General features: G+C 35.4%; 1 protein-coding gene across 3 annotated transcripts; it reads right to left on the bottom strand.

The window, feature by feature from the left end:
- Nucleotides 1–525: 525 nt before the first annotated feature.
- On the bottom strand, nt 526–50,517 carry Cd36 (CD36 molecule). 3 transcript variants are annotated; one of them, XM_052719886.1, is made up of 15 exons: nt 50,456–50,517; nt 29,854–29,943; nt 29,169–29,371; nt 21,465–21,625; nt 17,023–17,170; nt 16,417–16,596; nt 15,110–15,201; nt 12,949–12,995; nt 9,557–9,626; nt 8,346–8,533; nt 7,059–7,177; nt 6,003–6,076; nt 4,398–4,452; nt 3,487–3,651; nt 526–2,117 (listed from the first exon to the last, which is right to left on the bottom strand). In XM_052719886.1, exons 3-14 carry the CDS (start codon nt 29,286–29,288, stop codon nt 3,487–3,489), a joined length of 1,419 nt encoding a protein of 472 aa, XP_052575846.1. In that variant the 5' UTR covers nt 29,289–29,371; nt 29,854–29,943; nt 50,456–50,517; the 3' UTR covers nt 526–2,117. The 3 variants fall into 3 exon arrangements, with proteins under 3 accessions (XP_052575846.1, XP_052575845.1, XP_052575843.1); XM_052719885.1 differs by lacking the exon at nt 50,456–50,517 and adding an exon at nt 40,929–41,023; XM_052719883.1 differs by lacking the exon at nt 50,456–50,517 and adding an exon at nt 36,274–36,621.
- Between the last annotated feature and the right edge of the window lie 759 nt (nt 50,518–51,276).

The raw sequence follows: 51,276 nt of genomic DNA, 5'->3' as shown, positions 1-51,276 counted from the left end.
ATCCTTGTAGATTCATGGGAGATTCTCTTGCACCAGGCTTTTACTTGACCCTGAAATGCCACCCCCTTTCCAGTAGTCTTTTTTAGTACTCTCCCACTCCACCCCGCAATCTCATGTTCCCATCCCTACCTGCCCTCAGTCCAATCATGAAATCTCTTCTATCTCCCATTCCCAGGGAGATCCAGTCATCACCCATTAACCCTACAGCCATGTGCCATGATGTCATTCATCTCTTTTATCTAAACTCTGGTGAAGGTGCTTCTATCAATATCTTAAGAGCGATTATTTTCTATCCAAATTAAAAGAGATACTGAACTTAATGCTTTGAGTATCCTCAGAGATATGAAACATTCTTCCTAAAAGGTGCTAGCTTAACTTGAGTTTTTAAGTAGAATTTAAAAAGTTAACCTGAAAACTTGCATCTGTTGTTATTATTTTAAAACATCTTTAAATTTTGCCATTTATTTATTTAAGTGGTTTCTTTTATTTTTGATATTTACAGTATAATTACATCATTTTCCCATTCTCCTTTCTCCCTTAAATCCTCTCATATACTCTTTCTTGATCTTTTTCAAATCCATGTGTATCTATTTGCATGAGTGTATATATGTTCATCACATGCATACAGGAGTCTGCAGAGGAGAGAAGAGAGTATTTCATCTACTATAACAGGAGTTTTATAAAGTTGTAAGGAGATATATAGGTGCTGGGATCCAAGCCCAGGTCTTCTGGAGGAACATCACGTGTTCTTAAGCACTGATCCAACACTCCTTCCCCAAGCTATCCTGTGAGTCTTGATTATTTTTATAACTGGACAGGAGAGTTGTCTCCCATTTCCTTTTATCTTTCTATGCATAAAACACAAACTGGTTGTTTCTATTTTCTTTTCTATATAGAATTTGTTGAGACTAATGTTCTTTACAATAGGTCACTCTGCTAAAGAAAGCAGAATAACCTATTGATGTATCTCCCACTGGAAAGAAATTAACCTCTAGTCTCACAATGCTACTATAAACATAAAACCAAATGTCTTTTCCAATTGGATTAAGACACAGCAGAGTGGTTAAATAGTTCAGAAAGATATATGGCTTCAGATGGAGTACTTCCATAGAAAGATGACATTTTGTGATGCAATAGGAACTAGACAAAAATTTATAAGGAACAATGTCTTTTAATATTAGAAACTAGTCCTTTTTAGGTAACTATGGAAGCAGGAGATATTATCACAAATACATTTTAAGGCACATTCTAACTTTTGTAATATTCCACAAAATAATTCCTTTATTACCATTTACAACTCTTAATACTATAACAGCTCTCTGAGGTTACAAAGAAGAAAATCGACTCAGTCTCTGAAAGCTCTGCAGCATGGAACATGACAACGTGCTTTAAATATGAAGAGTTAAAGTGTGTTAACAATGTCCATTTCATGGCGAGGGACAAAACATATAAGCTCAATGTTAGAACATAAAAAAAAAATCTGTGATATCTGACCTTGCTGTGCCAAGGACTTCAGAGAGAAAGAGACCTAAATATATATATAATCAATGGCTCATATGCCAATTATTCATTTTTCATTCTTAAATGTCTTTCAAAATATTTCATCCTTATGAGATATATGTGGCGACAGTCCCATCATTGCTGTAAATGAAGGTCACACCCATATATGATGGTGTTTTCCCTCCAATAAGGAAAAGAAAAATTGCTTAGAATCTATACTCTTGAAAATTGCCATCCGGGAGCACATCAATAAATCAGAACAAAACAAGAATAATTGGTTCTACAGAAACTGAAGTCCACTCAGTGTTACAAATGATGGACTTTATAAAGTGCTGGATTTTTTAAAATATAGGCTATAGTGACATATTAATCCTTTTGAAATATGATTTGGCTTAGTTCATATATATATATATATATATATATATATATATATATATATATATAGAGAGAGAGAGAGAGAGAGAGAGAGAGAGAGAGAGAGAGAGCACACCACCATTTCTTCAACTAAAGAGAGGTGTGTTTTATAAAAACAAAGCATATATTAAGTCTCCATTTGTAGATTGGTTCTATCAAAGATCTTTATGTAGCCAGTGCGTAAATGTAGACTCATTTACTACCTGTAAAGAAGAAGAAACATTACCAATCAGAAAGCAGTGGGATAATGAAAATCTAATATAATCTTTTCATACATATCCAAGATATGACACTTTCAATTATGCAGCCCAATATCTCAAGCTAAAGAGAGAAGTCTTCTAAGAGTTTCATCATTAATGGGACACATGTTCCCATTCAAGAATGACACAGCAAAAGCTGAATCCTAACTTCAGGAGCTGAGCATAAGAAGACCAGGGAGGGAAGCTAATTAAATCTACTGCCAAACATCACAATATGCTCAAGACTGTCTTCCATGAAGAGGCGCTTATGTCACTGCATTCAAACTGAGATTGCTGTGTTTCCACAATGTATGCGGTAAACCACATTCTCTTTAACACTTTACTATATTCCTTTCTATATAACTATCTCCTTTTGCAATTGTTCACAGATTTCACCAGACACATAATTTTTTGAATGTTCAAAGATGATTATTTCAGCAACCTGCCCCTCATAGTTCTAAGCCTAGCACAGTCAAGTTATTGCCAAGGAAAAGTCTGTTTTTGTGGAAAACGCTTTCTAAAAGGCAATATGTCTTTATAACAGTGGAAAATATTAATAAAACAGACACTTAGTGATGAAGACATTAGGAGCTTTTAATTCTTTTTATCAATTAGCCATATATGAACCTAAACAAACTTATATCCAAGGATCATTAATCATTGATGAAGTTATTCATGTAATTAAGAAAAATAATAACTTGTATTGGCATGCTTTTGTCCTTGAGCAGGGATTTGATCAATTTTAGTTGTCTTTTTAGTCTATTATAGACATGAATACACATAACTTGCTGTCAGGCTAATGGGAAATATTAAAATATTTTAACTTTGGGAGGAGGGTATTTATTTTTCTCATGTTTTTTATTGAAAATAATGTTTTTCATGCAATAGATTTAGCTGTTTTTATTTCATGTGTCTGGGTATCTTGCCAGCAGCCATCCAAGTTTTATGATGATATTTTGTTAAACTCTGTATTTCATCAAAATCTATATATTCCTGGATCTTCATCTTTTTGGCTTGCTCTTATGAATTTCAATCTACTAAAATTTTGTAATTATAATTTTCCTGAACTATTTGTAATTTTCAATAATTGACATAAAATAAAAGAAATGAGTAAGTCTAAATTTGGACAAAAGTTGTATTTCTGCTAATTTTACAATGGTCATGATTTCAGTCATCATTTGTTCCTTAATTTACAAACTTATCCTAAACTGGGATATCTTTTAAGATATTATAGTTGACTAAACATGTCTAGAAATATTTTTGCCTTAATTTATAACCATTTTTTGATACGATGAAAATAGTTAAAGAATACATACTTTGCTAGAGCACTTACTTATTTTCCATTCTTGGATCTGCAAGCACAGTATGAAATCATAAAAGCAACAAACATCACCACTCCTAGCCCAAGCAAGACCATTTCTACCAGGCCAAGAAGCTTTATTTTTCCAGTCACTTGACTTCTGAACATTTCGGCTTTCTCATCGCCAATAGTTCCAGTCTGTAATCAAGTTAACAGTTAACATTATTTGAGTAAATTAGTGAAATAAAATAAGTCTATACCATCCTCTTCTTTAAACATATGCGTAGGTGTCAGCTGCCTCAGAAAGTCAGTAAAATTCACTTTGCATCCAAAAGTAGACATTCTGAACATGCCAATGTACAGTAATGACTCCCTTCCCACTTTGGTCATGCTGTATAGAACTCATCAGTTTACTAGCATTCATTTGATTTTGGAATTCTTTGAAATATTTCATAACTTTCCAAATGCTGCTTCCTGGTTTCAGGGAGAAATTGCAAACGTTGACAGCTGTACTTGCTTTGATGCTTTATGCAATGCATTTTCTGATTCTGTGATTAATCAATTTAGAAGTTTATAGTAAAATAGTTTATCAGTCGATAGGATTGTCAGTCTACTCTAATATGTCCTGTTTAGGAATAATAGGGTTTTTATTACCACTGTTATATTCAAATAGTCTTGAATTCTGTGGTATTACATGTATGCATGTCTCTTTCTTTAATTGTATGATAAGTAAAATATGTAAAGTTATTTGTGTGTCTGAAAAAAACATAAAACTTAACAAATACTTATATGTAATTTTGTTCTTTTTCTAATGGATATACCAAAGTGTAAGATCATATTTATAGGCAATGTAAATACATCCTCAAATATTATAATATACATGTCATTTTAAATAACAAAAGCTTTTACATAAAATTGTTATTAATGAATAATAAAATACTAACCTCATTAAGCCAAAGTATAGGTACAATATAATTTCTCTTCAGATGCTTTAATGCTCTATAATACACATCAAAAATAATTATTGGTATATTTATACAAATATAAAAGACATTTAGAATAAATAAATTTTCTAGAATTCAATTAGTCTTGCAATATTACTCAAATTCTTTGATTTTGTTCTGTTCAGTGAATTAATTTTTTTTCAAGGTTTCTGTAAGTTTTAATACAATACACAGTAGTCATACATATCCATGTGATGTAATTTCAAACTACCCCTATCTATATACTAATGTTAATAGCTTATTTTTATTTTTCTCACTGTAATTTCACTTTAAATGCATGTCTCTGTAAACAGCAAAGCAATTCAAATTAATATACAGGAAAACAATAGCGACACCTAAATATCTCACTCTCTCTTTTCTTAAATAAGCAATGTTAATATATAGCTCTATCTCTTTCTACAATACAATACAAAACTAATTATAAATCTTTGCGGCATCATAATTATTATGAGAATTTTTTGGAGAGGAGTGAAGGAAGGTAGACTCATCTAATATTATGAATGTAACTATACTTTGTTTAAAAAATAAATGACTTTTTAAATCCCTTTCCAATGTTTGCTAAATGATAAGTATAAATACAGAAGTTAAACTTTTTCCTCACTCATTATATCCCGGTTAATGCCAACATTGCCGAAATACAGAATGTTTAGTATAAAATTATTGAGGGTTTTACACATTAGACATTTTATTTCTTGTTCCATGTACTTTTCAGAGGTTCTGATTTTTGTTTAGCTTATCTCATATTACAGATCGGAGACTTGAAAATGCCACTGACACTCACATTGTATCTGGACCCTGTTCGACTGTAACGCCTGCTTCAGTTTTGTCTTCCTAGCGCATGACTCACCATCGGGAGCTACAAACCTAGTGTGCTGTGGCTTCACGCCAGTGTTCTGGACTATATTTTACAAAATGAGTCCTGTCAGACTGTAGTCCTGTCAGCAATGTGACATTTTGTGTAAATGTTTTGTAGTAAAAGGATAGTAAATAGTGATACACATGTACATATATAATGGCAGTCACTGAAAACTTATTTTAGTGGCAAGTTAAAATTCAATAAATGTGCTCTTTAAATATTATATAACAAATCAATTATGTGTTATTTTTGATATCTAATTGTTTGTATGTGTACAGTTTTGTTATCTTACCTGTCCTTCAGTGAATTAATTTTAACACAGATGTTTTTCAGGTTCTCCATTCATATATCTAATGTAGATTTCTAATTATATTATTGGCTTATAGGTACAAATTTTAATCTAGGAAAGTATATGACTGAGAAGTTATTTTAGTAGAAATAATTGGATATAGTGTACATAAGAGGTGCCCCCCAATGACATGCAACTAACAGTAGTTAAAATACCTAAATGCCATTTCAATAAGCACCAGATATGATTCATGTAAAATGTGTCCTAGTCATTTAATAATTGTGTAATTGCATAATGATGAAAAACTATAAGACAGTCTTTGCATTTTCACTAATCTACTCACATACTTATAAGAAAATGCTACTAATTGCATAAAAACAACAATGTTAAGGAGACTCACTCGATTTTTTTGGCTGGCTTGACCAGTATGTTGACCTGCAGTCGTTTTGCAAATTGTAGAGTGAATCCAGTTATCTTAAAAAAAAAAAAGGCAAAGTTAAGTAATTACAAGCTTCTAAAACATTCTTTTTTAATAGTCAGATTTTACCTTTTCTATGACACAAAGAGAGTCCTTTTGAATTTAAAATGGAAGACTTTTTAAGGCTGGGAAATTACAATCTATTAAACTTTGTGCATAAGTACATGTAATCATGTGCATATATACATAATACTTATATATGAATAGAGAGAGAGAAAGAGTGAGTTTTCTTGTCTAGCTAACATTAAAGTCATCTTTAAACTGTGAAATCTACTTAATTTGGTTTCAAAGAAATCAACAACATCAGTAAAAAAGAATATAAAAAGGCAAACTCAGATAGTGACTTTAGTTCCTGAACTGTATGCCCAAATATTTAGTTAGTCCACATATCAGTAAAAAGCAACGTTACAGAATTCTACTGTTTTAGCAGGAATGTGTCTCCTGCATTTTTTAGATGCTGAAAGCTAGTCCCTGAGCATGCATTCCTGGCAAATGTTAGATCACTGAGCTGCAACCATAGTCTCCCTTTTGGTTTCAAAAAGAATATCAAGATAATTTAAATGTTAATAATAGTACTATAGCAACTATTATACATTATTCTTATTATAGATTTTTGTCTGAAACTTACATATAATCATAATATCTTTGATTTCTGATAGCAGTCATTCCTCACAAAAGCAATGCCAGTTAAATGTAATAATGATGATGATGATATGTATAAAATTGTAAGGTAATTGCCCTAACTCTTATCATTAGAATTCCTGAATCCATGGTTCAGTAAAAGCCCTGAAAGATATCACATGCTGAAAACAAAACTGAATTTCATGCCATTTATACATCAGAATAGGAAGAAATAAGTGCTATCCTGATTGGCAGTTTCAGTGATCTTAAGCATATTATCCAGGATTATGATAAAATTATTTGCTTTAATTTTTTGAAGAATATTAACCAAATCAGATCAATAAGATGATGGCTTACAGGCTCCACATCCAGGTATGTCCTATGCTCTTCCTCATTTGGGTTTAAGCCTTCAATAGGTTCTGACACATCAGGACTTGCATGTAGGAAATGTGGAAGGGAGATGTACACAGGCTTTCCTGAAGACACATTTTAAGAGACAAGTGGAAATAGATTACATTTCATATATCATTTCAAATATTCGCTAGAGGATAAAGCTTTCATAGATGAAAATATAGTTGTTCTTGAAATGCTGAGGCAAGAGCTTTACATCTGCTTATTATTGTGCAAAACAACATAAAACTCTGTGACATTTTATTAAGCAGCCAGTTGATGTCTGTTTCTTCACACACTAATTTCTAGAATTCAAATGTTCAACTCTAAACAAATTAGAAAAATATACATATGCGCTTGATACATGTTCTCAAACTTCAATTGGTGCCATGACAGCACTGAAAGTCTCAGTAATTTGTTTTCTTTATTTTCACTGTACTACAGAGAACGTAAATAAGACAAGGATGGCTCTGAGGTCTTTGCTTTTCACTTCGTACTTTAGGGACATAAGCAAAGCTTATTTAATTTTATTCTCCATTTTCTTAGTGCAAAAAACTACAACCATGGAAGATGGTTAGGAAATTCATTGTGTACTGGGAGTTTTTCTGTTCCCCTAACCATCAAAATAACATGGCATAATACCAGTGTGATTTTCCCAACAACTCAATTTTGCAATACTGAAACACAACAGACACCCAAACACAAGAAAAGCATATGAAAGCACCATTCACTGCCACCAAAGGCTACCTTCTGTTACCATTGCTTTCTTTAATTTTAAATGCTCAACAAAAAGAATTATGGGTAAATATTACATTATATGTCATGACACATATTCTTGTCCATCTGTTTTCTTTTTCTTTGGGATTCTTCTGCCTCACTGGCAGCCTTCATCTAAGCTTTCTTGTCACATGAATTTCATGGGTGTCTCTTCCCTACCTTAAGACTTTGTGGTCCTTCCCCGTTACCCAAACACACACACACACACACACACACACACACACACACACACACACACACACACGTACACACATGCACACGCACATGCACACATACAAGAGGGTGAGATTTAACTCTACATTCTGCATATAAGAGAAAATTTGTGATATTTATCTTTCTGAATATGGCTTATTTTTCACAATACAATGTTCTCTAGACTGATCTAATTTTTATATGTTACAATTTAAAGAATAAAACTCCCAAACATTATTAAATAAAAAATGTATGTGAATTTTGATAATGAGCATATCTACACACCTTCTTTGCATTTGCCGATGTCTAGCACACCATATGATGTACAATTATTTGAGATGACCTTTTCAGTGCAGAAACAGTGGTTGTCTGGATTCTGCAGTGGTGATGCAAAGGCCTTGGCTGGAAGAACAAATCTGTACACGGGGATTCCTTTAAGGTCAACATCAGATCCAAACACAGCGTAGATGGACCTACATGGACATTTGAAGAAAGAGCTTCATACTAGGAGCCTGAATCCTATTCTGGAGATCTGATTCTTCTTGTTAACTCTAGTTTATATTCTTGATTTAATGTAGAAAACAGTCAACTTCTTAGGAAACCTATTGATGTTGTTGTTTTTACAATTTACAACATACCATGATTAAAAACATTAGTATGAAATATGAATTCTTTAGTCCTTAAAAACCTTCTAATGTCAAGGTTACGTGTGAACTGTAATGGGGAATAAATGTCAGGGATGCTTCTCATAGTTAAATTCTTCTATGCAATCAATATTTATATGACTTATTCAAATTCTTTATTTGTACTCAATTTAAATGAAATTTCTATCTTTTGAAAAGAGCTTAAAGAAAGAGCTGCTCACCTGGTGGGATGTGTGCATGGAACAGATCTCTACCATTTATCCCATGTCCACCATGCCCAGTTCAGTGTGTCACAGCTCAATTAATATTTTCTCTGACCTTCAGCTAATCCTATGTGAAGAAGCACTGTTCTCAGAAGTTTTATATGGCAATGATTTTCAGGTATCTAAAGATTGCCTATAGTATCATCTTTAGGGATAGGACTGGGGACCAGAAGTAGTTGTGTGGGGTTCAGCACTCATGGGTATAATCTGAAACCCAACAGTTTGAAAAAATTTTGCTGTGTGAATCATTAACATAGCTCTGTAACAAATGTGTCATCTTCTCTAGACATCTTCAGAAAGACCAGGTATTCTCTTTACACTTGATTGCTGTATCATGAAAGTTTATCAGCAGACATGATAAAGAGTACTCAGAAATGACAAAAAAAAATGGCTTGCACTATAAAATGTTGGAATGCATAGGGTACTTTGAAAAAAACAAAAATGTTAATTCCATATCGTCACATTCATTCTTAAGAAATCAAGAGAAATATTTGTCTATTTTTTCAAACAATGTAAATAATTAGGCTTCCCATTCTTTGCTTTAAGACTGGAATGGAAAAAGTCTAATGTTTACATTCCAGAAACTTACCTGCAAATGTCAGAGGAAAAGAACCTCAGTATCCGAGACTTCTCAACAAAAGGTGGGAAAGAGGCTGCATCTGTCAAAGATCAAGCAGTGACAAGTGTTTTTATGTGATGTGAACCCTAGAAAAGTCTAAAAATCTCTCTTTCCAATGTAGTCAGTAGAAATAAAACATGGTTTGCATATATGATTTTAAAGTTACCCGTAGGACATTTACTTTCAGAAATAAAAAGAGGTATATTTTATTTATTAAGTATATGAAAGTTATTGTTTTCAATATATAATCAAATATCTTTCATTGTCAAAGTATACATATACTTATAGCACATTTCAATCACAACAGATGCCCTAGCTGTCTTTACCAATTTGATGTATCCTAGAGTGATCTGAGTGGTAAACCTCCATTGAAGAGTTGTCAAGATCAAAATGGCCCATGGGCATGTCTGTAAGGGAGTGATGTTGTGAATAAGAATGGCCCCATAACTGGGTAGTGGTGGTGTGTTGTTCAGCTTTCTTTGCTCCCATGATGGAATGCCAAACTGTTGATTGTTTTTGCTCTTTTGGGGTCCCACCAAATAAATCACATATGGAGGCTTATTCTTAATTATAAATACCTGGCCTTAGCTTGGCTTGTTCCTTGCCAGCTTTTCTTAACTTTAAATTATTCTGTTTACCTTTTGCCTTTGGGCTTTTTCCTTTTCTTAATTCTGTATATTTTACTTTTACTCTTACTCCGTGACTGGCTGTGTGGCTGTGTGGCTGGTCCGTAGCATCCTTCTCTCCTTGTTCTCTTGCTGTTTCTTCTTTTTTCCCAGATTTCTCCTTCTATTTATTCTCTCTGCCTGCCAACCCCACCTATCCTTTCTCTTGCCTTGCTATTGGCAGTTTAGTTTTTTATTAGACCAATCAGGTGTTTTAGACAGGCACAGTAACACAGCTTCACAGAGTTAAATAAATGCAACATAAAAGACTGCAATACATCTGTGCATCATTAAATAAATATTCCACAGCATAAACAAATGTAGCACATCTTAAAATAATATTCTACAACAGTGGTACACACCTTTAATCCCAGCCCTCACGGGAAGATCTCTCTGAATTAGAGAACAGTCTGGTCTAAAGAGTGAGGTCCAGGACAGGCAAGACTATACAGAGAAACCTTATCTCAAACAAACAAAAACCAAAACCAAACAAATAAAAAAGGCCCCCATATGCTCAAATCTGAATACCTAGTCATCATGGAGTGGTTCTACTTGGGAGGGATTAGGAGGTAGGGCCTTTTTGGAATAGGTGTCACCTTGTAGGAGGAGGTATATCACTAAATGTGGTCTTTCAGGTTTCAAGAACCCAAACCAGGCCTAGTGTCCCACTCTTCTTGTTCCTTGTATTTCAGGATGTAGAATTCTAATTTCTTTAGCATCATGTCTGCCTGTATGCAGTCATCCCCTCCCTGATGACAATGGACTAAACCTCTGAAACTATAAGCAAGCTTCAATTAAATGTTTTTCTTCATAAGAGTTGCCATGGCTATAGTGTTTCATCAAGCAATAGAACAATAACTAAGACAAAAGCTAGTATCAGGGAGTTGGTATTGCTTTGACCATGCTACTTGTTTTATGAATGTAGACTTTGGGACTTTGGCCTAGAAAAGCAGTGGAATGCTTTAAGCAGGGCTTAATGGGCCATATTAGTAGGAGATTAGAAGACAGTGCTGAGGACGATTTGAACGGTGGGGTCTGGTTAAAGAGGGTAGAGACCGTTCTTGTTATATTTGGCAGAGGATATCTTCATTTCTGAGCCCAGGTCTCTTATAGGGACCTGAAGCCTACTGGGTAGGTCAGCCAATGAGCTCCAAGGGACCCAACCATCTCAGCCTTGTCAGCTGTAGAATTACAAGTACACTTCACCATTTCCAATGTTGTTGTTTGTTTATTTTCCCCTGGTTCCTGAGGATCTAACTCAAGTTCTTGTTCTTGGATGTCAAACTGTCTACTAACCAAAGTATCTCCCCATTTCCAGAGTTGCTTTTCTGAAAAGAAACATTCTAAATGTGTATCAGACCTTTCAGTGGATGAGTTTCAAACAGCAGGAAGATGCACTTTCAGATTATGATAGCCACACATTGGCATCTTTGTTTCAGTGGTCACTTTCCCCCCTCCTGGTCCCATAACAAGGGACCCTCTCACAAGGATCTTCCCCTATCGACTCACCTCTATCTCTACTCCTTTTCCTTCTGCCTCTACATTCTCAGCTTCATGCCTGATGTTTTTGTAATTGACACTAAGCAATTCCCAAAGCTCTGTCATCTTTAGTTAAACCAATTCTAGTTTCAAACAGAATTTTTAATTATTTTTCCCTTCTACACAAAGCATTTCTTACTGTTTAGGAATAGCACAGTACATTTCTCTTTGTCTAAGGATTATTAGGCTTATGTAACTACTAAAGTGTTGAAATACTTGAACATTTATTTGGGGAAGTACCCTTGGAAAACATTAACGCCATTGCTCCTGCTTTTCCACCCTATGAGACAGAACAAAATTAAGTAAACCTGCACGACTCAATTATGCCTTTGAAAAGGTAAACAGCTCCTGAGCCTCCTTTTTATTTAACTTTCATTGTCTTCATTATGTCGTTTTCCTATTGAAAAAGTAGTTCCCTCACCTACTTTGTAAACATTATTCATGTACTTCTTAGTAAGTAAAAGCTTATCTTTGACTTAAATTACTTCCTAATATTTGATTAGCATTGTGTTATACAATCATAGTTCTTACATTGATGGACTGTGCACGCACACTGTGCTTTTCTTTAAGGACAATTATAAGCACAACCTAACTATATCCCAAATCAAAGATTTGAGCTGTTTCTAATTTAGAGAACACACTTTAGCACACATTCTTCACTGATAGTAGACATCTAACCTTGTTTTATTTTTCCTTTTCACCCCTTCTGAGCAACTTGTGCGAAATAGGTTGTTTTTGTTCTACAATCTTGCTGCATCCATCTCAGCTCTGCATTTCACTTGGGGATATGTTTTCCTTTTTGAAATTGTACCTCTTCACATGTAAGTTATAAGTCTAATATTGAGGAGAACTGACTAGTAATTACTCCTATTTGTTTTTAAGCTCTTGTTGGATGCCACTCACTGAGTGAGATATTTTTTATAAAGCAGAACTTTTCTAGCAATGCAACAAGGCTGATCTTCTGTGGTTAATTCAAAAAGTCCTGCCACCTTAAGGAGATAGCCCCTTCCTGAACCTACCTGTAAACAAATCCTTCCAATTATGCTGACTGGTTAGCACTGCCCCTCAACCTTCAGAATCCCTTTGGCTGGGAGGGAAGTAGACTTGTGGGAGAAGGTGAGATATTCTCATTGTGGTTATTACAACAAAGATTCTTACCTGTGCCATTAATCATGTCGCAATAACTTGGCCAGTAGGACAAATTCCTAAGGAATAAAAGAAATAAGATGAACAAATACTCTGTTTCAAGAATATTTCCCATAATATTCACATTGTTCTTTCAATTTTGAAACACTGCTTTTATCAACATAATGAAAAATACGCCGGGCGGTGGTGGCGCACGCCTTTAATCCCAGCACTCGGGAGGCAGAGCCAGGCGGATCTCTGTGAGTTCGAGGCCAGCCTGGTCTCCAAAGCGAGTTCCAGGAAAGGCGCAAAGCTACACAGAGAAACCCTGTCTCGAAAAACCAAAAAAAAAAAAAAAAAAAAAAAAAAAGAAAAATACAGGTGATGACAGCTAGAATTTAAGAAATATTCCACATCCTTCAATCCATGATTGTTTAATCCTCTAATCTTATTGCAATAAATGAAGTACTGGAAGCCTTAACAGGACAGATCATAAACCACAAGCCGCTAAGTGCCAAGTTCATTAGTAACCACTCAGATAGACAGAACTCTGGAAGAAAATGTAGTTGTCTACTCAGGAATTGGTTTCCTTGACAGAAATGAATTTTGTGGTAGTTTGTTCAGTGTTCATACTGATAGAATAAAAGTCTTGAAGAAGCTCCTGAGCACACAGAGTTAAATCAATTGCATACTATGATAAACTCATGGGTCAACCATGTTCAAGTCTAACCCACTCAGTGATTGACATTCCCTTTCAATACCACTCTACAATCTAAAACTCCAGAAACATGTGCAGTGCTCAATATGCAAGTTTTGATATGATATCCTCAGAAATAAACACATAGAATTACTTTTCTCCACTAGATTTCTCTATAAAAGCATGTGAATGTGAACAACTTTCATGTTTAGAAGCAAAATTGTACAACAGTGAACATTTACTCATTGTATGTTAGAACTATGTAAGTAGTAGTTATGAAGGTTAAGAAAATCACTTACACTTTTAATTCTGCTACCTCTAGTGTTTTTCAAGAAATATGAAATGAATAGAAAAAAATAAGAAGGCTTTTTTTCCCTCCTGGTACTTATTTGGCTTCTCTATATTTTACAGGTATAAATAATTAGGAATCTCTCAGATGAACTGTGAGGAACTGTGAGAAGAAAAGTATGGCTTCATGAACCTCTTCTGCTGTGGGATGGTCTGTATGTCAAATGTGTTGCTGATTGGTCAATGAATAAATCACTGATTGGCAGTGGCCAGGCAGGAAGTATAGGCGGGACTAACAGAGAGGAAAATTGAGAGAACAGGAAGCTGGAGAGGGAGACACTGCCAGCCGCCATCAGGACAAGGAAGATGTAAAGTACTGGTAAGCCACAAGCCACGTGACAAGGTATAGATTAATAGAAATGGATTAATTTAAGCTGTAAGAACAGTTAGCAAGAAGCCTGCCACGGCCATACAGTTTGAAACCAATATAAGTCTCTGTGTTTATTTGATCGGGTTTAAGCGGCTTGGGACTGGCGGGTGAGAGAGATTTGTCCTGACTGTGGGCCAGGCAGGAAAACTCTAGCAACACTCTTCTGTTCTTTTGCTTTTCCAAAGGTGATAGATACATCGTGCATTGTGTAAATTTATTACTGTCTTTGAAATGCTAATTCCATTTTCCATTAGTAGAAAAAAGATTGGCATGGCAGGGAAATTGTAAAAGTGCTTCGATTCATTAAACATTTTCCTGTTTGGACTCATTCAGAACATATCACTACAATGTACAAATTTTATTTCATATGCTCATTTTAAAAGGCACAGCAAGATCTATTTGCCTACTTCATAGATCATACTGATATTTTAATTTGTTATATCTTAATTGTATGGATTCACTGTAATGTTAGATATGCTAATAAGATAAAAATTAACACTATTTCTTTGACTAAGAGAGGGAATGAATAAAGGCAAACCTTTCATGTGTTTGTGCTGCTGAATGTCAATCAGATTGGTATGAACAAGAAAGTGGCATGAAGAAGGGTTTAATGCCTGGAAAAACAGCCATTGCCAAGGATGCTCTGTAGCCATGTGTGTTTTATAGACTGGTACACGTGCCTTAGCAGTAATAGTAAAATAATACTAATAGTATTGTAGAATAGCCTACTCGTCCCCCCCCCCCCCACATACACACACCAAAACCACAGAGTTACTGACCTTTTTCCTTTATAGGACTCAATTATGGCAACATTGCTTATGTTATCCTTTCCATTGAAAACTTTATAAACTCCATCTACAGTATTATTATACTGAAAAATATAAACAAAAATTACTCAAAGATCAAGCCTTATTCACTGTGTCATAGCATGTGCAACTAACTTTCTTTCACATTTTTCAAATAGGAGCCATTCACAATCATTTTCTATCATTAAATACTTATATGGTAGAATATAAAAGTTGCCTAGAAATAACTGCTAGATGCTGAGATAAAATATAATAAATATAATGAATGTAATTATTTATTATATATATTTACTATATTTATTTATTATAATAAATATAAGAAAATAACTAACAGAGGCTGATGGGTACCAGCTCCAATACTGCTAGGAATTAACCAGAGGCAATGTTCTTCACTGTTCCTATTTAGATCAGGTGAGGACACACTGATCTAAACTTACGAGAATGACAACAGATTTCCAAAGGTATTCTAAATTTTTAAATTCTTAATAGAAGTTACTAAAATGAAAAAGATTATACAAACAAAATTAAAAATTCTGTTAGCCAAAGAAAGAGTTGTGATAATTTGGTTCAAATAATAATTGACTCTAATTCCTTCAGGCTTCCCAATTAATATTTAACTAATGTATAACTGTATAATCTGAAACACTAGCAATAAGGAACTGGAAAGCATAGGTAATATTCCTATACAGTGTCCAATGATATAACAGTCAAAGCAGAGATTTGGTTTGGCCACCTCATTTCATTTGTAACTCAGAACTTAGAGCTGTAACCACATAGAGCAGGAAATCTACACCTTCGTAATCATCGAACCACCATTCTGTGAAATCGAGTTGTAAGCCTCAGTAAGTGAAGCTTGCTGAATATCTCAAGAAGAAATTCACAGCAGCTTTTTAATTGATACTTTAAAATTTAAAGGCCTAGGAGATGAGGAAGGAGATGATCAATATGTTTGATTTTTTATACAAAAATATAATATTAACCTTGATTCATTAGAACAAAAAATCAAAATTAAATACAGTGTGAAAAGATTTACAGATTTACAAATGAATTTTCAATTGTCTATAAGAACCAAAATTTGATTAGCTTTTAAATTAAGATGAGTTTAGTCAAACTCATTAATTTTTTCACTAATATGTAAGATTCAGACTTTAAAAATAATGAATTATATATCCTCAGATTAACTAATGAGGCTAATATGGAAAACTATAAATTTTTTCCCAATGACATTTTATTTACATAATTAAAATACAGCAGTGTAGTCATTTATATTTGGTACTTACAGGATAAAACACACCAACTGTGGTAGAAATAGGATATGGGACCAAACTCAAGAATGGATCCTTGTAACCCCATAACAATTCTTTCAAAGTTCTTCTTTGGAACATAGAAGACTTGGACTTTTTGATAAGTGAATTGAGCACAGATTGAACAAATGAGTTTGTGTATATATGTGGTGCAGCCTACAAAAAAACAAAAACAAAACAAAACACCACTATCTGAGAAATCAATATATCCCATTTCTTAAATTGGATTAAAGAGAAAAATTGAATTTAATTAAAATCAAACTAAACCTTCAAAATCTGCCAAATTCTGTCTAGACTAAAATTACAGTTTGTGTCATTTTTTCCTAATCCCTTCACAATTACATTTTCTAGCCACAAGCATTTCTAGCCACAAGAAGACATTTGAGTTGAAGAGCTATTTTTAAACAATACTTAAGTCAAATGATTATCATTATTGTGCCATGTTTCTAGATGACAAAATAACATAAATACATGTTTTTTTTTATAGTGGTAAAAATAACTAAAGCCAAATGGTGAGGGCAATTATGAGATTAATTGGGACAGGCTCTGAACTGTTCCACACAGTAGCTGTTATCCACTCACTGCCACAGCCAGATTGAGAACAGTGAAGGTGTCATTCTCAGTTCCAACAGACAGTGAAGGCTCAAAGATTGCTCCATTGGGCTGTACAAAAGAGACGGTGTGGTCCTCAGGGTCCTGAGTTACATTCTCCTTGGCTAGATAACGAACTCTAAAACAAAGAGAAGCCAACAAAATGAGGGAAAAGATAATGTCTTGTGTAACCACTAGATATCAAATGTCTCCATTCATCCAACAAATACTATTTTAACTCTGAACAAGTTAGTTTACACTAACTCACAGAATTACTGCTACAGCTCTGGCAGCCTAATCAGAAAGGGTCTTAAGCCTGGGAAGAAGAAGGCAGACTAGGACTAAATGAGATAATTAGATGCAGGGCTTGGGCGTCCAAGTGGAATGGGTTGAAGACTCACTTCCCTAGCAATTCCATGTGATGGTCCAAGTAAAAGACAAAAAGTAGCAAGTATAAAATACTAAAGAAGATTATGATGATGTGGTTTGAGAAATACAAGTGTTTGAGTGTTTAATTATGGAGTGATAGGAAAACAGTTGGTGGGAATAAAAGGCACAAAGAGAGATTTTAAACACAAAAGGGCTATATAATTAAAAATGGTCTTTTATCTTGAAGGTAAGGAGGATCAGAGAGTATATTTTTCATAGTAGAAAGACCTCTACAAGTGTGTAGTCTAGTCAGCATCTCTGCTGTAAGTTTGCTAATGAAACCAACACTAAGCAACAGAGACTCATTTCCCATTTAAAGGGGTCCAGAGCTAACTCCATTCCTTCATTTTGTCTGAGTTCTTACTTCTAATCTAATCTCTTGGCTCAACACTTGCAATACTTTTCACGACTGTGTTAAAAGATGATCGTTTTGTAGAAAAACAGCTTGTTTGTACAAATTATCCGTTGAAATGAAATGAGGTATGCCGGGCGGTGGTGGCACACGCCTTTAATCCCAGCACTCGGGAGGCAGAGGCAGGCGGATCTCTGTGAGTTCGAGGCCAGCCTGGGCTACAGAGTGAGTTCCAGGAAAGGCACAAAGCTACACAGAGAAACCCTGTCTTGAAAAACAAACAAACAAACAAACAAAAAAAAAAAAAAAGGAAAGGGGGTAGATATCACTCAGTACACTCTTCTATACCTGGATGTCAACTATATGAGATGAATAACTAATGTATAGACTGAAAAAAGCATGGGCCTACAAGTTTGATATGAAATGTGAACTCCTGTGGAATACAGATTATGAGGTCCCCATACACATGATGAGTTTTGGGTATTTTCAGTATTTTCTTATTTCTTGGCATGTTTTAGCTCAGACTGGGCTTGAACTATACAGGCCAGGTTGGTCACAAATTTGCTATGTGCCAACTGCCCAAATGCTCTAATTACGAATGTAGAGCATCACACCTGAATCTCACTTCTCCACTAATAAACTAGTTAGTGGCTATATCACTTCAAAACATGTTTTAGATAAAAATAGGAACGCTATTTTAATAGATGCTGCACAAAGCTTTATTATTTCTTCTTTATTGAGTGAGATAAATAAGCAACCTGAAAAAATCTGAAATAACCCAAAGCACTAAATTCCTATTAATGCCTTTCTCATAAAATAACTGTTTTTAAATTAAGGTACCTATTAATAACGAGTCAAGTAGGGTTACAGCATTTTCAGAAACTTTGATGCAGTTAGGACTAAGTGAAATAAAATCTAAATTATTTGGATCCATTTTTCCCTTAAATGGCACTTACAACCTCAAACCAGTAGATGGCACCCAGTAAGAGAAAAATCAGTAAAATGTGGTCTCCTTAGGAAAGTTCTTTTGAAAGAACATAATCACTCACCTTTTAAAATAAAAAAAGGAAGCCTTGTGATGTATCGATTAATAAGACCAAGGGAAGTAAGTTATCACAGATGTATACTTGATGCCTTCATTAGTATTCTTGCCAAAGCTAAGATAAATTTTATAATTTAAAATATCCAAAGGGACTATAGTAATCAGAGTCACTGTAGGTTGGGATATAACTATGATCTTAAAGCAGGAAATTTTATGCTTTGACCGTGTATCATATTGCCCATCAATGCTTCATCAACATCATTCTAGCAGCTGTAGGCCAATCAACCAGCAGTTCTGTTTCAGGAGGCATACTTTTCTACAGCTTCGATTTAAAATAGAGTCAGAGCATCGTCATGGCTAGGCATGCTTTCACCTAACATACAGAAAACCTTCAAAGTAGTATCACTTTTTAAAGGGAGTAGATTGTCCTCCATTTATTTCTGGCTTCCAGGCAAGCTAAAGAAATTCTAGTTTGGTGATGCCACAAGGCAAGATGACTGACACTTCAGCAAGGGCAGCTGGAATTGCCATACAAAGGAGAGCTAGCTGTCTGTAAAGTGTACCTGGAAACCCTACTTCTTCCCATCTTTCTCCGTTGCTTTGACAAGCAAAAAAGATGCATCTAATTTATCCCCTTTTAGTTCTACATGGAGATATGTTATAGGTTGTAGGAATGAATCATATATATATATATGCTTCATAGGAGAATATAACTAGGCTTAATTGCTATGTTTACATTTCCACAAAATCCTTAAAGGTGAAAATCATTATTGCTAAACAAATAAAAAATAAAACAAAACCCCAAAAGCAGAGAAATATTATCCCTAAACAACAACAACAGCAAAAGATGTGAAAGGGTCTTAAATTGTAATAGCTATTCCTTTCTTTTCATACTTGGTCATTTTATTCATGCTATACTTTTAGGCATGTATTTTAGACTTTATTTCTTATGTCTTATAATGGATACAATTTCATAGATACAGACTATACTATCATATTTCTTAGAAATAAGATATTCACAAAATACTTTGATAATAAGTACTATAATATCATGAAAAAGTATTTTTCTTGCAGTTATAAAAACAGTCTTCTTTGGCAAAATTGTGAATCATTAGCATAATTTTCACTAAAGAGAAGACTATTAAAATATGATAAACCGCCGGGCAGTGGTGGCGCACGTCTTTAATCCCAGCACTCGGGAGGCAGAGCCAGGCAGATCTCTGTGAGTTCGAGGCCAGCCTGGGCTACCAGGTGAGTTCCAGGAAAGGCACAAAGCTACACAGAGAAACCCTGTCTCGAAAAAAAATATATGATAAACCATAAATTGTTTATTGACATAGCAGGTATGACCTTTACAGCAGCTATTGCTATTTCTTCATAATTTGGAGTGTCAAATGTTAGTCCAGTGCTTTATAGAGGATAAAAAAGTGAACAATCATATAATGTTCAAAATGCTTCAGAACTACAACTGTGGATTATGAAGATAATTAGGAATATATTAATCTGTGATATAAATTAATCACGTTGCATAAGTAGTTGTATTTCATCTTGAGAGAAAATCATATAGGTGCATAAAGAATGATACAAAAGACTTGACTCTGTTTTCATCAGAAAATAAAGTTCTTGTCTGGTCTACAGAGCGAGATCCAGGACAGGCACCAAAACTACACAGAGAAACCCTGTCTTGAAAAAAACAAAAATAAAAATAAAAAATAAAAAAAATAAAGTTCTTCCTAATTCACCGTTTGTTTTCAGTACCTTTGACTGCTGTGAGAGTTGAAAAGAAGACGATCTACAATTTAAATAGAAGTGTTTGCAGAAATATGACTACCAGACCCTATCACTGTGTGAATGTGGACGAGTGTCTTCCTATTTGATGGTCTATTTTTGTTTTTGCTTTCTTCTTCTTCATACAATGAAAGGTTCTGATTATTTCTCTTAGATGCATTCATTTAAGATTCTATTCCTAACTGTATTAAATAAACTATTGGAGCACTTAAAAGTATAGCATAATGAGAAAATATGTTTAAATTTCTATGTAAATCTCAACACCTAGATGACCTCAGAACTTTAACAGGAACTGCCATTACAAAAAAATCATTTTAGCTTTGTGGTTCTCAAAATGGACTATGTATCTGAATCACACAGAGGAGTTTAAAATATACAGGTAGAGTCTTTGGCCCACTTGGCATAGAGGTTGTAGGTTTTTTTTACTATTCTTCCTGGCCCAGAAGCCACACACTGATAATCACAGATATAAGATTTCTGTTTCATTTTAAGATGTTAATCATGTATACTTAAAACTCTCAGCATACCCACTGTGGAGTTAGGGACATGACAGAAGTTGTTGAGTAGGGGAGTTATTTGTTAGCTTTATATTGATAATACATTCTATACTTCTTTTCTACACAGTATGTGATAACATTTGAAAATCATGTATGTATAACAATATGAAGAGTTATTAAATCTATAGATTAAGATTCTCTGCAGGTACGGAAAAATGTAAATTGATGGCAAGAAAATCAGTGCATTTCAATACAATGGAACTCTTTGGAAGAAAACTTCTTGGAAATGAGGTGAGACACTACTCATTCTCAAGAACTCGCTCACCTGTATGTGTAAGGGCCTCTCTGTTTAACTTTGATTTTGCTGCTGTTCAGTGCCACTTCATCTGGGTTTTGCACATCAAAGATCCAAAACTGTCTGTACACATTGGTGCCTGTTTTAACCCAGTTTTTGAAAGCAATTGTTCCTTCTTCAAGGACAACTTCCTGTGGAGAATAAAACAAGTTTGGATTGTTTCTTTACAATGAACATGGACACTTCCAAGACCTTGTTAGATTTAGAAGACTAAAGGGAACAACTTGTGGGAACTGGCGTAACTTTGTCACACACTTGAAGCAGGAGTGTTGTCCCCCCCCCCATACAGCACCCTCTCGTGGGTGGTTAGTTTGTGAAGAGAGCCAGTGCTGAATGCTGAAGCCATCCTTGCTGCTTTTTAAAGGAAGCTTTGAAGTAAACCTGTGGCAACAGTCCCTTAGGCAACAAAACAGTGAGTTAAGCTAGCTCTAAAAGTTATCACACAAAAGATGTTGTTGCCAGGTGTAATCTCTTCCTTCTGAGAAGCTGTGTTGGTTAGGCAAAAGAAAAAAGTGGAGAGAAAACTTGAGTACTATTGGGAACTTTGAACAGCAGCAACAACAGAAACTTTTTCTTCCAAAGCTAGGCAATTCAAGGGATTATGACTAATCTTTAGTAAATGAAGGCCACACATGCTTATGGATAAATTACATAAGTATGAATTTTCCTCTTGGAATCCCATTCAACATGACCTCTGTAAATCATAGTATGTTTTCAAGAATATCTGACTCTATGTTTCCAAAAATTACAACTGCTTAATTTGTCATTGGAGAACTAATTTAAACAAAATAGCAAAATTAAGAAGGAGTATGATGTATGTGTATATGTGTGTGTGTGTGTGTGTGTGTGTGTGTGTGTGTGTGTGTGTGTGTGTGTGTGTCTGTCTGTCTGTCTGTCTGTCTGTGTCTGTGTGTGGCATTATACACATTAGAAATCATGTATACCAGTTGCATTGAAAAAACACAAGAAGAAAGAATACAGCAACAGAACTGAGACACCCCTTAGGAACTGCCTCCTGTTTAGGAGCTTTGGGACCAAGTGGAAAGCCACAAAACCCCTTAGGGTCCATTTCATTGTCTGCAAGGTAAGAGAGTTACCATAGATGCTTGGCCGCTGCTTTCCAGGGCTTTCACTCTCTGAACAGGAAGTCTGTGAAGTCATAGTAACTAGTGCAAACAAAAAGAGGTTGTTGTAGCTAGCTGGTAGAACTTCCAATTAAGTGATTTGGGAAGAACGCCCAGGTACAAGAGTGTTTAAGGGGAAGAGGAAGAAACATTTTTCGCAGAAATTTAGCCTAATGGAGTCAATGAGCACAGGAACAACATAACCCACTTTTCTCTTCCTCACCTGGAAATATCAATTCACTGAATGACAGGCTCAGGAAAGGGTAGGAAGCAGGAGCACTTTTTGAGGTCGAGCACACGGTCTCTAAGAAAGCAGGTGTCTGTTGCAAGTGCAGCCCAGACAAATAGTATCAGAGTGGTTGAGGCAATCTGCGTCAGTGACCCTTACACCAGTCCTCTGTTGCTTCACACTGCTGCTGAATTTCCCCGTCTCACACACACCCTGGTCAGCTTCTCATAAAGTTTCATGTCTTTGGGAACTAGATTGCCTAATGCAGAGGATAATGGAAGTCCTTAGAGAAGAGGAGGCAGAAGGCTAGGGTGTGTTTGAAAATTCTGTAGTGGTGTAACCCATGTACACGGGAACAAGAGCTGCTCATATGTTGTTCAGATTTCTATTGCTTTTTAAAGTATCCTTAAAAAAAGATATGCTGCCAAGATGTTTATTTCCACACTAGACCAGTATTAGGGGGAAATTACAAAACTGAGAATATTCACTTTTCTTAAGATAAAGGTGTTTGTGAATGTTAAAGTTGAAATCTGTTTTGACTTAGAATGTCAAAACACTATGAAGAGAAAAGACCCCTCCCCTCCCCCACCCCACACATAAGCATCTACAGTCATAAAAATCATAAGGCCCAACATAATAGCTATTATTTATCTGGTATCTCTTAAAGTACAAATTCATTTCAGTCCTCATTGAAAATAAGTCACTATATTCTTATGGAATTAGAAATGGTTTCTGACCATACATATTGCTTTGTTCTTTGAACAGAAAAGCCACTAGACTGTTAAGGTGGGGTAGAAAGAGAGTCATCACTCAATGACTGAGATGTGCACACTAACTTTGACAGCTATGTAGGTGAATACTCTTTTAATGTAATAGCAAAACCAAGTATGTATGTGTCTCATTCACATAACTGCCAAGGTTAGTAATAATTAAGTCACCCTTATATTTTTTGTATTGGAGTAGGGGGAAGTACAAAAATTTTAAAAGAATTGCTTCATCCACCATAGACCGCATGAAAACTCAGTATCACATATAGAACATTTAGTACACAGAGAAACTAGATACTATGCTAGAAACTAGATACTATGAATTTGTGTGATTTGGACAGATTATTTAATTTATTTATTTCTTAGTTTCCTCATAATGTAAAGATTAGATATTTTGAGCCATATGAATTTAGCTCAATTATAGGCAAAACATATCAATGACATTTTAATATGGTCTGTCTTTACCTCGTGAATTATAACAACTATGAAATGTGAGTTTGAACAATGTGGACACACAGAAACCATTCAGCAAGTGCTCACTGTTAGTATTTTAGAAATAGACCCCTCATGTCAGAGTGAAAACTGTGATTTCATTTCCTTCCCACACTGCTCCAAGTCTTCCTTCAGGTCTTAGCTGTCTAATACAGTGAGATGACAGTAACTCACAATATTACATGACACTTCTTTTCCTGTTATTAATCAGTTGTTGTTTTTATTTCTTCTGCATTAAACCCTTCCTTCAAACGTAGACTTTTGTCTCCTCCCCACACTTCCTTGAACCTGTACTGGTTCTCAGTGAGACAGTATGCTCGGAAGCATGATGACTATGGAGGGAGTGGCCAGCCTCATTCTGCCTAGATCTGAGACTCCACTGTACAGGAGGGAATTCTTTTTTGGTACAGTAAATCTGGCCAAATGTCCATGACACTAACAATCGTTTTTGTTTTGCTGAATGGACTTGTGCCCTTTCCCACTGCCTTCTTAATATTTACCTCCATCCTCGTAGGCAAGCATCATGCTGCACTGTGTCCAGAGAAGCTTGTATTTGCAGGGGGTGGTGGTTACTGCAGAGACTCATAACTGATGAAAGTGCTGAGAATGAGTAAATGCTCAGTGCTGGCTCAGCCTTGAAAGAGGCATCTTTATCACTCCCTTTAAATCTTTCCCAGAACTTGCAACCTACCTATCCCTTCATTTGTAAGTTACGCCATTAAATAAATCTCTCTTTTAACTATGTGGAGTGGCCTTAATAATTTCACCGATATAGTTTCATTTTGTTCTTTGGTGCTCAGGATTGAGCCCAGGCATCATTCATGCTAATCATTTGTCCTACTCTGATGAAGCCCAGCTGAACAGCTTCTTTAAATAACTAAAATTGAGATGGGTAGAATGTTTATATGAAAAAAATCGTTTTGCCTTAAATAAACCACACAGATTCTGGTGTTGGGTGTTTTGTCTCCAGATGCGGACACACATGGTGTGCAGCATCAACTCTTGCTTCACCTTCAGGTGGAATCCATTCTCCCCTCCATCTTCGCTTTTATGCTTCCTCTTTCTTGATTCTGGTTCCATATTGCCCCATTTCATTTTGTAAAAGATTACACAGGTATCTCACATTTCAGAACAGTGTGCATGTGGTATCTTGACATCAATCTCAACTATCATTCTTCAGGAGCCCTTCACTCTACAGTCCTTTTTGAGCCAAGATCACTCATTGACCTGGACTTCAGGTTAGGCTGACTGGTCAGAACTCCCCAAACATCTGTCTGTCCCTCCATGGCTGAGATTACAAGTCTAAGCTACTGTGGCAGGCATTTCACATGGGTACTGGGCACTGAGCTTAGATCCTCATGTCTGCTGGCCAATAGATCACTAACTGAGCTATCTGAACAATCCCTAACCACTACCAATTTAGTGTTCATCAGCCAGGAAGCATTTCATTTCATCTTCCCTTTATATCTGTTTTCTGCCTGACCTCTAAGGAATTATACTCTTTCTTCCTGTTTCTTCATAAAAACCTACCTCTTTTCCTTTCTGTTTCTCCTTGCCGGTGACTATGCACAATTCTGTAGTATGCAATCCTGATCCTCTGGACACTCAACCCCTACAAGGCAGCGTGTTTGTTTAGTTTTATCTGTAACCTCCCAGCAATCACTAAATCTATCTGAACTCTGACCTTTGAATATAGACTGATGTTCACATCAAGCCAGTTACAAAACTTCTGTGTCTGTCTTTCACTTCTTTGGGTATGTATTTGCATCAACAAGCCAGTTGGACATCTTATGGTATGTCACATTTATTCCTCTCCCTCTAATTTCGTCCCTCTATCTAAAATACTAATGCAACCAGAAATCCATCAGTTTTTCTAAAGCTTCACCATTTTAGTCCTTTTGCTATATAATGGGCCTGTAAACAAAGGCATTTTTATAAGTGTAATTTTAAACTCTTTTCTGTAAAGGTTCTCTCCCACAATGCTTATTCTTTTGCAGATTTCATGTCTTTGCTTCCTAACCACATCCATTTTAGGATCATAGTGTTCAAGGTTACATCATTTATTCTCCAATTTTTCCTATTGGCTACTTAAGATGGAATGCTGATTCAATGTCTTAACAATATAAAATGGATTGAATAATATCGTATTTGTTTATGAAAATTAAATTAATTTTTATATGTGAAGATCTTAATAATACCATTAGTCATTTGATGGCATTGATCTTAAAATGTGTGTTCCTTATATCTTACTGAAGACAATATACAAACTTTTTTTTACGTCACCAACTAGTTATTCTTCTTCATAGTGTTTAAAACTTCTCAAATCTAAGCACACATTGTTTTATACCTACCTCTCTTATTATTCTAATAATCCTAAGTTCTTTACCTTTTAATATTATATAATAAATTTTGATCATTTTCATCTCCCCCAGTTCCACCTCCTCCCAGATCCTACCATCCTATCCACCACCCTATCCACCCAACTTCATTCTCTCTCTCTCTCTCTCAAGTGAAAATTAAAACAAAGAAACAAAATAAAATCTGTAAGACAAAACAAAATAACATAAATCAAATCAAGCCAAATAAAAAGTGCACAATGAAACATGGAGCCCATTTTGTGTGGCCAACACCTTCTTGGCATGGGACCTATCCTGGTGTGTAGTTTAAATACTCAGTAAACTCCATTGGAGAAAAGTGATTTTTATTTTCTTCCCCAGCAGATATCAATTGTAAATAGCTTTTTAGTTAGGGAAGGGACTTTGTGTCCACTCCTCTTTCTCTGGGCTGTAGTTTGTGTTTAGTTTCATCTTTTGTAAGTCTTTGCATGCTGCCCCATTCTCTGTGAGTTTCTCTGCACATATGCCCTGCTGTGTCTGAAGACACTGTTTCCTTGGAGTCATATCCGACCTTTTTTTACAACCTTTCTACCTCGTCTTCCACATAGACCTCCAGCCTTTCCCTCTCCATTGCGTTTACCTTAGTCCCACAGCTTCTTCCTTACTGTTAGTTAGTCCCTTTGAAATTTTCAACACAATCCTTTATAAGCTTTTCAAATTATACAATTCTTCAAAATAAAACAAAATTTCACTGTGTCTTCCTGAATTTTTATGAATAATCTATATTTTCTTCCTATACAACATTTATTTTTCATAGTATACAAAACTTTATCCTATGTTCTCACAGGTCTGTCCATTTTTTTCTACAAGATATACATTTTCTTAGATATTTCTTACACTTACCGAGAAAAATTTTATTTTGTTCCCAATTATTCATTCTACAGATTATATAAAATTCTCTTTTTATGAGTTCTCATTATGACCTCAGGGAAAATTATTAAATATTTTATACAAAATGGTGTTAGTACTCACACACCACTCAAGAACATTTATGTGAACTAATTTTGTTACATAAAGAAAAGATTAATTAATCAGTATGCAGCCATGGTTCTTGTTAATCTATAATGCCACATCCTGGAAGATTGTGACCAGTCCATGCGTTAACACAGACAGTGCTCCGCAATGATCCAGGTGGAAATCACAAGTGACAAGACAGGAAAGGGCTGGAGCGGTGGCAGGTCCATCTCCTCCTCAGCCCACACCCTTCTCTGTCATTCTACATCAATAATACTACCAAGGAAAATCAGCTAGTCCATTGAAGGGGTTATTTTTCAATTTAAAAAAGGTATATATAATATGTAAATAGCACGTATATTTTCATACTTGTATTGCATAATATAACATATATTTTCATTAAATGCAAACAGTTGGAGAAATGTAATGTAAGAGATGATTATATAATTGTCGAGCAACATAGTGTGTGTGCATGTGTGTATAGGAATTCTCGCCTTCAATACTCTACATAGTGAGAGGGCAGTAAAATAGTTTAGTGAGAGTATCTTTCAATTTAAAGACTTAGCATTTGTAACAAAAGAAAATAAAACCACAAAGTGGTAACTTCTATTCATGAAAAACTATATTTGAAGTTAATTTTTATGTTAATTCCATTAAGCTAACCTTCCTGCGAATGCAAATAACATTTGCTCATATCTCTTTGCTGCCGTACAGTTACTATCTGTCTAGGTTGCTAGAATCAAAACCAATCTGGGAGCTGAGGCCAGTGCTCCTGACTATGGCACTTGGCCACAGTTAATTGACAACTTCTCAACTGAACATGTGTGCCTCCGGGCAGGGCAGGAACCCTCAAGTTCACAACAGTTCTTTCCTCACCCTTCACATTGTTCTGGAAAGCTTTATTTCATTTGTGACCTCTTTTTCCAAACTGCTGATACCATTTTAATTTTCCAGCTATCCTTTAGGAGAGTAGATAAGGCTTCCCACAATGTATCACTTCATTAAAATTTCTTTGAATGTGAAGTTGATTAAAATGAACTAGGGTGAGAGATGATTATGAGCATATCCATCTTCTTAAATCATTTCAATTTGATTTAAAGTTTCAATTTATTAATGTATGCCAAGATGTGTCCTATATAACATTTTCCCTGAAATTTAGACAGAACAAAATCCCAAGGTAAGTAAACACTGAATACATAATAGTAATGACTATTCACCTACTTAGAACAGGGGTTTTCCAGAGGTCCTCATTCAATAATAAACACTTTTTAACATGTATGCCTGCATAGATACATGCATTTTTTCTCATTGTTAATGAAAATACAACTTCTTTTATAAACATATCCTTATAAAATACACTATTTCTATTCAAAAGCATGCCAGTGTACTCTCCAAACATTAAGACAATTATTTCAACTAAACTGCATGACTATAACCTGAAGTTTTATCAAAATTTGATGTATTTAAGAATAGTAACATATTCATGTCCAATTCACATCATACTCATAAGGGTATCTGTGGGTTTCTTCTGCATTATACTGTGATGTTTCATACAGGCTTACTTCATCATGTGGGGCTGCAGTGATTCACAATCACCTTCCTATTCAAAGCACAAAATTACCAGGTAGCATAAAACAAGCATCCAGAACAACAATGACAAGAGGCATGAGAGAATAAGTAAATGCACAACAGGTTTTCTTGGTTGCTTGTACCTTTTTGATTGTCTTCTCAATAAGCATGTCTCCAACGGGCATGAGAATACCCCCAAACACAGCCAAGACTGCACCAATGACAGCTCCAGCGATGAGCCCACAGTTCCGATCACAGCCCATTTTCCTCGTGCAGGAGAAGAATCACGGTGGAGCACTTGTTTCTCACCAATTCCCAGGTGTGGTTACAGTGTTTCCTACGTGGCCTGATTCCACCATTAGAAAGAGGTCATAAACCAGAAGCTTAAATATCAGTACAAAAAGATCAAAGTACAAAGAGAACATGTCACTGAATCAGATAATTTTGCCAGCTAACAATAAACAAATATTTTTTGTTTGGCTCACCAAGCTGGTTTTCTACATCCTTCTCCCTCCTCTTGCTCCTAAAAACCCACCAGAAGCAGAAAATATCAAAGAGACTGCTTTTTCCCCCTTTTTAATTCTTCTGTTTTGAATTTTCCTCCTTGGGTGATTAACATACTGTAATCTTATCTAAGCAGAACCATATATACACATTCTCATTCTCATACTCCCTACCATACATGGGATACTCCTTTATACTCTCGCTCCCTCCCTACCTCTCCACCCAATCAGAACCATAAGCACTCTGCCAGGATTCTCCTGCAAACCAAATCTGGCTGGGCTGGCATACCCTGTCCACTAAGCCACCATGGCAATGATAACATACCTTACTCACGAACCAACAGCAATGAGTTTTGCAAGAAATAGTCTGGTGAGGCTCAGAAAGAATCAATACTTCAAATCATTTGTAGGCTACCTGTCAAAACAAGAAAGCAGAGGAACAACCCCTTATCAAATAATTAATACTAGTATATTTTGTTAATGTAATTGTAAATATTAGAAAATTCCATTTCTTTTCTGGTGTTTCTGTTTATGAAAGCATTCAAAAGACTTTTAAAAAGTGTGTATGGTCTATAATTTTATCACTAATGTTTTTTGATAGAATATAGGTTAAGGAACTTGATGAATACACGTGTTTTGTAAGTGTATAGATTTAATATTAGAATTTCATGTTGTTATTCTTAAAGATTCTTTTACATAACCAACTGTAGTACCATTCATTTTTTTCCTATGTAGGGATTCTTGTCAATTATTTTAAATAAGAGAGTATTGCTAATATGTACATCATGTAGTCAGCTTAATTTGCAACACCATATTTTATGTGGTTATTATGTAACATTGGAAGAAAACAATAGATAGAACCACTGGATCCTCCTGCAATAAAATTAATTCAGTCGTGTCACTTCTTATCAATATTTGAAGAGGAGGCTGGGATTCAACGACAGCGTGATGCTGATTTTTCACCTTCCTTAGTGGGCTGTCTCCTGTGGTTTGTACCTCATAACAATTTTGTTTCACACTAAAATGTCCATGGCCAAGAGGACCACAGACATCAGCAGAACTGAGAAAGGATGAGGCCCACAGAGAGCATTCTGACACACTTTGTATACAGACATATTTCAAAAGATGAAGGAGCACTAATGGTACAGATTCTTCATGATAGCTTCGCTCCTTCTGTAACCCTGCGCATCCCTTTACATTCAAGCTCACTACTTCAGGAAACTGTAAAGTCTGAGACTTTTCTTGACACACAATCTTTCTTCAAGTCCCCGAAGAACTTGTAAGAAGACTACACCATGCTGGAGTGCCTGCTGTAAACCAAGAATCCTATCTAGGAGGCAGCAATCACTGCAGAGGGACCCAGCTGGCACAGTGAAGATAAGACAACGCTGCAGATGAAATAACACCCGACCTTTCACCCTCCTTCCAGGTAACAACGAAGCAAAGATTCATTCTCTCTGTATCTTGACTTCTCTACTATTTCAAGTAAGATGTGAAGTGAAAGCAGCGTTTTCCTATGTGAGTAGCAGAAGTGTTCCTTCAGCCACTGCTGGTTCTTCTCCAGCTGTTGCCTGGGAGACTGAAAGGTACAGTGACTCTGATCACATGGCAGTGTGATAATCCAGAGACCTTGGCTCCAGACAGACTCTCTATCTGTCTAACACGTCTTAGAAATGTTTAAGAGAATTTCTTTAAGAAAGTGTACCTCTAGCAGTGTGACCCATGATCATAACTCTGGGACAGGAAATCCTGTGTGCTATAGAAGTTTGGCAAGTATAAATTAAATCTAAGTAAAAACACATAGTGAGTTACTGCTTTTGGAAAGTTATTTAATGCCTCATATGAACATCATTAAATTATTCATTAGGAGCAGGGAGATGGCTCAGTGTGTAAGTGCACTAGCTGCCAAGTCTTACAAGCTAATCCTTGGTACCTGCAAGGCAGAAACAGAGAACTGAACCCTGCAATTTTACACACACACACACACACACACACACACACACACACACACACACACACACACTTTAGTAAATAAATGCTAGAAATTATTCAGTAAAATCATTTCCAATTCTGACAAATAGAGTATAAAATGACCTTAAAATTCAATGTTATTGCTTCTGAACTTGGTGTACACATATTCACCCCTTGTTCAATTCTATGTTAAATACAGTTGTGAATATACATTTTCAGAATCATTCTTCCTTATTGAAGTATCCTAATGCACAACAGGAAAGCATTTCTATACAAGATAGAAAGGATATAGCATCTCTTGTAGCATCCAAGAAACAGAGCCTGCTCTGCAATGCCTAGAAATCAACCTTAGGGCCTCTGCATCAGGAGACTGGGTAATAGACAGATGTGGGTATGGTGTGAGTTCTGTCTGCTTCAAACTGAAGTGAGAAAGTACACATAACCCACTGGCATTGAGTCAGATTTCTTAGAAAACAGAAGTATAAAGAAATGTATTTTGTTGGATCATAGTTAAATATTAAGGTATTTATCTAACATGCTTTCAACCATGTGCTGATATTTGACAGAGTGGAAGAGGTTAGCTTGTTCACAGGTTCACATTTTTAGTGATTGATTCATTATCATTGCATTGTGTCATAATAACGGTTCTGAATTTGCCCTAAAAATGGGAAAAATACATGTTCCTTGGGTTCACTAATTATCACTTAGTGCCTTGACATTATGAGTAATGAATTCATAGTATAATCATATATTTTTCTCATGGTACATGAAATAAAACAGAATCTGTTTCATTGATCTGAGGACATAAATGCTCAGGTTAGCACATTCTAGTCATCAGCTTGGCCATCCATATTTATCTTCAGAGGAAAGCATAGACTTTTTTTAAACAACTTTCTGTGAATTTAGCTATTAAAGAATACAAAGTTTGGGTCTCATGAAATCACATTTTCTCAATAGCACAGCTGCTTATAGTTTACCATAGGTCATTTCATTTCTTATCTTAAATTAATTTTACTAAAATTCATTCTTTAGTGAAGACATTATTTGCAATAAGTTGTTTATGGATTAAAATACTGAAATTTAGAAGTCAAAGAATAACCAGGAGCAGAGAACTCTTTGGACTAATCTAAAAGAGGAGAGGCATGCAAGCTTTAAAATGGTATGAGTTACATACCTGTCTTGATTCCAGGGTAGATCAGCTGCTATGTCCTATCTGGTGAATAAAATACATACATACATCCCTTTTCCCGGACATATGAGTGGATTCTATAGCTTTCAATGTTTTTAAAAGAAACACGGGAAGCGGTCTTCCTTTTCTCTTCCAGTTGTCAGACTGACAGAATGCTTCTCTCATGGACTTTGAAACACAAGGCCCTTCCACTACATGGGGGGAAATTAGTAGAAGCTGAGAGACTGGGCAGAGCCTGAGGAAGGATGAACTATAAGCATCCTCCCTGGCAAATAGGCCAAACAGTAGAGCAAATTCTCCTGAGAATCTCTAATTATTCCCATGTGTGCTTCAAGCTGTGTTCCCTCGGAAACTCCACCCAGAAAAGGCCTGGCCCACAGGTAACACTTTCTCAGATGTGAACAGCGAAATGTGAAAATGTTTCAGAATCAGACCAGGACAGAGGGTTTTATTGTTTTCATCATCTACTGACAGTTTAAAACTCCTAGTCTACATGTAAAGCTCCTTCCGTTTATTTAATGTAGGAAACAAGGCCACACAACTCTGCAAAAACCATCAGTCTTTTCATGGAGAATTTTTCTACCCAAGAAAACAGCAGCACCTACCCATGATAACCTGATATGAAAATACCATGAGTGGTGACTGAATGAATAGCAGGTTGAGTATGAGTATAGTGTTTTTCAAAATTTCTTATGCCCTTTTCACACATTTACCCTCCACCATGTCTAATAGCATTTACAAAGTCATGATTCTATAAACACAGCACATACATTCAATCCAGACTAATACAGAGGGGTTCAGATGTCTGATAACACTTGATCATGCTGCAACAAAAGACCTAAGGCCAATCTTTAACTCTCAGGTTAATTGCACGTGTATTTTGGCATTAAACAAAAGCTCAGAGAAGAACTAACTGGTAGAAGAAAGGAAGAACTATGGCCTTGCTTTCAGCTTTGCCTCACAGTGGCTCTAAACCACCACTGGAGCACTCAAGGCTTCTGCAGAAAACTTAGGAATATCTTGATAAGGCGATCTCCAAAATCTTGTCCCATTTAAGTCACCAGAATCTTTTGTCTTTCTCATATGTCCATATATATGCAGACAAACATCTCAGCAAATATGTAAACAAACAAACCAGCATTTGTAATGTTGATGAATCATTTCACTTAATTAAACTTATCAAATCACAATAAAAAACTGGTCTTGGTGATAATCTTAAGTAAATAATAGAGAGATTGTGTTACACATGATACCCCAAAACCTGCAAAAGTAAGTCTGTCTTTTAGAGGCATAACCAGGGAGTACTACAGGCTTCAAGTGATTCCTTCAGACATATTGTCTTAAACTTAACAACAGGAAGAGTTCTTCAATGAGCAACAAAATCCAAGAACGTCTAGTGCTTTCCTAAGCCTGGGAATCAATTTTTATGACTTCTGTAAATTGAGTCCCTATCCATTGTTAGCAATGGATGGACCTAGCAATGACCTGGACTCTGTCTGTCTCCTTTAACCTTAGAAATGAAGTGAGACTGTGAAAGAAGCCACTGGTAAAATATAGATATATTTTTGTTTCTTTGTTTTTGAGACAGGGTTTCTTTGTGTAGCTTTGCACCATTCCTGGAACTCACTTGATAGCCCAGGCTGGCCTTAAATTCACAGAGATCCACCTGCCTCTGCCTCTCAAGTGCTGGGATTAAAGGCGTGCTCCACCACCACCCAGCAGTAAAAATATTTTTAATCATTTAACCCTAGGTAGGAATGTTATTAGTGTTCCTTTCTCTACCCCAAATTCAACTATAGTTAGAATATTTCTTCAAGGTCTTCAGACTTTAAAATCTGAAATTAGGATATAGGTATCTAGTTCTAGGTTTTCATACATTAGTTTGTGGTTCTGTTTTCTCTGAGTTTGTAAGAGATTAATTTAAGCAAGATTGCAAGTGTTCAGTAAAATCAAACATGATTTTAATAATAATAATAATCTCACTATAAAAAGTTGTTTTACACATAGTAAGTTTGGAGTATTACGCAATATTACTTTAAGCAACTATAATGTAGCAATAACTATTATTTCATGTTGCCTAATGACATGATTTAGGAAATTCCACTAAATATGATTATATAAAAATGGCATCAATATTTTCAAATTTCAATAAAATGCGTATGTGGGCTAGTTATGTCCTTAGACCATGCAACTTGAAGGTTTTAATAAGTTAATTATAACACCTTGGATCAAATCACAAAATAGTAACATAACTGGTTTCTTTAGGAAATCGAGAGCAAAACAGGCAAAAAATACAAATTTATTCAAATTGATTAAAAATAACCACAACTTTCATTAACGATAAGAGCAGAAACTAATTACTTTCAAAATAAATTCCAAAGTTTTTAGTACACTCTGTACAAATACCCATCCCATTGTTAACTTTAATATTTTTCTCAGGCCACCCTGTTATCTGATAATCTGAATTTGGTTTATTGTTCTGGTTTAATAATGATGTTGGTAGAAAGGATTTTTACATTATTGTTCATTTATAGACTCTAAAAGGCCCCTGGAAAACCAACTAGTAAAAATATTTTGGAGATTTTATTCTCACTTATTCAAAAAACAGTATTTATAGCAATGCTTTCTTACATTTTTAAAAGACATTACCAACTTAAAGCCATTTAAGAAAGGACTGAGAAGTCTTGGAATCCTCACATTTTCAAACATAATTCAAATTTATTATAAATGATTTATTTTATTAATAGTTATTTATAAAGTTTCTTTAATTAGATAGTTAATTTATCTAGAATGAGTTATCTATTCTTTAAACTCAGAATCACAATTTAGGGAAATAACTTACTAATATTTGAAACAAATTTTTGAATTTTCAAAGTCATTAATTTTCCTTTTTATTTTTACATTTAATACTAAGTTGTATACTAATATACACTAATTAAATTTTAGGTCATTGTTTGAAGTAACTCAGTCCTTGTAGCAAATAAAATATCTTTGTTCATTAAAGAAAAGTGCTGAGTAAATGTATATTTAATAAATGTATTGCTCCTAACCATACAGAGAAAAATCAAGTTCATCAAAAATTGTACACTGAAAATTCAACAACAAGCTAATAACACTGAAAAGTAACAAATAGTTAACAAACTGCATCCAAGACACACTGTTGGTATAAGATTTACAAGTCATTTATAAAAACCAATCTCACTGTATCAATGCTCATTAAAAATGTTCCTCATCGTAATTTAAATATCATTTAAATAGACAAGTTTAAATAAAACTCAAATTTGATTTTAAATTTAAATATTGACAAATGAATGTTGACAAATACATATGATATCAAGAATCATAAATAAAATGTCATTGGCCACTGGAAACAATTTTAATACTATTAAGCAGAAATGTAGGAAGACTGATAAACAACACATCATGAAATAAAGCCTAGGAACTTTAAGGCAGCACTGATTTTACTTAGTTGTTTTTACTTTTTTGGTATAAAAGTTGATTTTTAAATACTATCATCTCCTATTATTTGAAAGATAGAAAAACTTTTCATTTTTTTTTAATTTAAAGAAAAAACATCCAACTTACCTTTGGAAGAGTAAGGAACCATCCACCAACTGCTCCAATCATTTCAGAAAGCAGCTGGTAAGAAGAGAAGGTCCTCAGCACGAACCCCCCAGCCTGACCTCCTCATTACTTATGTGTGTGAGAGTTGAAATAAGCTTTAAAAAAACCTCAATGTCAGAGCTCAGTTTGTGGTTTGTTGCCAGCGGAATTGAGAAAAAAAAAAAGAGAAAAAAAGCAACGCATTACACTGATAGTTAAGCTCACAAGGGTCTATTTCTGGTGAAGACCCATCACCTACATCTTTTTTTTTTCTTGGCCATGTTCCCATCCAAGTAAGTCAGAGGCCACTGAGCGAGCTGAACTGATTAAGCGGGCCGCTCCTTCTACACTTTGTTTTCCAATGCAATCGGTATTCCAGATGCTGGACTGGAAGAGGGCAGAGAGTAAATGAGGGAACTCACTGGTCTGTCACAACTAAGTTGCAAATCTCAGCTCATAAAATGCAAAGAAGAGTCTTTTTCTATACTACAGAGGAGGAACCTGAAAGCACATTTGTACTGATAATTTGGAAAACAATTGGAAACTCTGTCAATCAACAGGGATGACAAACAGACTTTACAGAAAGGAAATGGCCCATTGTTCTACCTGGAAGTTAACTATTTATCATTTTTGTTGTTGTTGTTAATGTTGCTGACATTTATGAGGATGGTGCAATGATTCTCAAAAACCAAAAATGAAAAAAACAAAACCTAAAGATCTTCATCCAAAATAGAACTAGCAAAAACCACACAAATCTAATTACTACTGAGCATGGTGTCTCAGTGCAAAAAGTATATGCACCTCAGTCACCCTCAGTGGAACTAATCATACGTGTGCCTAAGCAAACAGAAAACCTTGCAAATCATACATGTGCCTAAGCAAACAGAAGACCTTGCAAATCATACATGTGCCTAACCAAACAGAAGACCTTGCAAATCATACATGTGCCTAACCAAACAGAAGACCTTACAAATCATATGTGTGCCTAAGCAAACAGAAGACCTTGCAAATCATATGTGTGCCTAAGCAAACAGAAGACCTTGCACTTGGGACAAGCCAGACTCTCAAAATAAAGACTCCTCTCACAAGACCCAAGGGTCAGACAGGCAACACCTCCAGAGCGTTACTCTGGCCTCAAGCTGGCAAGCTTGCTAGAAAACCCATCTGCAAGTCTCTTTTAAAATTAAGCTACCTAAGAGGCATGGGCAGGGATATATTTAGCAGACAGACTCAGGTTTAAGCCAGTCTTTGGCCTTATATTGTGCCTGCTGTCTCTTGTGGGCCTGTCTCACATACTGGGGTGAAATATCACTGGAGAAAGCCCTCAACCTCCTTGTTCATATTAAGCTTTGCCAAGTTTTCCAAGGAGACTGTGCTCGGTACATTCATTTAACTATTAACAAAAGGCCATTTCTATTAATTGGATTTTCACTTTGATTTCAAACCACTTACTTGGGAAGAAAGTTGAAACTATCTTGTGTAACCTCAATATAAATAAATTATCCTTTTCATTTCGAAAGAATTACATAGAGATTCCAGGAAAGGAAGCTGTATACAATCCTCTTACAACTGTGACCATTCTATTGTCATTGCTTGCTATGACAAGGAGGATAAAGACTATCTTAATAAATATTTTGATTGAGATTGTATACTTTTAAAATATCTATTATGGACTTCATTCTTTGTTGATATAAATTTATTTTTATCAAATTTAATTCTCATGTCTATAAATACCAACATGATAATCTAGAAATAGCTTTTCAACACAAAGGCAGATAAGGCCAGTCTTAAAGACAATATTGAACACTAATAGAATATGAACATTAACAGAAAAGTTATTTCCTGACAATAGATGCCTAAATGAACACTGCATTCACTTGGATTGCTTTTTAATCAGCAGTTCAATATCCTCTTCTGGTTGTCTCTGGAGAGCAAAATGTTACACATTCCGTTGAACCGGCTAAAGAATCAAATTTACACTCTGAGAGGCGTCTGGTGAGTGTTCAGCCCCATAGCCAACAGTGATCAAGGAACTTGCTATTCAATAGTCAAAAAGCACACAGTGGAATCAAATCCACAACATGAATGTCAAGAAAATACAACCTGAGCAATAAGTCATTTAAAAGTATGTATGTCCATTTAAAAGTCAAGACTCAGGTTATATATGAATGTGTGTATTTATGGAGAGAAAGGGTATGTGTGTATACGTGTGTGTGTTGTGTGTGTGTGTGTGTGTGTGTGTGTGTGTGTGTGTTCGCGTGTGTGCGCGCGTGTGCATGCGCTCATATATGGCCATGAACATATCCATGCGGGTGTATGTGTCCATATATATGAATGTCTATGGAGAATAGAGGACAACCCTGGGTATTAGCCATCTTTAGATGCTGTCCACTTCCTATTTTGTTTGTTTCTTTGAGAAGGTCTTTCACTGACATTGGGGACTCAGTGTCTAGGCTAGAAGGACTGGCCATAAAGCCTCAGGTATCTCCGCTTTGCCACCTCCCCAGCACTGGGAGTAGAAACATCAAGCCTGGACTTTTTACATGGATTCTGGGAAGAGGACTCAGATCCTCAAACACTTTCCTAGCTGAGCTATCTCACCAGGCCCAGGTTTTTATTCTTTAAGGTAATTTAACAGTATTTGTAGCTGATGTGCTCTAGATGAACTATACTGAGCCTTATAGATATCCACTACAACAATAAATAAACAGATATGAATGGCAGAACAGAAGCATCAGTGGATATAAGTCATTTCAGGTTCAATTCTTTGAGAAGTCTTATTGCTAAGAGAACCCAGTCAGACATGTTTGCATCTTGTTCTTGCTAGAGAAGAATTAACCTGAGTGTGCATTGAGTATTAAGTAACAATCACTATGGTCTGTTTTTGTTTGTTTTGTTCTGCAGTTTTGTCAAGTTGTACATGAAAATCCAAATCTATATACAGTAGGGAAGCAGAAAACTTTTGACATTTAAGATTTTAAAAAATGTTTAACTAAAAAGGTTACTTGTTAAAAAATATTTCTTTAAACTACAGAATTTAGTATTTTTTTATTCATTAACTTCCTGTCATTTGCTTTTAAAGGTTAAGTCATGGTTACAATGCTTCTCTTTGCTTTAAGATTATGGAAATAATATGCTTTACCCAACACTCGATGACTTTTTAAAAATCCTTCATGGCAGTGCTTTAGACAGCTGATTCATGCACTTCAAAATTTGTGAAAAGAGGAAGTGCAACAAGTTGAGTAACACAAATATTGGGACATATTTGAGAGCCAGATGACAGATGAATTACAATAATTCTCGAAGAGGGGTCACATGACTCATGTCTAAGTCCCACTTTATTCACAATAGGATCTGAAACCAAGCAAGACTTGTGTCGCTGATGTCTTTTTTCAGTGGAAGAGGAAGCCCATACACCTACACTCTCAAGCTGAATGAAAATCATACGGTGGATATAATATTTATAATGTATGGTTATATAAAAATCCAGGTTCTTGGTGAGTCACAATAGTTGACAACTGTTTGTGGAATTTGAGTTGTTTTCTCTGACACTTCAACAAATGAAAAGCAGCATTTCTGTATAACTTGGATTATAATTTTAGATTGTATAGGTAATAAAAATTCTTAATATTAAGATAGTCATAAACTGACAGTATTGACACATTGGGCATTTACTGTCTGCTAGACACTGATCTACTTCATTTGGATCCCTTCAGGGGCCCACCAAGCCACCTCACTAGACTCTTCAGAAAACTCTGTTTCCAGAGTGATGTTTGTCAAAGCAAAGCTTAAATCCTTTTTTTCTGGGGAAGAAATGATGAATAGGCCAGCTAGATGGCTTATGGGCAAAAGCACTTACAACGCAAACCCAAGAGAGTGAGTTTAATCCCTGGAAACTATGGTAGAAGTTGGAAGCAGACAGTCAAACGCTGCCCTCTGACCTCCACATACGAGCCATGGCACACATGCCCCACCCCGGTCATACACAATGATAACACATTAAATCAAATAAATGATAATATGTTCTTAATAGCTATCTTTATATATTCTACTAAATTACATGTTTAGAAATTGAATAAGATCAAAATGATCTGATATTATATTAGGAGGAAAATTATGTATGCATATTACAAACAATGAACAGGTAGTAACTAATAATCAAGTAGGATAAAATTGCATTCTAATGTTCTATAAATTATAACAAAATATTGATTAACAAAGTAATTCTAAGGAAACCATTTATTACTTAATATTCAAATAACAATAAAGAATATTCACACAGACCTATTTTACACATGTGTAATATATGCATACATATGTAGAATATGAACATACACCTATGTTTTTCAACTTGTTTGTTTACTTAATAGGAATATTGAACATATGTTTCATTGGTATTGAACACTTGTTTCATTAGTAAACAGAACATTAATATGTTGTAGTGCAATTCTAATAAAATGTTGAAAACATAAATGAGATTGCTAATATTACTTTCAAAAGAAAATTCCAAGGGTCCCCTCAAATACAAAATGCAGACTATAAAGGCAAGTTGTAGATTTATATCATATGACCCAAATGAATCAAAAGAGAGTGTGACATAGCATCCCACATTAAAAACACAAAATAACCTTACTTACATGCTTAATAGAAGCCTTGGTAGGAGCTGTGCCTAAATGAGAAAGAATGAACAGATAACACCTCTGTATTTGGAGAAACATCTCATGTGGGCACGGCTAGGTCAATATGCAAATCTCATGAAGCAGTGAAAAGTATTGGCAGACTCGACTCTTACGTGAACAGTTTGCTAATATGACTTAACTCTCTGAGGAGAGGAAAAGGAAAGTCAATGTCTAAGCTATGGCTTAAAAAGAAAACAACTAAGGAAATGTTAATTTCAACATAATTTGTCAGGATGCCATATTTGTTCATATGCTACATGGGAGACCATAAGGAGAAAATTTTAAAAATTCTGGTAAAACAATTATTTCACAGCAGAATATGTTGAAATAGAAGAACACAGCCCCAATCAACAGTTAAACCAAGTGTTGAGTATATAATGAATGGAAAACAAGGAACACTGAAGATTTACATGGCAGAAAGTCAAAACATTTATTGTGATTGAAGACAAACAAATGTTCATGTTGAGGTATTTTGTGGCAGACCTAGGCTACAGCAGAGTTCCTGAAGTGGGGTGTTAAAAAGGAAGTTAATAAAACATACATTTGAAAAAAAAATTTGTGGTTTCCTCTGCACTGGCCCTTGTGTTATACAAAATAATATGCTTTGTGATTCTAAAATAACATCACAATTTTTATGTTGTTTAAACAGTAATAGAATTGAAGCACATGATAAATGCATTCAAACAGAAAGAGCTGACATTTGATTAAACATTAGATGGTGGCTTTGTTCCATTTATTAAGTGTCCTTAGTGAGACTGACCAGTATGTGTTAAAAAAAAAAAAGAAAGAAAAACAAAACAAAAATGCATAAATGACATAGATATGTGTGTCTTATGTTTAAAGACTCAAGAACAGCATTCAGTTTCTGAAAGAGTTAAACACATATACAGGCACACAAGCAGAATCACTGACCGTTCCCAAGGCCATGGATGGAAACTTAATTAGATTTCCTTGTAAAGCCAAGGGAGATGTATTCCAAGAAGCATCTGACAAAACAATAGCTCATTTCACATTTCACCACATAGAAAATAATATGTCTTTGATGCTTTTTGTTGTTGAATGAAGAAGCGTGATCCTCCTGCTCTGACATTCACAGAACCACTTGGCATGCACACTGCCCCTGAGCAACACAGCAGCTTCAGGTGGTGGTTTTATATGTAAAGCAACCTCCCAGTGAAATAAAGCCTCATTTCTCCAGATTGGCTCTTGAAGATCTATTCTTAGAAAAACCAATTACTTACGTCTTTCAAGAAACTGCTAACTTCTCAAACCAAACCCCAGAGATCTTGAAATAGTATGTTTAGGGGACCAGGGGGTTGATTCAGCAGTTAAGAGCACTTGTTGCTCTTGCAGAGGATCTGGGTTGGTTACTAGCAACTGCAATGGTAGTTCCCAGTCATCCAAAACTCTAGCTCCAAGGGATCTGATACCTTCTTCTAACCTCCATGTGCACCAGGCACACACTTGGTGCAATACATATATGCAAGCAAAACAGTCATATACACAAAATACATAAATCTTAGAAAAACAATGTGCTTAGGATTTTTAATCATCCATCACATAAAAGCGGGAACATCTTCTACTCTAAGAATTTTGTTTTCGGTTTCAACAAAGTATAGTCAAATACTTTGCAAACTATATAGGTATATATGTTATATTGATATAATGTTGCAGAAACATATAAAATGTATAGAATGGTTATCATATATGTCATAAAACCTTCAGAACAAAATGTTTTTCTTGGAATGCTATGAATTATTTAGATGTCTGTTTCATATTTTTATTAATATACCCTGGAAAACATTAGACTCCAGAAGACTAAGAAGTGGAGGCTACCGGAATATGATGCACATGACACACAGACTATAAGTTCAGAATCATCCTAAAATACAGAAGCCTACCATTGCCTGTGTGTTCTTTGCAGTGGATGTAGTTTGGATGAAAGAATTTCAAACTTTGCAAAGAAGAGAAAATGTTCATTTTGAAATCTCCACAATTAAACAGTGGATAACAGAAGTTTAACTAATTCATTCACCCTTGTTTTGGCTCTGACTCCATAGCAGAAACATTAATGTTTGCTTCACATTCTTGAGCAATGACAGTGATTTGGGCATTACACCTTGTGGGCCTCAGAGAAAGAATCACCTTTCTGTCTCTTTGGGGTAGGTTCAGGCATCATGAATCCTGTTTGTACACCAGTGTCCCAGTGTCTGCGAACTTCATTGTGACTATTTCCTTCCATACTCCTACATGTAACTTTTCTCTTTTGTTCCTGGCTATAACTTAAGTAAACAGCAGTAGGCTGTGAAACTTTATGAGCTATGGAATGTCACTTTCAAACGACTCTACTAGTGAACAAGTTCTGTGACTTTTGCACTGCTTGAGGAGAACAAAGTTCATGTTAGACTTTCAGGATGCAGCTGTTTTCGGCATCTGGAAGCTTGCAGTCTTTCAGCTAACTACAAGTTAGCATACCACCCTAATAACCATTCTATTCTCTATTGCCTTCAGCTCACAGGTGAAAGTATAAAGTAAGATGCTCATGGACTCAGAATATACTTTGTGGTGCTCTGTAATACTGTCTTCGTTAGCAATATAATGTTTTGAATATGTTAAGGATGTCAATTGTCTTTTCAAGCTTTATGTATAAGGCTGATAGCACCATTCTCCATGTGTTCTAAGAACTAAAAATATTTTCTGGATGTGACTCAATATCATTGCTAGGCCTATTTTCCTCTCATTTTCTATAACTCCTTGGGGGAAATTTTGATAATAACACTAGTTGAAGGGAAGAGGATAAGAGTAAGTAATAATCTGAAGTAAAATAAATCAGTAGAAATATGATACTCACATTTTATGCAAACCTATTAAAAGCCATGAAGATGAGTATCCCAGAAGACAGAATCCATAGTTTCCAGAATGGTCTTAGCTCCTTGTCCTTTTTCTCCTTCGCTGCCTTACGTTCACTGTGTTCCTTTTGACTATTTGATATCTTGTTTTGAATTTAATTTTATTTCAAAAATGACATCTGCTTTAAAGCATGTGAATTTGGAATTGTGTCCAAAACATTATATTACAATTCCACATACATGAGCACAAGTTCTTAAGTTAGAGGAAACTGTAAGTTCCTGTAGTCCTTGACTCCTTTTATAGACATACTCCTTTTATCTATTTAACAGATGTTTCTTTTACTGGTCTCTGACTTCCAGTGGCAGCTCACCACATCTAATAGTGTGAAACACGTTTTAGCCAAAACTGCAGCTTGTTTTGTTGCTACCTGTCTTGACCTCATACATGTCACTCTATTCTAAAAAAATATGAAATTCTTCAAATGGTCAAAAATTTAAAATTGAACGTGGAATTAAATTTGTGTTATTTACTGATCATTTTCTGGCTTATCTGGTATGTCATTTGGGTGAAGGGAAACCACTGTGGTAATATTTTCTTTGATGTATTTTGGGGCAAATTAATGACATGAAGAACCTTTCTTTCTGTTTATAAAATGACTGTCCATGACTGTATCACACATTCCATTTTCATCTAATCCTATGTGAATAAAATTAAAATAGAACAATGGCATATAATCTACTTTAGAAGAATATAATGGATGAATTGTTTCAAACATTTGCTTTAATATATAAAGATAAAATTTATTCAATACATTTGCCCAAGTTAATCCATCACAATTCAGGAAGTCATGACCTTTAAAAAGGACCTCGCCGGGCGGTGGTGGCGCACGCCTTTAATCCCAGCACTCGGGAGGCAGAGCCAGGCGGATCTCTGTGAGTTCAAGGCCAGCCTGGACTACCAAGTGAGTTCCAGGAAAGGTGCAAAGCTACACAGAGAAACCCTGTCTCGAAAAACCAAAAAAAAAAAAAAGACCTCAATATTTTAAGATTTTTCTAGATAAAAGAAAGGTAATAACATTTTTTTCCAGGTTAATATTCTCCGATCTTTCATAAAGTAAGGAGAACTTCCTGTTCTAAAAGTCATGTGCCACTGGTTATCTTGCAGAGATGACTTTTGACACGGTGTGGAAAAGCATTGTCAAAATTTACGTTTTTTGGAAGTGGTGGCACACACCTTTAATCACAGCATTTGGGAGGCAGAGGCAGGCAGATCTCTATAAGTTCAAGGCCTGCCTGGTCTACAAGTTCTAGGACAGCAAGAGCTATGCAGAGGAACTGTGTCTCAAAAAAAAACCAAAACCAAAACAAACAAAAAACATTACTTTTAAAAAATATGCATGTGTATAAGTGCATGTGTGCGTGCAGATGCCCCTTCATGTGACAGTAAGACAGAAAGAAGTTGATGTGTGTCCTTCTCAATTCCTCTCTGCATCAGTTTTTGGGAGAAAGTCTCTCCTTGAACCCAGGGCTCATAGATTCTGCTGGTCTGGCTGGACAGAAAGCTGCAAGGATCTGTCTATGTATTATTCACTAGTGTTGGGGTTACAAATGTGGACCACTGTGCTGGCTTTTGAATGGGTGCTGAGATCTGAACCCCGGTCCTCTTGCTTGCACAGAAGAACTTCCTTAGCCTGATCACATATACTTAAAACAAACAAACAAACGAAAAACAACTAATTTGTAAACAATCATTTAATTCCCCTTGTGTGATCTAGAAGCTTGTTTGAAATAATGATTCTCTTTTTTTTTTTTTTTTAATTTGTTTTTTCAAGACAGGGTTTCTCTGTGTAGATTTGCGCCTTTACTGGAACTCACTCGGTAGCCCAGGTTGGCCTCGAACTCACAGAGATCCACCTGCTCTGCCTCCTGAGTGCTGGGATTAAAGGCATGCGCCACTACCGCCCGGCATGGTTCTCTCTTTTAAGAACAGGAGAAAAAGAGAAAAATATTTGTGTACATAATAAATTCTATAATATACATAATCTATAGGCATCAACATACAGTAAGATCCCATATGACAATATTGTAAAATTTTGTGTATTTTCAGAACACTTTGGTGTCTCTCCACAGAAATTGTATATTCCCAAGTTCAGTTTATGAGTAGCAAGGTAGAAGGTCACACAACAAGTTCCTTCAACATATTCGCTGGTAATTATTTTTCTAATTTGTACCATATATCCCAGTTTAAAACAGTAACCAGAACCTAATTTTGCCCCGTCCTACACTGAATGGATGCTAAATAGCCTAAGGATGAAGTTATGCATTTAAAAAGGCATGATTATGTTAAATGCTTGTCTTTTCTAGTTATCTGATACAAAATTTAAAAGAGTGGTAATTTTCCAGATGTAAGGTTTTTGGATTAGTAGACATAAAGCATGCCATGTCTACTATATGCAGGTATAGTTTGGCTTAAACAAAAACTGAATGTGTTAAATATATATCATATGGTTACTCCATATTAGAAAATATTTATAGGCATAGCTTGAATTTTTCCACTCTATAATATATTTGTTATATTTTGTATATATTGTTATATATACAATGCACAATGAATGACATACTCCTATAAAATATGCTTTCCCTAAATATTTTAAATGATCCTGTGTGCAAATTCTGTTTATGTATTAATCATCATATCTTGGATTAAAGGAGGTTTTCTAAAATTTGTTAAAATAATTAACTATATAAACCTTAAATGAATGTCATTAGTAAGTTGTTATACACATTGCTTTATTTTGGCCTATTGCAAGTCCTTTGTTTCCTGAATGGCCTGATTCTATAAGCTAATCTTCTGTCTCCATATAGACTGTCATACACATGTGTGACCTTGCGAGAACAGATGGAAACTTTTAGAGTGGCAAGTACCCTGAGCTGATAGTGATTTTGGGAAAAACAATGAGACACTAGCTACCAAATACTCCTCTGTGAAGGGAAGGCATCACTACAGCCTGTTCATTGGAATCCTTAAAAAAGTAATACATGAAAAAAACATATTGATCCTTATATTTATTGTAGAAAGTATACTCACCAAAAAGCAGTGTATAAAATGATAGGAGTGAAAATGAGCTACATGATGTTGGGCAGTCTTCTGAAACCTTTGATGGCATGCTAAAGGAGGCAGCAATATCAGCTAGCTCTTTGAACTTCATTGTAATCTGTTAACCGTCTAAACATGATTGTGAAGGGAGTGGGGGGCAGATGTTTGGGAGAAACCAGGAGGAGTGGAGGGAGGGAAAACTGTAATCAGGATGCATCATATGAGTTGTATGAGAAAAGAGTCTTTTGTTTTGTTTGTTTGTTTGTTTGTTTTTTCAAGACAGGGTTCCTCTGTGTAGCCCTGGCTGTCTTGTAACTTACTCTGTAGACCAGGATGGTCTTGAACTCAGTGATCCACCTGCCTCTGTTTTCTAAGTGCTGGAATTAAATGTGCCAGCCACAGCCAGGACACTATTTTTTATAAAAGGGGAAAATATTTACATAATGTATGATCTGCTTAGTGAATGTTCATTGGTATCTTATAGAGCCCTGGGTTAGGCTTTCAAAGGACAGTTATGTCAGGAAAACACCCCAAAGTTCTATGTTTACACTTGTCTCCCTCTGTGAGTTGAGGCTTATTACCATCTACAGAGACACCATCTAGCTGAGCTGGCACCCTAAGCAATTCGCAGATGTTGATCATCTGAGGAATCATAAATACAAAAAAAAGTATAAAAAATAGTGAAGGTATTAATTGTGGTGTTTTCTGTGAAAACCTGAGTCAAACTGCCACTTCTTCTCTCAAGAGAAATACTAATAGGGTAAAATCTTAAATATCAAAACAAAACGCATAAATGATGATGCCCAGGAGAAAAGAACAATAAGTGGAACCCTGTGTGGTCTGTCTCAGGAGAGCCTCTGCCTCTGCCTATGCTATTGATAGTGATAAACACAAAGTTGGAATTAATACAGAGATAAGGGAAGCACAGCACTCACCTGGGGAAGAGGTGCAAGGAAGAGCACAGCCCCTTTATGGTGTAAATGTGGAGAACAGCAAAGCTACTCTGGAATCTAACAGCAGAGCTAGCCACAGAAAGGCTCAGGCGTGAGGAGCTGCATAAACTAAAACATGCTGCCTTGAGGGCTACACAAACTAAGAGCAGAAGTCTCCAGGGTGCCTTTGCAATGACCTCCAAAATGTGCTCTCCAAATGAATTTGATTTCTAATACAGCTAATTACACAGTTATTGAAGATCTTAAGGAGAAATTATATAGCAATATACATGTGTATGGTCTGCAAATGAGTTTGTAATGTAAAAAATACATTTGTAGAATATTTAAACTATTAAGGAGTCAAATTTATAAAACCTTTGAAATAGCATCTAAATAGTATACTGTCCCAACTTTGCTTTCTCACAGTTTTAATGCACCATACCTGGTTCTCTCTATGTATCTCTATCTATATCTCTACCTATCTTATCATCTTCTACCTATCTATCTATATACTATATCTGTATCTATACATATGGAGAGAAAGAGAAGACAATAAGATAGCAAACAAGAGACACTGCAAATTTCATATAGGTATGATCTATTATAGATAGTTATTTTCATATTTGAGTCTATTGAAATACCATTTATCCTGGTTGCAAAAAAAAATGAAAATACTCAGACTATAGAAGGGATTATCTGAATATTCTTACCTGCAAAATATGGAGATTTAACAGAGTGCCAGCTAAGTTTGCATTCACTGATAACTTGGGTTGCCATAGCAAGCCCATAGTCACTGAGTTTCTAAGCAACCTAAGGCTCCACAGACTGCATATACTTAGGACGCCACTGGTCTTTCATCATCTTCAGAGAATAAATATTGCTGTTGTGCTACCAAACTCAATGAAGGATTCCTTGCTCGTCCAGCAGAGCCTCAAAGGTCCCTGTTTGGATAGCCTTGCAGTTATGAAACAGTATTTGCACTGGGAATTCTTTGAATATTTACAGTGCTAAGTGCATGAAATAAAGTATAGAAAATGATCAGTCCCTAGTATGCATTGGGCAGATAAGTACTAATAATTCAACAAACAAGGTGAAACACAATATCAAATTCTTCAGAGACACTCATTTGCATAATGCTGGAATTAATGATTTATTGATTTCATAGAAAATATGAATTGTAGCATTACTATACATTAAAACATTTCAACTTGTATTTAATAATTATAGCTTTAGGTAATCTGGATCATATAAAGTAAAATTATCTGGCATTGTGCACTCAAGTATAGCTTGTCTACAGTTTGTAAGTAATCATATTAGTTGCTCAAGGGACAAGGTGTGCTCAGCACTGGAAATATTCAAAGATTTAGATGCAAGTGAAGCTATGAGTTTTGGAAGATGATAGTATTAGCATTTTTTCCTCCAGTCTACAAATACATTGAGCCCTACATTCCCCCAGTGCACACGGAGGCTAATTATTCCTGCTGCCCTCTATTCAAATTCCCAAGGCCACATTGCCAACCACTTAATATAACCACAGTAAAGTGCAAATATTGCTGTGGATCATTTCATCACAATGCAAGTCATAACATAAAGCATCGTTAGTAAAATGATTGTATGTGACCAATAAAGCAACTGTGCCTGCAATTTTGCCTAATTCCAATACTTGATTTTGTATACTTTCTATTATCAGCAAATTATTACCATGAAAACATCTTAATGGTGATTTGCAAAGTGAAAACGACTCTTTAGTTTAATATTTTGGTGTTACTTATGTACCCTTTTGACTATTTCATCAATGTTTCAGCAGCTTATGTTAAATGAATTACATTGTAGTGATGAAACATCTAACTTGAGAAGATAAAAAGGTTGCAAAATCACCTCTCAAATAGTTCACAGACCTATTGAATTGCACCATGCCAGGAAAGTCAGCAACAGAGTGACTACCTATGACCTCTGCTTATTATTATCGGCCACCAGAAGCAGTGAAGAACATACTTCTTTCTGAAAGATTCCAAAGGCAATCACTCTGCTGCAAATTTTTAATAGGCTAAAGCCTTAGTAATAATATTTATTATGATTCCATCTTTAAAAAGAAAACGATGATCTGCAATTTGTCTTCTTAGGATAGATGAATGAAAAGGTGATAGATAGATAAATAGATAGATAGATAGATAGATAGATAGATAGATAGATAGATAGATAGATAGACTGATGGCAAATAGATGATAGGTATATATCAATTTGTACCTTTAACCCACTAAAGAAGTAGGTATATATCTACAAACATATTAAAGGGTTTGAATAATTTTAAATATTTCTGAATCATCTTTTCTCACTTAGTAACAGACATCACTGGAAAGATTACAGTAAAAATAGTAGAGCTGACCAAGTTTTTACTTTCTTTCTTAATTAAAAGTTTAAGTAGGATACCTGAATACATATACTTCCCATTCTTCCCCTCTCTGTGAGAAGAGAAAAACACTATTATGCTCTAAACTGTACAAGAACAAAGCAAATAATCCCATCAAAGCAAGAGCTTTTAGTTTTGCAGGCACAAATCTTGATCATCAAATCTTTAGGATAGGTAATGTTCAAAGAAGTAATTACCAGTTAGAAGTCCGATGACAGAGTACAAGGCCACAAGTGGAACTGTCAAAATGCAGTTGCAAGGTTACAGTGTCACACAGACAGCTCCGGTCCTGTTTGCCCCAAGTACCGGGTCAAATCACTACTGCTTGCTATATAGCCCCACCTCCAAGTATCCAAGAATGGCTGTGGAATTTTGATTGACACACCAGTGAGGCAGTGGCGCTTGCAAACCAAAGAAAGCTCAACACCCAGAGTTTGTTAACCTGTCCAGCTTGAAAATGAGCTGCTCTTTAAATGAAAGAAAGAAAAAGAAAGAAAGAAAGGAAGGAAGGAAGGAAGGAAGGAAGGAAGGAAGGAAGGAAGGAAGGAAGGAAGGATTACTCTATGACGTTTAAAAGAGCAGAGCAGCAGATCCCTCTCCAGGGAAAACCCCACTTATATCCTCACAGCAATTCCCTTGACTGCATCCTGTGTCTTAGTGATATGTAGGACATTATAATCATAATATTTATCTCAGAAAGATTTGTGTACTTGTCTTTGAGATGAAGAACTCTACATTCATGGATAGTGTTGTTTGTGAGGACAGCAATGGAGAAAGCTCTACAAATGACCAAGCTCAGATTGAAAATAATTTTGATCATCTTTTGTCACATATGAGACTGAAGATGATAATATTTGGTGAGTCTAATCTGCATGAATATATGTATATAAATATATATGTATCAAATAATATATTGTTATATATCAAATAAATACAAAAAATAAAATACTCTAAAACATGAGATCATTTTAGTATATGCTAAATAAGACCAAGTAGTCATGAATTTTCTCCTTAATCA

This window comes from Peromyscus californicus, unplaced genomic scaffold (assembly GCF_007827085.1).
Source record: "Peromyscus californicus insignis strain IS unplaced genomic scaffold, ASM782708v3 Scaffold_6__1_contigs__length_162567912, whole genome shotgun sequence".
In the NCBI taxonomy this organism is placed as follows: Eukaryota; Metazoa; Chordata; class Mammalia; order Rodentia; family Cricetidae; genus Peromyscus; species Peromyscus californicus.
The sequence above is the reverse complement of the archived record's forward strand: the minus strand, read 5'-3'. Positions and strand labels throughout refer to the sequence as shown.

What these genes read in the sequence shown, in the direction of transcription:
- Cd36 (XM_052719886.1), bottom strand. Translation starts at nt 29,288, where the DNA reads ATGGGCTGTGATCGGAACTGTGGGCTCATCGCTGGAGCTGTCATTGGT. An exon ending in GAGTCCTATAAAGGAAAAAG is followed by an intron (nt 12,996 to 15,109) that starts GTCAGTAACTCT and finishes TTTATTCCTTAG; the next exon opens with GAATTTGTCCTACTGGCCAA. An exon ending in CATACCTGGATGTGGAGCCT is followed by an intron (nt 6,077 to 7,058) that starts GTAAGCCATCAT and finishes TTTTTTTTTAAG; the next exon opens with ATAACTGGATTCACTCTACA.